General features: G+C 37.1%; 3 protein-coding genes across 3 annotated transcripts; 1 reads left to right on the top strand and 2 right to left on the bottom strand.

Annotated features, from left to right (window-relative positions):
* Positions 1-4,712: 4,712 nt before the first annotated feature.
* LOC121429055 lies at positions 4,713-11,685 on the bottom strand. Its single transcript, XM_041625960.1, has 4 exons — positions 11,578-11,685; positions 10,505-10,663; positions 6,562-6,743; positions 4,713-4,973 (listed from the first exon to the last, which is right to left on the bottom strand). Exons 1-4 carry the CDS (start codon positions 11,666-11,668, stop codon positions 4,713-4,715), a joined length of 693 nt encoding a protein of 230 aa, XP_041481894.1. The 5' UTR covers positions 11,669-11,685.
* Positions 11,686-17,729: 6,044 nt separating this feature from the next.
* LOC121429307 lies at positions 17,730-25,712 on the bottom strand. Its single transcript, XM_041626312.1, has 6 exons — positions 25,569-25,712; positions 24,346-24,452; positions 22,646-22,804; positions 20,683-20,852; positions 18,985-19,150; positions 17,730-18,178 (listed from the first exon to the last, which is right to left on the bottom strand). The coding sequence occupies exons 2-6, from the start codon at positions 24,437-24,439 to the stop codon at positions 17,979-17,981; spliced, it is 789 nt and encodes a 262-aa protein (XP_041482246.1). The 5' UTR covers positions 24,440-24,452; positions 25,569-25,712; the 3' UTR covers positions 17,730-17,978.
* A 5,347-nt stretch (positions 25,713-31,059) lies between these two features.
* On the top strand, positions 31,060-45,432 carry LOC121428654 (leucine-rich repeat and IQ domain-containing protein 3-like). The gene is made up of 8 exons (XM_041625430.1): positions 31,060-31,180; positions 34,376-34,622; positions 35,797-36,000; positions 37,209-37,399; positions 37,975-38,107; positions 39,584-39,741; positions 41,304-41,631; positions 42,661-45,432. Exons 2-8 carry the CDS (start codon positions 34,440-34,442, stop codon positions 43,954-43,956), a joined length of 2,493 nt encoding a protein of 830 aa, XP_041481364.1. The 5' UTR covers positions 31,060-31,180; positions 34,376-34,439; the 3' UTR covers positions 43,957-45,432.
* Positions 45,433-59,884: the final 14,452 nt, after the last annotated feature.

Below are 59,884 nucleotides of genomic sequence, written 5' to 3'. Positions count from 1 at the left end.
TAAATGTAACAACAAAAGATGTTGTAATAACACATATAGGTGTAAAACTGACACCACCATTTCAACACCGGTGTAAAATAACTGGTGTGGTCCTCTATGTACACCGGTTAACACCACAGTTTTTGCTGTGTATGAAATCGGCTAAAACACGATGAATTATGTTCAGAATGCCCCTGGATGAAAAATTGATAAAAATTTGAATTCAAAGTTTTAAAATACAAAATGTAGAACACTTGAGATTTGAAAAAATATCGAATCCCTATAGTTTTAAATCCCAAATTATACTTGTCATTACCATGGAAGTATGGTCATTAATTATCTGGATCTGTTTTAAATCAATGTAGATTCGATTATCCAGATCTTTCTCTTCCCACTATATTGCCCCGCTCTCTACCATGTCTAAACCTATTTCTTGGTGGGTAAGTTTTCTCTCATTTCGTTATTAATTTATTACCCTCTCACAGCTAAGGACGTATACCCCTACCGGAGTCGGCCTTTGTCTCGGGCCAGTCTATAATTTTCTACGCTAAAATAACGAGAATATTTACGAATGAAAACAAACATACATTATTATGACAATTTCAAAGAGTTTATTTTCGTTCTAAAGGCAATGCTAAATGAACATAAAAAACAAACAAACAGGGCATAACATGCATAGTAACCTTGAAAAGTTATGAAGCGTCCGGCAAGTCCTTGCATGGAAAACAGTATATACTAAAATTGGTGTATGATATAATGGAATAAGACTATACAAGTATTTATTTTGAACCCCCCCCTACACATCGAACCTTTGTACAGGGGTATTAAACGCATAAACATCCATGGATATACAAACGAAATAAACGGGTTATTTATGTGTAGAGCAATTTAATGTTATCTAAGACTGTGGGGTATTATTTCCACTATTCGTGGTTTTAGGTTTCCTTATCAAATCTTAATTCTTATAAAGATGCTGTTGATGACGATGATAATAATTATAATAATGATAACAATAATAATACTAATAATGCAATACTACTACTACTACTACTACTACTACTACTACTACTACTACTACTACTACTACTACTACTACTACTACTACTACTACTACTACTACTACTACTACTACTACTACTACCACTCCTACTACTCCTACTACTACTACTACTACTACTACTACTACTACTACTACTACTACTACTACTACTACTACTACTACTACTACTAAAGATGTCAGAATTTTCGCTGACCTCGAGGGAGTTAACATAAACGGCGGAACAATCCCCCCAGAAGTCATGCCCACCCAACAAAAACCCGACATTTGCTTTTTGGATTATAAACAGAAAAGGGTCGTTATAATTGAACTGACGGTCCCATTTGAAAGGAACATCAACGAAGCCCGTCAAAGGAAATGTGACCACTATGCAGGTCTTATGTCCGATATCGAGATAGCTGGGTGGAACCCCCTAATCATCTGTCTCGAAATCGGATCTAGGGGCCTCATAACCCCGGAAAACAAAAAACGTCTTCTTACAGTTATGAAGGAATGTAAGTTGGGGAAGAAATATGCAAACCTCAGAGATGAAGTCCTGAAATCAATTCTCCTGGGTTCCTATGTTGTTTTCAACAGCAGATCGGAACCTTTATGGCAATCATACCAATATTTTGAGATGTAAATGATAGCAACCACGAGTAAATAATTATCTATCTGTAAATTTCCAAAGTGAATCAGGTTATTCGACGCCACTTACACGTAAAAATCAATAATTTCCTCAACGCGACCATACGTTTTCTCATGTTGTTAGTGTTATATTTATTGCTAGATTAGAAATATCTTACTATATAATTACCATACTATTACCGCACTATATACTACAATGTATTTTGAGCGACGGGAATAATTAAGCCTTATCTTGCCTTATGTTAAACTGAATAATCACATCCCTTATTAAATATTGAAATGTTATTCTACGAAAGATATTTCAAGAGTGGACTCTGATTATTCATTCCACTCCTTTATTAAATGTTTTCAAGCGACGTGTTATTCCACTTAAGATATATCTAAGCTAACTTATATGTATGACCATCTAAGGCTGTGTCCTATTTTCCCTCCTTTCCAGTATCTACCGGTACCATATGTATAATTCACCTTTATTCTGTAGTCATTATGTATTTTCATAATTTCAAATAATTGCAAGTAAGTCAATACTTTTTTTTTCTTTCTTTCAATGGTATAGAACTCTGGGTCATTTGAAATGTTCGAATTGTACTGAACGTATACCATATCCACTCATGTATTTGTTACTGTTCTGTTACTTTGTACCCTATAGCTTGTGTCACCCTGCCTGAGGAACTTATACTTTTATTTGTAAACCTCGGTCCTGGGTTATATATGTTCTTCTTTATCTATCGATGTTGAATGGTTTTACAATAAAGATGAATTAATAAAACTACTACTACTACTACTATTACTACTACTACTATACTACTACTACAATTACAATAATAAAAATCATCATCATCAAAATATTAATAATGATCATAATAAAAATGACTTTCATTTCATTGAAAATAAAATCGCTTTACACCACTGTCATTGAACACTATTATGGACACAAACATTTTACTGAGAGTATAAACCTTATATTGATTCCATTATCTGCCTGTATATGGAATCGGGTAAGGCAGGAATGAATTCTTTCTTTTTTAAAGGTCAAGTCCACCCCATGCATAGTAAAGTTGATTTGGACAAATAGAGAAAAATCGAACCAGCATAATGCTGAAAATTTCATCAAAATCGGATGCAAAATAAGAAAGTTATGACATTTTAAAATTTCGCCTATTTTTGAAGAAATAGTGCTATGTACAACTCAGTGACATGCAAATGAGACATACAATGATGTCCATCATTCACTTCATCTATTTTCTTTTGATTTTGATTGTTTGAATTATACAATATTTCACAATTACAGATTTGACAAGAAGGATCAATTGACTAAAGCATACAGTATTACACATTGCTAATTCCACATGTTCAGGTATAGGAATTAAAGGACAAGTTCATCCCAACAAAAAGTTGATTTGAACAAATCGAGAAAAATCCAAGAAGCATACACTGAAAATTTCATCAAAATCAACTTTTTGTTAGGGGTGTACTTGTCCCTTAATATCATTTCATGTCAGGCCTAACATAGCCATGATGACGAACAATTCATACCACATCGAGAATAAATTTCATTGAATAAATTGATCAAAGATATACTTTAATTAACTATTTATTGCAGGGAACCTATACTAACAAGCTTTGCTTCCAGTGGGTTCCCTTTTTCATTTCTGTATATTATATTATTGTGTTTTGCTTTACATTGTAACTATTGTTAAATTTTGGAATGAAAAAGAATAAATGCAATCAATCAATCAATCAATAAGATCTTGCAATCATTTGCAGAGAACCAAAACTTGACGAGGCCGATGTTGAGACGGTCGTCGACATGTGTAGCGCCAATAATCTCGCCCGCAAATCTGGACCTCCGTGGTTTATGAATTCGCCTTCGCTGTTAGTAATAATCGCTCTCATAATTTCCAGTTGAGCTTGCAATCAGAATTTCATTCTGATAAGGGGCTGATCCATATGGATAGTCAGCTGCATATAAATAAGTAAATAATGCATATTCATAATAAAATGAACAAACTACACAAACGGCTAAAATGCTTATATTATGAATAAACAAAAAATCATATCGAAAAAATCAAAACTTGATGAAAAATAATGGAAAATTAAAAAAAAAAAAGGATGAAAAAAAATGAGTAAAAGGAAAAAAAAAGAATAGACAAGCCAATTTGAAAATGAATAAATGGATGAGTGAATGAATGGATAAATAAATAGATAGGCCAACAAACAAATTAATGACAGAACAACTTACGAACAAGCATAATGAATAAGTGAATGAATGGATAAATAAATAAATAGACCAACAAACATATTAATGACAGAACAACTTACGAACAAGCATAATGAGTAAGTGAATGAATGGATAAATAAATAAATAGACCAACAAACAAATTAATGACAGAACAACTTACGAACAAGCATAATGAATAAGTGAATGAATATACCAACAAACAAATTAATGACAGAACAACTTACAAAGAAGCATAATGAATAAGTGAATGATTTGTTGAATTGTATCCATTGGTGCCTATGGAGTGGGGGGGGGGCGAGTCTGGGGAGAGTTTCATTTCAGAGGATTATTGTCTCAGAATTTTCTTTAATTGCTTATTTTATAACAGTCTTCCTTATACTCTTTCTGCAAGAGGCACCTGATTTGAGTAGATGACGACTTGAGGTGGTGCTTTATAAGGCCACTCGGGGCGGATCCAGGATTTTCCAAAGGGGGGGGGGGGCAAATTTTCGGAGAAAAAACAAATCAACCACAAATTAGGGATATTTCGTACCCGAAAAAATTTGACAAGCAAAAAAAAAAAGTTTCAACCTCAGATTAAGGATATTTCGTACCCGAAAATATTTGACAAGCAAAAAAAAAACGGGCTTCAATTTAAAAAGAGGGGGCACACCTCTGTTTTAATGACATTTTTACATTACAAATTTTAATTTGGCTTCTCAAAAGGAGGGGGGGGGGGGCATGCACGTGCCCACTGTGCCCCCCTGGATCAGGCCACTGGTTCGCATTTTTTGAGTGAAAAAATTGAGAAAAAGTATGACGTCACATTTAGGTTGCCTTGTTCATTCTGTTCCCGCTATCTAAAAATACCCTGGTGTCGCCCATAACCCTGCCCCACATAGCACCGCCCCAACAATACTCACTGGCAATATAATAATATTCATCTTCGAATGGGATTCTCCGATCTTCGAGGTATTCGGTAATCTCTTGGAACTTCTCTAGCACATTCTGATTGGTCGGGTGCCCGTCAAAAGAGATGACGTAGAATACCAAAGTGTATGGTATGGGGTACAGCCTCATTCCAGATTCCTTTCAAAGTTGACATTCAAAGTTTTCATAATGATGATATAATGATGCGTTATTTGTTCTTATATTAAATCATTTTAGGGGTGGCGTGATAGCTCAGTCTTTTCTCCATATTTTGTCATATCTCTGAGATAAGATAAAATATGGAGAAAAGACAATGTTCAGAATACCGCCCCAGGGGTTTCGGATTCCTGTGACCCTGGTTCGATTCCTAAGTGGTGCGCTAGTGCCCTTTGGTAAGGCATTATCCTCATTACAAGGTCTCGCGGAGAGGACCATAAGCCATCAGTCTTCTGGTTGCTTGCTTACAAGCATTCATGCTTTCTTAGCAGTTAGGTAAAAAAACAACAACCTCGGTATATATTCATAGTGGCGTAATAAGTCAAAATCCTTGAGGAGCCAAACCTGGCATATCGGGCAAAAAAACAATAAAATATAAATGAAATAAAATCATGAGTGAGTGGAATTTTTGAAATAATATTTTTTCTTCTAATTGTGTTAAATTTTGATATCATATTCATAAAATTATCATGTTTTACCCTTTTCCCATTCCTTTTCTTTCCTTCTCCTTGGTTATGGAACTTTTTGAGGTCAAGTTACTTCAAGACTCATCGACACTGTTAAAAAAACATGATTTTTACAGGAAAAAAAGAAGATCGTGCAGAAAGCAATAACAGAATCATTCTGTGAATTCATAAAACAGGAATTTTTCTGCAATTTAACAAAACAGGTCTGTTTAAAAAGGGGAAAATATTGTTTTATTTAAAGAAATTTGTAAGATTTCATACACCAAATACCAATTTCCTATAAGATTACGCAATCTGGTAAGATTACAGGTGTTCTCGAGACTCTGCTGCAGGAACTTCTTTTATTTTAAGGATAAGTTTTCTAACAGTGTACAGTATATATCAGTGCTATTACCATGCACAATTTGTGTCCATTATATATACCTATATAACAAGAATCCCTCCTTTTAAAACACTGTTACTTTTTAGTGACATGTTCTAACAAAAGAATGTCTGTACATTTGATTGCCACAGGGAAAAAAATAATAATTTATTTTCCGGGGCTATTTTTGAGCTCACTAGCCCAAATATCCTAATTTGTGTTAAAGTTTACATTGGACATGAATTTCAGGGGCTCCATTTTAGTTTTCCAGGGCTCTTTAGGGCATTTCGGGGGCAAAATCGCCCCGAGCCCCCGTGTATTTTTTCCCCTGGATTGCCATGATTGTAACTTAAGTCATTACTTTCAAAAGCAGGCAATGTTCCCGTTTAGGGAAAGGTTCATCAATCACGCCCCCCCTTTCCCCGAAAGGAAGGCAATACTATAAACTCTTTCGACTTGTTTAGTTCGAAGTTTCACTTTTCCTAGAGTATCTCAGCATCATTTTACGCAATACCTACAACGTTATCACGACACTCTATTTTCTCTAGATTAATTCTACGAAACAGTACCCCAAACACATTATGCTAATCAAATAGAGTAAACATCGATCTCTAGCTCTTTTTTAAATCAAATATATTGAATGGTTGAATCCCATGTCAAACTAAATTTGAATAAATACTGAATCGGAAAAAAGACTGTATACCTCTGATGGATATGGAGCACTCTCTTGGGAAGCTCTTGGGATATAGAATAGTAGATTGTAGAATTCTTCACAGCAAGGATAGGATTCTTCCATTTGGCGGGAACAAGAGGAACGGCTGTCCCATCTTTGTTTGTTCTTGATTACCTCCAGCACGATAGGGAGTGTCCGTTCCATCCCATTGTCTAGAATACAAAATGTTTCGACGGTAATGAAATAAATGATCATCGACAAGCAAGTAGGGTGAAGAACCTTCCATCCATCTATCTATCTATCTATCTATCTACAGCGCGTCCCAAAAAAAACTATACACTTTTGAAATGGCCGCCAAATAAAAAATCTAGCACTTTGGGGAAAAAGACTCTCATATATGGAAAGCCAATGAAGTCAACTTTCAAGTGACACCAAAAAGTTGGAAAAATATTAATGCTTGAGCGAGCACTGCCCACTGAAACAAAGGGTATGAAAATTAGGGTGGGCTGGAATTAGCCTTCCAATTTATTTCAGATGTTGAGAGGCAAATCATTTCGAACTTGCAAAGTTAAGGGCGTTGTGATAAATTGATGATCAGCCTTGATCAGTTTTGATAGCTTAAGCAAATTTTTTAAGTTATTAAATTGAACTTTTATGCATGAGTGAACACAAATTACACTTTTGGAGCAGCACTTCAGCTTTATCATTTGGATCTCTTTTGGGGCAGCATTTCAACTTTATCATGGCGATCTCAGCAATGTGTTCATGGGAGTCGGCCAGTCGGGAGAATAGGGGGTGAGATAGGGCTTAAGTGGGAGAAGTAGGTTGATGGAATAAGGGTCAACAGAACATTCAGCCCCGCCCCCTCCCTCTTTCCCACCCTCTCCTCCTGTTGAGAGACTGATGGCTATTATGTACGCGTGAATTAAGTCCAGAGCAGAATGTTGGTTTAATGATTAATTCTGAATTAGGGCATCAACTTTTTCCTATCAATCATTCAATCAACAATTTATCAGTACATTAACTCATTCAATGTGCAATGTGATCAATAAAACATTCATTTTTTTTCCAATAAATTATTTCATTAATCATCATAATCATTAAATTTTTTTGGTAATCATTCAAACTGACCATCAGCCACTGGTCACTTGGCAGTTAAGTTTTGAAAAGGCTACAATCCAGGAGATGAGACAGAGAGAGAGAGAGGGGGGCTGGAAAATGGAGGTGAAGAGGGGAGGGTACCTATGACTTTTAATTTGTAAAAGGACAAAATGAAGAGGAATGCCCTTTTAACCAAGTCTTAGCATACCTCGCCCTCTTGCTTGTAACAGGTACATGTACCATCACATTACTCTGACTCTCATGAACACACTTCTGATGTCCACAAGATGAATATGCTACACTAAAATTGCAATTCCTGTTCACTCATGCAGTACATTTCAATTGAGAAATTCATGAAATTTGCCTATTAAAACCAAAACTTATCTCACTCATGAATAGCAGAACACCCTTAGCTTTGTAAGTTCCAAAGGACTAACCTCTCAAAAAACTGTATGGCTAATTCCTGCCCAGCCTAGCCAAGCTTAGTCTCCCAGGAGGAGAGAAGTGGGGGGAGGGGGTAGAGATGGAGGGAGGGGTTGCTAAATGTTCTGTTGACCTTAAGCCCATCAACTTACTTCACCTACCTAAGTCATATTACCCCCTCTTCTCCTGACTGTCATGAACACATTGTTAAGATCCACATGATAAAGCTGCACTAAAAATTGCAATTCATGATCACTCATGCATTAAATTTCAATTTAATAACGTATGAAATTTTCACAAACAACAAACTGATAACATCTGATCTTTAACTCACCAAATAACCTTCAACTTTGCAAGTACCAAACAAAAAATCTGAAAGAAATTGGAAGGCTAATTCCAGCCCACCCTTATTTGCATACCCTCTGTTTCAGTGGGCAGTGCTCGCTCAAGCATGAATAATTTTCCAACTTTTTGGTGTCATTTGAAAGTTGACTTTATTGGCTTTCCATATCTATAAGTCTTTTCCCCCAAAGTGCTACATTTCTTATTTGGCAGCCATTTCAAAAGTGTATAGTTTTTTTTGGGACGCACTGTATATATCTATCTGTCTTTCCATCCATCCACCTATCTATCTATCTATCCATCCATCCATCCATCCATCAATCTATCTATCCATCCATCTACCTATCTATCTATTTCTTGTTGTTGCTCTTTTTGACAAAATCCATGAATAGTATACAACAATGCCATCGGATCAGTTCGATCACTTTGCTCCCTAGCACACATGTTTATAAACGAGTAGTCCAAGGTTGGGGGGGGGGGGGATAAGCACGCACAGCCGTGGACTGCTTTGTTCTATTTTTAAAGAATCGTTCCTTTGATATGGACTTTTGGTTGGTTATAAAAATACTGGAAGAATCACTACTTAAAATTTGAAATTAGAAACGTCAATTTAAAAAAACATCCAAGAAGTAAACTATATTGAGACGATGCTTTGTAACAATCCATCTTAAACTGGTATCCTCATCAGGGGCGGATCTGCGGGGGGGGGGGGGGGGTTAACGAGTGGAGCCATATCCTTTCTATTTTTTTTGCTCGTCATTTCTAAGATTTGGATCTGGTCCTATCCTCCATCATAATTTTGGTCCATTATTTTGATATTCATCATCACATTGGAGGTTAATAGGGTTTAAAAGTGAAGAACCCTTTTTTTGGAAGGTTTCGTCAACCTTTACCCCAATCATGATTCGAAATTCTATTCTTGTTTTTTCAAGGAAGGGTATTGGTCTCAATATTTTTATATCAACTATGAAAACGCTTAAATCCGGCCATGAATACTGCGAATTGTAGGCGACTTTTGTGCTTTTCACACTGCGCTTTTTTTCCCTTAACCCACTTCGTTTTCACACTAGGTTTTAGCATAGTGGGCTAGCACGCTAAATAGTACGGTACTATCTGGCCCTGCAAAAAACGGGGTTGGTTGACTGGGCTATTTCGACGCCTAAGAAGACTGGGGGGGGGGCTGATTCAGCCCCCCCTTATGATCTCGGCTGTCGATTGCGCGATCGCGACGAAAATTGGCACACACATTACCCATGGCATAATCTACAAAATTATCAGATCAAATTCTGCAAAAAATCTCATGTCTCATGAATTATGCTAATTTTTGCGTAAAATCATTAGTTTGCTCTAATTAATAAAATAATGCCCCTGAAATGCTAATTTTTGTTTCACATACTCTAGATAGGCATCTGATCAAATTTATTTAAAAAAAATTTCAACATCACATTTATTTTCTTATGTATTCTATTTTTTTCTAAATTTCTTATGTATTTCATTGTTTTTCGACTTTGTTTTTCATTGTATTTTTCAATGGAAATCGTCAGGGACTTTATTTTGACCGTGAAAAAGATAAAATAAATTGATTTTAAGCAGTAAAAGGAAAAATAATAATACATTTATGAATTTTGGCTAAAAACACTCTTTGTATTGGATTTGTACACAAATTCACGTTTTTGAGTAATTTGGGGTCTGCATGCACTAACGAAATGTTGCGTAATTTCGGAACTGTGTACTCGGGGGTCACAATTTTGGTCTCAAAAGTTGCGCGAGACTTGAAAGTAAAAAGTCAGCGAGCAACGCGGTCAAAAAGATTTGCGCGGCGGATTTATCGCGAAAAATGTCGAGGGGGGGGGGCTGAATCAGCCCCCAGTCTTTTTAGGGTTAAGGGGAAAAAGCGCAGTGTGAAAAGCACAAAAGTCGCCTACAATTCGCAGTATTCATGGCCGGATTTAAGCGTTTTCACAGTTGATATAAAAATATTGAGACCAATACCCTTCCTTGAAAAAAACAAGGATGGATGGAGCCCTTTTCAAGCTCTTTCAAGCTTTTGAGGCTCCAAGACCAGCTCCTTCCCCCTTCTAATATTCTAACTTATCTATATTCTTACCTATAAAGTAGTCGTCAAGGTATTTGAAGACTGAAAGAAACGCATCAGTTCTGTTGCAGGTTTCAGCCATTTTTCCCACCCATCGTCCTGGCTCCACGCTCATTTTCCACATATCGGGACGAAGTACCTGCAATTGAGTATAGTCGGGACACTCAATGTCTTGAGGGGGGAGGGGCGATAGAGAGAGGGAGAATATGAAGGGGAAGGGAGGGAGGCAAGGAGGGAGGGGGAGGGAAGAAGGGAAGGGGAGGGGAGGAGAGGACGGGAAGGGGGCCAGAAGGAGACAATGAGAGCAAGAACGGGGGGAGTGGTAAACGAAAAAAAAAAATCTTTAAAAAGTCAATTGCGTAGATGATTAGAAGAATTGCTATATACACATATCCAGTTTGATTATGTAATTATTACAGATTAAAAATTGTCGTCGTGTTCTTTTCTGACAATTATTGTATGTTCAAATATATTAAATCGTCCAAAATAAATCATTTTGTGTTCACATTTTTATAAGCTATAGAGTAAACCAACAAAGCTCACAGAACGAGGTTGATATAACAGAAATTTGGAATACACGAATCATGGACCTATAGAAACAGACAAAAAATGAATTATTTCAGATTCGAATTTTGACAGTTTTATCTCTCAGACCTTACCAAAGATAAGAAAATCAACGAGGGGCGCATGAGCATATTGCTTTGCGTCTCAACATCCAAGTAAATCCAAGTGAGTAATTATTTACGAAAAATATACAAGTACAAGAATATATCTTCATCAAAATAATGATATAATCATAAAGAGTTGTGTATTTATAATGTGTAAACAAACATAAAAAATAATGAATAAACAGATAGGGTTTCGCTATACGCACAATCAATGGAATAAACATCATGGCATCTCTCATAGAAAGAACAAGTTGCCATATGCATGCAGAGTTTTCATATAGTATATTCATATAATACTCTGTGAACATGCGATTCACAATGTCAATGTACTGAAATATAATACAATCTGCAAGACACACCGTGCGAGTGTGTAATTTCCAGTTTAGATATTTTCTAATACTATTGTTTTAAACTCACTTTCGCATTGACGAACAAGCGATGGCTTGGGGTTGGGGGCTCCCGCTGCTAGCCCAGCAATAGCCACTAGAAGAACGACTGACAACATCATCTCTGACTCTGAAAACACAAAAACTAAAAAAAACAACCAAACTAACAACCAAAATTTAAAAGGAAAGAAAGGAGATATAGAAGAAAATTGAACCAACAATTATTGAACATAACTGATAATGCTTGCAAGCTCGTTAAAAAGTTAAAGAAACCAGTACTGAACAAAAAATGATATTTATTTACGATGAAATGAATTTCTTCCGACTCGGAAACGTGACTATTTAGTGAATTATTCATTAATCTATACATTTCTAGGTTTAAAAAATAAGAACAATACCAGAATACAGTGCGTATAAAAAACAGGACAGTTTTGAAAAGTCTCTAAAAAAATTGTTTCAAATTATTTATATTTTGATGTTAATAGATGCTCTGAAGTCTTATCTTTAAATGCAATTAAAATAATACATTTTGTTCATGCTTGAGCGATCACGGGACGGTTTTGTCGGGGGTTCAAAAAGAAGCTTGCGCTAGAATGGCAGAATATGAGTAATATGACTTCTTGCTAATCAGCAGACCTTATATCAAACTTTTGATTATATGTGCCATGATTATCAAATTATGCTGTCAAATTTTATTTACAACTCTATTCATGTACTTGAATTATTTTGTTTTTTTCATTTAAACCTTTTTTATCTTTGAATTTTCCTTCATAAGTAAGAAGAGAAGACTTTTTTCAACCCAAGCAAGGAGATTTGCATTATTAATTGGGAAAACTTGTAGTATTGAAATCCTTTTATTATGTGAAACAAATAATGTTATTGTCCCTTGAAAAAACATGAATCCATTTTCAAGAGATTGATTCCTTGACCAAGTTTAATTATATGCTTGACAGGACAAACGGGAAGGGATTCATGTCTTTCAATGACAGTGGTGTATTGAGTCAATTTTGAAGGAGCTAGATGTGGCAGATCGGGTAAATGTATTAAACAGTTGTGAGCGAGCGAAGCGAGCACACAAATATTTCCACTTTTTATTTAAAATATCAAATTTTGTGATAGACTTTGACATAATATTCATAAAATAATATCATATTTTACTTTCTATCTTTCCTTTTATTTCCTTTCCACTTTTTTCTTGGTCATGGTTTTTTAAATTAAGTCGAAAGGGAGCATCCCCGAGCCCCCACCTATCTGTATGGCACTGTTCAAAAGGCACCATAACCTTTGTAGCACGCAATGAAAGGATTTGAAAAAAAAATACACGCTCTCCCATACTTGAAAAAATTGTTTTTTGCTTGAAGAAGGAATATTCAAAGCTAAAAGAGAACATATTAAAAAGAAACAACAGAACAATTCAAGCAAATAAATAGATTTGAAAATGAATTTTGACCTCATAAATTTTAAAAATATTGGCAAAGATAATGAGAAGGTAAAGAGGAAGTCTGATGATTAGCAAGAAGAAGTCCGATCATCATATTTATCATTTTATGCCAATCTTGGCGCAAGCCTCCTTTTTAACCCCAGACTAAAACACTCCGTGTTCGCTCAAGCATGAACAAAACTATTTTTTTAATAGCATTTGAAAAATAAGACTACTGAGCACCTATTAAAACCAAAATATTGACATCATAATTTGAAACAAAAATTTTATAGACTTTTCAAATCTGTCCCCGTTATTTTTGATACGCACTGTACAGTTTTGACACATTTTAATCGGCTAATTTTGTCTATGATTTTTTTCTTATCAATGAATTAGCAAGCGAAAAATAAATCTTTGAAACTTATGATAACTAGTAGGCCTATTCGGTAGATTTCATAACTTTGATTATTTCTATTTGCGACAGTTTAGAGAAAATTTTAATTCACATTATTTCACATTTTTGAAGGGGGTGGGTGCAGGTGGGACGGGGTGAGGTGTTAAAGTCAAAGCCCCTGCAGGAACTGTGGAACCGCCATGAATATGCAAAAGAAATACAAAGAAATATATCCATACCAAGGCCCTTCACAGCAAAAACTCTGGTACCGGTGTACATAGAGGAACACACCAGTTGTTTTACTCACCGATGTTAAATTGGTGGTGTTAGTTTTACACCCATAGATGTTATTACAACAGCTTTGGTTGTTATATTTACACTCTTCGGTGTTATGTTCAATCTATAGGGTGTAGTTTTAACACCTCAGGGTGTGGACCTCTATTAACACCAACTAATGTCAGTTTTAACACCACAGTTTTTACAGTGTTGGAACGTTTTTTTAGATAGGGGGTGTTGATTCTAAGCAAGAAAAGGAAAAGAAAAAAAAATTACTACAGAATGAAGACCGTTTAGGTCCTGAGTAATTTCACAAGCACAAAAGGGCTTCAGGCTACAAAATGAAGGTCATTTTCGTCCAACGAAATTCGACAAGCAAAAAAAAGAAAGAAAGAAAAAGAAAGAAAACCAATCAGCACCCCCGTTTCCCAGGGCCGTGATGTATACCCTGGGATACTTGTAACAGATGTCGTAAAAAGTTTTGTTACTTGAGATGTTGGAAGAATATGATTATTCTGAACATAATGTGATGTTTTTATATGTGGCTCCGTAAGATTTTAACTATGAATAATATTAGGCCTAGACCAGATTCCAGTACCATTATTGGTAAAATAATAAATAAATACTTACGAATTGCTCAGTAAAATGTCTTAGAGTCCCTTTCTGCCAGTCTTGGTACCTTTCAGGCAATGGCAGCTATATGCTAACTGTCTCAACGGCTAATGGACTCCAACAGGGGATCACATGATTTTTATATAGCGCATCAAAATCTCTCCTCAAAACAATGTCACATAACTTTCTTAAATGTTTCGTGACGTCGTCATGACTTATGACCTCGATCATTACGTCTACTAGCTAGCAGGTCTACACCTACTTACCAAGAAATATCATCAGTGATGGTACTTACGTGTAGGTCAGTCTAGGTTACAAGCAGGGGTGGATCCAGGTTTTTCCAAGGGGGGGGGGGTGTCGTGGATAGGAACATTTTGACAAAAAAATTTTCTTCACTTCCAAACTGAGGTTATTTTTTGCAGGAATAATTCGACAAGCAAAAAACCCCACAGATTCCTTACGACTATACAAGACATTCCAGTGATAAATATTTGTTGTGCCTCTCAAAAGGGGGGCACGGGCAGAAGCGTGCCCCCACTCGACCCGCCACTTACAAGTAATGTTTATTCCGAGTTCAGTATCCGTAAACATTTATTCAGAGATCGAGTAGCTGGGATCGGTAGCCTATAATTAGACAATTTCTGGGCTAGACATGGCGTATATGGGACAAGATTCTAAAAAGCTCGTCGCTCGCTATAGGCTCACTCGTACGGCTATTATGAAGCAGGGCATTTGAAAAGAAAACGTATTCAGGAAACGAATTGGCTAGTATTTATGTGTAGACGTATTTTGTAAATATTTACCGTAAGGTAAAAATCCACGGAAGCCCCCCCCCCTCCATTTAAAAAATGTATTTATTTACTTACTTGCTTATTTATGTTATATTTATTTTTTTGATCGTCTATTTATTTATTCATTTATTGATTTAATAATTCATTTTTTACCAAATGGGGTCATTCCTTGGGGTATATGATAGACATCTAAATGCTATTTGGCGATGGTTTGGCGCGTAAGGACTTGGTTCACCCACCAGTCGTTGTTAACTTACGAACAGCTTTAATGAAACGGCCCCCATGCATGCAGGACTAACTTCTATACGCACGACTCAGAGGTTCATAAAGCCGTTTTACTTTTACGCACAACTTACGATGCTCTTGAACACTAACTTTTAAAGAATAAAAATGCTGGGTTTGCTATCTACTTTTCTTCAAACATTTTGTAATATGCAGGGGGATCAATCAGACCATCGATGAGGCTTCCGTTGATCATTGGAAGTGATACTGGACCCTGTCTTACACTGTAAAAACTGTGGTGTTAAAACTGACACCAATTGGTGTTAATAGAGGACCACACCCTGAGGTGTTAAAATAACACCCTAGAGATTGAACATAACACCAAAGAGTGTAAATGTAACAACCATAGGTGTTGTAATAGCACCTATAGGTGTAAAACTAACACCACCACTTTAACACCGGTGTAAAATAATTGGTGTGGTCCTCTATGTACACCGGTTAACACCACAGTTTTTGCTGTGTACAAAGAGTTGCGATTGATCCAATCAACCTCACCTATGGAAATCCATCAATGTCATTTTTTTTTTCATACGGGAAATTGGCACAGTGTACATTGGTATCAATGAGGGGCACACTGATATATTCATGCATGCAGGAATATACTTGGAAAATGTCTTATAGCAGACAATGCATTTTAAGGCCAACGCACACTTGACGATCGGTCTGCGACCTGACTTGGAATGACACGTTGTAGGATTTGATGCTAATATTCAAACATGAAATATTTTACGATGTAATGTTCTAAATCATCGTTAAACTACCTATGTTCAAATATTTGACTATGCAATCATCCTTATTAAAATGATAGCGAATTTGATATAGTCGTAATGACGTCATAGCAATCGTACGATTTGAAACTGATTTATCCTTTACTCCACAACAAAGATTTGCAATCATCCAAAAATATTGTTATATAAGTATTATTTCACTTAATTTGAACCTATTATAAAAAGATACTTTTCATTCACATTTTTAGAAAAAGAGCAAAACGCGATTTGTTCCGAAATCGGATCGTGGAATATTCGTAATGTGTGCGGCCTGGCCTTTAGACGTTGAGGTTGCTGGCTTTCCATATTTGTGATTGATTGGATCAGCCCTAGCTCTGACCATGGTGAAGGGGCGCACACTCTGTGCACTCCCCCCTTTCTCTTTAACTCTCATGTACTGTCACATTTTAGGCCCTCGATACCACATATTACATTTTTTTAACGAGAACATGAAAAAACAAACTGAAATGAAATCATTGAATGAAGGTAATCGTGATTTATGATGAGCTTAGCAAATCTCCAAGAAAAAAATGATATTTCAGAAATAAATCGGAAAATCGGCTCACACGTTACGCACAAAACTTGTTCTATAAAGTCAGAATTCCACGAAAGAAGCCAAAGCTACAAAATAGTTTCAGACAGCTGATTTTTTAAAAAGACGATTAAGACTAATCGATAACAATTACAACAGTAATGCCCAGAAAAGGTGTTAACAACCTATCGGCTATTCAAGAATGTGATATTTTAATATACTAGTATAAGATATGATTTAACCACCAAATCGAAAAGCATATGATCAAGTCCTGAATTACTCGAATTAGTCATTTGTTCAATTACCCACAATGCAACAGTCCGTATTCTTGTAGTATATCCATAATATTATCAGTATCTTAATACAATCACATGAATGTTTAGAAGAACATTCATTGCAGTATTTACTGAACCCACTAGCACGATAAAAACTACAATATTAACAAAAAAAATACACGATCAATATAAACAATCATGTTATTCTATTAAGATAAAAACATTTATTGCAGAATTGGTTAATAAAAAGGTTTACGTATCAAGACTATCACCAGAGCGCATGGGTCTATGTAAGAAAATTGGCCCACGTACAACACAATAAAACGCCTTATATAAATATATAAATATAAGAATTCAAAATTGAAGCTCATACCTCCCCCCACACACATACGAATCCCCTCGGTTTCACATTTTTTTTTAATCAATTGAGTTGTAGGTTATGGCCAAAGGTTATTACAATCATACGGTCGAATCACAAATGTATGCAGTTGTCATAAATTATATTTCTAATATTTATACCAAGTTTTTGCAAAATCAGGATCAAGCTTCCTTAGTCTGCCCAAAGTAATTAACATGGCAGATTAATACCAGGAGAATGTCTGTTGCACAACCACATCTGATACCTCAAAACAGTTTTAGATACCTGAAAACGGATTGATTGTTAGTTTACCCCAGACGTCTTAAGTCCTCTACACAGTAAAAACGCTGTTTAAGATTTTATACAACGCTGTTTAGTTGTTTAACAGTTTAAACAATCATGTTTAATTCATTGAAGATTAGGTATTGAAAATCAAACTTTGTTGTTTAAGATTTTAAACACTTGTTTAAACTGTTTAAACAATTACTGTAAGGTTCATATAGTAAACAGCGTTGTATATAAAAATTTTAAACAGCGTTTTTACTGTGTAGTAGTATGATAATACAACCATTTATCAACACACAGACAAACAATCCAAATCTACCGAGTTAAAAACAAAGAAACAAACTAAATATCCTCATCAAACAGTATCAGCCGTCATCACGTGATTATCAAAGCTATACTTTGCCCAGAATTCATGACGTCGGTTGGCTACATCCTCATGCTCAAAACGGAATAAGATCGATGTTGGCGAATGCACCCACGTCACGTCTCCGACGACGACCCCGTCCTTGACCTTGACCTTGGTTGTTTTGGTCATCATTCCCAGTGTTGACGCCGTCGTTGTTGCCTCTCTTCCTGTGTTTCTTGATGGGAAGCAGGATTTCATTGCGATGAGGCGGTGGTCGGAACGGTGCATCGTAAGCTGAAACGAAATAAGCATAATTATGAACTGAATATTCACGAACAAAAGGAAACATGAATAAGTCAACGTAGTCATTATCAAATAACGTATTCGATAAGCAAATAAATTATGTGATTAAGATTGACTATTTCATTAACGGAAAACCCATACATATCAGATGAAGAGGACAGTTCTTAATTGGTAAATACTGGTGAAGAATATCATTCCTCGTTTTTAGAGCTAAAACCAAATCAAACTATAAGAAAAACTGCATCAAGTGTGTTTAAAGGTCAAAAGGGCCACTTATTAGAAGGTGCAAATGAGCGGCTGAATACAAAAGGTAACCAAAAAGAAATAAGAAAAAAATATCAGCTATAAAAGGTGGCAGTTAAATAGATTAAGAAATTGCATTTTTCATGTACTGTAGAGTAACAAAATGGCAAGGGGTAATGTGCCCCTGCTGCCAGGTTGAAAGATACACACTAAGAAATGTTTGAACCCTAATGAAGCACTTGTACCAGCTTTTAGGGGTGTAATCTTGCACCCAAAGTGGCAAAAGGTGAAAAAATGCACCTCTGTATATCATTAAATACACCAAGAAATGCTCGCTCGCACCCTAATAGGTGCAAATATGAACCTGTTAAGGTGCATAGTACTTGACATTAAAAAGGGTTCAAATTTGAAAGTTAATTACATTGTTCAATTTCGCCCCCTATAGGGTACTTTACATAGCTAAATGCACCCTCAAATGAGCATAATTTGGGTGCAGCTATTGTACCAACCCGGAGGGTTCAAATTTGATCCCCTATCTCTTAGTGCGTACTCACTTGCAACTATGTAATCGTCATCTTCGAAACGAAGTTCCTGCTCTTCGAGGTAATCCGCAAGCTGGTTGTATTTCTCAGTTACATTCTCGTTGATTGGTCTGCCGTCAAAGGTGATGCCATAGAACTCCTGAGGAGCTGTCGCATTTAGAAGTGACACACCGGATTCCTTTCAAATTAGGGAATCAAGAGAAATATTTTGGGGTTAAAATTCAACTCATCTTGAAATAACTTGCTGACCTACTATAGAAGAGAATGCCACGGGGGCCCCTCCAAAGGGCGGAAATCTCTGTCCAAAGATAGGGGGACCAGGGGCTGGAAAAAAGGGTTATCATCCCAAATGTAAGGTCTTTTCGATCAAAATAAATTTGACAAGCAAAAAAAAAATGTTATCACCCAATAAGAGAGGTTCATCTCGTCCAAAATACATTTTAATTTCTTTCTTTCTATCATAAAAGACCGAAAATAGTAGGGGGTGGGGGCATTTGATATTGTGCCCCCCTAGTATTCAGGTAGGGGAGATACGAAAATCTGTAATCTTTCAATCCATTCTTAAAATATTTTGCCCCCAGAATCTTTATTACAGCATGTTTTGAGCGACACCCTTTTTTCGCCTTTGAGAAAATTATGTTTCGCCGAATATGACGTGATTTCTTGCCATACATACACTTTTTGTTTCTGTACGTTACCTGCCGTTTTATGCAGAAAAAACGCCATTTCGTGCTAATATAAACACATTTTCCCTATGAGACGCCGTTTGTACCAATATTATAAAGAACAATTATTTGTTATATAATCATTATTCATTAAACAATAATTATTTATAAATAATGTATTTTTGTTTTTCATTATTTACAAACGACAAATATAATATTGCGCACATATCCACCTTGTTAGGTGCTCAAGGCGCTCCTATATTACCCGGCTAAGCTAGGCGTTCATAGCGCACACAGCTTTTTAAGGAATTACTTCCTACCGGTACCCATTTACCTCACCTGGGTTGAGTGCAGCACACTGTGGATTAGTTTCTTGCTGAAGGAAATTACGCCATGGCTGGGATTCGAACCCACGACCCTCTGTTTCAAAGTCCGAAGACTAATCCACTGGGCCACAACGCTCCAAAGTATGACTTGGAATTATATACAAATGATTAAAAATGTTATTTTACATAATAGAAATTATTTACATATAAAATGTAAATTATATAAAAAAATTATTGCTATTATTTAATAAATAATGATTATATAACAAATAATTGTTCTATAAAATATCGGTACAAACGGCGCTCATATTTCCCAAAATATTTTTCTCTAAACGATATGGAACAGTCTTCTGAGTTCACATGAAAAAAAGATTCCCATCTGTGATCGGATATCCAGGAGAGCATTTCAGGAAACATAATGGTCACCGATTATTTTGTTATAAGCTACTGAAATCCTTGCATCTGACTGGCTCAGTGAAGAGTTGCCAGTGAAATATCATTGGCTGTCTGTTTCATGAAACGCTCCCCTGTATCACCGCACCTGGGGCCCGTTTCATAAAGGATTTGCAACTGTTGTAACTTTGCCATAATGGCAACTACCATGGTAACAGGGCTCAGCAGCCAATCAGAATCAAGTTTACCGTGGAAGTTGCCATAATGGCAAAGTTGCAACAGTTGCAAGTCCGTTGTGAAACGGGTCCCTGAAGAGGCTACCATACCTTTGATGGAACAGGGGCAGTCGCTTGTGAAGCTGCAGGAATGTAGAAGAGGAGTGTGTAGATTTCGGAACAGCAAGGGAATCGTTCTGATTGGTCGGGACAGAAAGCGGATCTAGCCTTGTTTTCAGAGACTTCCATCATGATTGGTGTGGTCCTGGAGATTCCATTGTCTGTTAATGTGACGATAGCAAGGCAAGGGAAAGTACAAATGAAATTCGAAATTTCGAACGTATGGCAAGCCCTTTTAACATTTATTCACATTTTCTGATAGCAAGAATTAGATTTCTTGATATCAATAATTTCCATTTACTAACAGTGGCGTAGCTAAGGGGGGGGGGGGGCAAGTGCCCCCCTGAGATTTGGTGTGAGGGGAAGACTTGCAAAAAAAAATCTTTCATATTACTATATAAAATTTTTGCTTGCGCTTCGCGCCAGAATTGCATGTTCGATGATATTCATATCTTGCTCAATAGGCTGATATGGAGCAAGTTTTGAAGTCAATATACAAAACATATTTTAGCTCGGATATTGAGGTTTCATTATTTTTTTCATTTACAAATTTAAGTGCTCTGTAAAAATAATGTCCGTTTGTGATTTTGTGATATCAAGAACGTTTCTTGATATCACAAAATGTGAATAAATGTTAAAAGGGCTTGCCATACGAACGCAGATAAATTCAACAATATGATAATAATCATGCGCGAATCCGAGGGGGGGGGGCCTCAAAAAGATTGCACACACAAAAGGAATGAACCAAATATGCATTCATTTAGGACTGGCGAACATTTTCTATTTTGGGGAACAAAATGCACCCCCTTGGTAAATAAAAAGATCCGGGCCCGCGCCTGAAAATGAACAGAAATTGATATATAAAAGCATGTACCTTTTGTGCTATAGATTTAAATAATTGCTACAACAATACAAAAAATAACAGAAAACATTTAAAATTGGATATTAAAGACCTCTTGCACGTACGTCACCCCTTTGCTCAAGTTGGGGACATCAAGCATAATAATTCTTGTCAAGTTTTGTACTTCTATAGAAAGGAATCACTACTTGGTACCATTCGCATAGCTTAGGACGTCTCGGCCGGATGTCGTAATGTTATAGGCTTATACAGTATAGTTACTATGTTTTTTATTATTTTCATTAAAATTTTATTAAAAGTATACAGGCTCGGTTGTAGACTATTGTGTTTCATTTCATTTTATAATTTTTGTTAGGGATCTAGTCAGGGGGCTATTACACACGGGAGACATGGTAGAGAGAGAGAGGGAGAGGGGGGGGGGTTGCGATTAAGGAGAGGGTTATCAGTCTATAGGGTAAACACTATACAAACATTGAGTTAGTAAACGTGACCCTTTTTTCTTTTGCATTTCAAAACATCCTGTGGTTCTATCATACCAGCAAGCATAGTGAAATTCTGTTGTATATTATGTGGCTTTTGTTGGGAGGGGGGGGGGGGTCAAAGCGTCTTTCACAAAATGTGTTTTCCCGGGGGCTAGTCAAATAAATTGCTGTACACACGCGTGACCCCGTCACCCCCAAAATACGCGTTTAAATGTTTTTTTTTTCTTCAGTTTTAGACGCGGTCCATGCGTGGTCTCGTTAAGGGTATCAAAAACACCGATTTTCAAGAAAAATGGTGGTTTTGAAAAAGTGGTCAATGGTCAATCGCGGGGTCAAACGTTTTTTTTCCCCAAAGCTTTTTTTAAAGACTAGCCAAGGTGTTTAGGGTACGTATTTTCCCCCAAGCCTTTTCCCCGAGGTCATATTTTGGCGACAACTTGTTTGGGGGCCTAAATGTGCAAAGCCCGCGAAAAACTTGTATAAGGAGTTATTTTGCACACGGCGAAAAACTCGTTTAGGGGTTGTTTGGAAATTACTCGGTAACGCGTGTGTAAAGCAATATATTTGACTGCCCCCCGGAAGTTTTAAACTCTGAACCAAGTGATCTTCTTACCCATAAAGTAGTTATGAAGATCAAGGTAGACTAATCCCACTGCAGCAGTCTTGTTGCAGGTTGGAGCGATACGTCGTGCCCATATACCAGGTTCAATTCTCCTCTTGAAAATATCAGAGCTAAAGGTTTCTAGTTCCGTGTAGACAGGACATTCAGAGCCTAAATGGTGAAATTAGTTTAGGAAGGTGTACAGTAAATGTATGATTTATTGATTTAAAATGCACACGCACTTCCTCTCTCTCTCGCCCCCACACAACAACCCCCAATTCACTCATACGTACATCTTACATGTCTTACACAAAGTGATAATGATGATGTTGATGATGGTGATGATGATGGTGATGATGATGATGATGATTAATGATGGTGTGATGATGGTGATGATGATAATGATGTTGATGACAGAATGTCGTCAGAATTTCTCAGTCCGAGTTAAAAATAATAATCAAATAAATATCAGCTCGCGCTTCGAGCTGATCATCTATTAAGTGCGATCCACGTCCACTTTACAATTTTCCCACACAATGCAACTATTTGCATTTTTGTTTAGCTCTTAAGCAGTTTAGCTCGCAAGCATAACACTGAAATTTTCACCAAATCGGATGTAAAATATGAAAGTTATGACGTTTAAATTTTGCTTGATTTCACAAAACAGCTCCCTGGTCGGTATGCAAATGATGAAACTGATTACGTCATCCCTCACTATTTTATTATTTTGAAAAAATTCTAATTTGTTCCTCATTGTCAAGTAAAACAACGATTAATTACTCCGTCAACATATAGAATTACAGCATTCTTTAATTATGGTTCAGTCAAGTAGGTCCTTATTGTCAAATCTATAAAAAATGAAATATTTTATAATTCAAACAATAAAAACAAAAGAAATAGTGAGTGAGGGACACCATCGACTGTCTCAATTGCGTTGTGCATATAACTGTTTTATGAAAATAAGCAAAGCTTTAAAATGTCATAACTTTCTTATTTTACATCCAATTTTACTGACATTTTCAGCGTTTTGCTAGTTTGATTTTCTCTATTTATTCAAATCAACAATTTTCTGGGGGTGGACTTGACCTTTAAATAAGCGAAATTTTAAAATGTCATAACTTTCTTATTTTACATCCGAATTTGATGAAATTTTCAGCGTTTAAATATGCTCATTTGATTTGTCTCTATCTATTCAAATCAGCATTTTTTTATGGAGTGGACTTGACCTTCAAAGATCGGACGAAACTGCTGTTCCGAATCGCCGACCCTCGACAAAAACATTGTGATTGATTCATTTTTCGCCGCTGAGCAAAATCTCCCTGCTCAGTTAAAACAACCTATTTCGTAAACATGTCTAAACATAAATAAATAATTCATTGTAGTCTTCTGTTTTTTGGATTCCCAATCTACTGCTGTTCATTCGCCTTGGCCATGTAAAAAAATGATACCTTCACACTTTGAACGACAAATCCCACGGTACATTAATCTTCCAGACGAATGTTGCGTGGGAGGGGGGGGGGGTGACATTTTACTTTTATTTGTTATCATAACTTCTATGTCAAAGAAAACAACAAATAAATACCACAAAATTTATTGTTTATCGTAGAGTAGGCCTAGTAGAAAAAAAGGTAATATTTTGCTGACATTCTTGGCCAATTAATAAATCATCAAAGACATTTATGATGTTATCACAATATTAATGGTCAACTCACGTGCACACTGGCGGATCCCATTAGGAGGTTCAGGTGTCGGAATCCCCGCAGCTAACCCTGCGATCGTGAGAGCAAGAACACATACTACCAGCATGATGCTAACGATTCTGCATTCAAAATAGATATTTGAACATAAATGTTAGAAACATGACGGGGAAAAAACAATCAAGTTATAGACATATTACATTTCAAATAACAAAAAGATAATTTTTATTTCCGAAAATCTAAAATCCATTATGGAGGTGGGGAAGTTAGTCACCACTCAAGGCTGCATGAGATTATTTGAAATCAATTTTGTAATACAAATGTTGCTATCTCCCTCTCTGATGAGTATTCTTTTCTCCTTTTTTGTAAAAGTTTTATAGGCCTATTAGAAAGGGGGGGGGGGGGGGAGCCCTGTGTCAGGCTATACCTTTATGGTCGGTATACCCGGCGGATCCAGGATTCCTTTGAAGCGGCGTCTTGACCCCAAAATAAATAAAAAAATAATAATGATAATAAAAAAAAACAAATAAAAGAAAGAGAAACGTTTTCAATCCCGAATGTTTTTTTTATTTTTTATTTCAATGTAATATATGTGTGTGTGTGTGTGTGGGGGGGGGTGCCTCCCCCAACATCCTTGCTTCCCAGTCCCATGTTTAAAATCACCACTAAAAGCCCGAAAATAATAATACCAATAATAACATAAACTGGTGCTTTTATTGTGTACAATCAGTTAAAAACCGCTTTATGATTTATTACACATAGCTCTCAAAATCTAATCGTGTGTTCATTGATACACATATATAATTAGCTAAAGGTATAACTGAATTTTGGCTAAATAACAATACAAAAATAACCCCTCTTTCTAATTTGTCAAGATAATGAAAATAATAGGTATCTATTCGGAGGCGCATTGTTATTATATTACCCCGGCTTTATAGCTCGATCGAGCTGCCTAATTTCAGCGCTGGCGCATTTAAGGAATTAGTCCTGCCGGGTATACCCATTCACTTCACCTGTGTCGAGTGCAGCACAGGAAGGAAAACACGCCATGTCTAGGATTCGAACCAACGACCCTCTGTTTGAAAGGCGACAGTCAGAACCACTAGACCACGATGCGCCCACAAAGATCAAGGATTCTTTCGCCACTGCCCCATGCAGTATCCAGTAGTTCCGAACATTACTTTGTATCAATCTGGCCGGCAGCGGCATCGCAACCACTAAAATTATATCAAACTTACCAATTGCCTTATGTCGTGGAGTATATGAGATTGAGATGAGATCAACCCGGTGCAGTAGTGATTCAGTTTACAATATTCTTTTCAATCCACTTCGACGACCATGCATCCTACATGTCCTATGAGCTCTGAGCAAAGGACATCGGTGACTTTATATCATCTCAGGCTTAAAAAAAAACAATCCTTCAAAAACAACGTCACATGACAACCTTCATGATTTGTGATAAACACGGATGTTTTCAGTTTTTGAGACAAGGGTTCCGTGATACCAGGCCAAGCGAGGTTTCCGAGGGATGCTAGGTCAAGAGGTCTTGGTTTTGACTGGTACCAAGTTGCTCTCCTTGCCCGATGTGGAAATGTCGTAATGATAAGGGATTTTCTTTCTCATTTTTGAAAGCTCCTTAGGCCCGGTATTTCTTCTTTACGGTTTTAGCTATTTTTCTTTCTTGAAGTTTTATATTTTGATCAAAATCAACATCCCTGGATTTCTTCATGGGTCCGGCTCTCGATACATCGATCTCTTTCGGTCCGTGGACGTGGCTCTCTGTCATGTCTGTCTTCCTCCCCCCCCTCTCCCCGTCTCCTCTCCCTCTCTCCCCTCTCTTCTCATTAGTTTTTGTTTCTCTCTTTGTCCCATCTCGACCCCCTTCCTCATGTCCAGACTACAACAATGGGGGGGGGGCACTCGGATTCGGAAGTGGTAGGGGTATGTGGCCTCAAAATAATAATAATAATAATAATGATGATGATGATGATGATGGTGATGATGATGATGATAATAATAATAACAATAATGATGATGATGATGATGATGATGATGATGATAATAATAATATAGAGTATTTCCAGGCACCAAATCCACATTGATTATGTGCTCAAGGCGCTGAGAAAGGGAAATAAGAACAAACATGGAGCAGGAAAAGACAAAGATTAAAAGAAACACATTGACAATAATTATGAGAGAAAAAAAAACCAAAATGGATTTTAGAGCAGTTTTGAAACAATCTAAATTGAACCCATATACCCTTAATTGCATATGCACAAAATGAAGGGCTAACTAGGTGGCCCTCTGCAAATTAAAGGGTTTGCTTCTGAACTGACATTCAAAATGAAATGACCGGGGTCTTGACCCCGCAGTGTCCTCTCCACTCGGGGCGAGTTCCCCTTGACCTTTCTGCGAAAACAATTGGAAAGTAAGAAAAAAGCAGAGCATACGAAAAACTGATGGTGTTGTATTTTTAATACTTTTTTTTGGGGGGTATGGTCTTTCAGTTGAATCATGGCCCCTTGGAAGAACGGGCATATTAAACCAGAGGAGGGATAATTTAATATCCTCTTGATATTCAAAGATCCGGGAACATAACCCCATTTCTGAGTCATTGTTGATATTAGTTTACCACATGAGAGGACAAGGCCTATATAGAATTACTCGGAAAAGTCCGGTAAAGGTCTATTATGTTTTCCGAGAATACGTAATACAGGAACAAGTCACGTACGTTTCTCGATTCGAGCCAAGCTACGAGATCATTTTATAAAGTTAAACAAAAATGTTAATAGACTACATGTATTTCTTTATAAACTTTAACGAAAAGGGGATTTTAAGGAGCTTGATATATATATAATTAATATAGAGACATAACTCACCAACCGAAATGCGACCTCGCGGCGTGAACTGAAAATGTTGATATTTAGACCATAAAACGGACATTTTACAGAGCACTTAAAAATCAATAAAAAAAATGATGAAAGTTCGATGTCCGAGCTGAAATATGTTTTGTATGTTGACTTCAAAACTTGATATTTTAAGCTCCATAACAGCCTAGTGAGCAAGATAATAATATGCAATGCGATCGAGCTCAAAGCGCGAGCGAAATCTTTACAATTAAAGTGACATGAAAGGTTTTTTTGTAAGTCTTCCCCTCTACTTGTAATATTCACTCGTCTTCCTCCTCTTTTCCTTTACTTTTTTCCTTCCATCTTTACTCTTCTTTTTTGTCATTCTTTCTCCCCCATTTTAATTGCTCCGCCAGTTTTTTTTTCAGGGGCCGGGGGGGGGGGCTACCAAATCTCAGGGGGCACATGCCCCGTGGACTACGCCAGTGTTTCAAGGGGGGGGGGGGCATTGAGTCCCTGTAATATACATGTAGTTGTAAGTTGCGTATAAATCGAAGGCCTTTGCTTAATATGCTTAATGTGTGAGCAACACATATGGAAAACTAGCGGACAGAAGGTCCTCGCTGCACGCGCGCACCCTTATAACACGCAGAATTCCCTGGCATCATACCCCTTTTTCACAAACTAATGTGTATCAAGGACAAGCGTTGATTCAGATAAAATTTCCGCCTCCCTGAAATGAATGTTAACAACTTCTTCTATCAGATGACCATAATTTTTTTTACATTCAATTGGTAGGAAATATGGCACTTTATTACATTAAAATCACTCAAAACCATCCATAGTCAGGAATATGTATTGGGATAATGGGTTTGGGGGACATTTTTATAGTACCCGGGTGGATTATATCCGTCGTCACATCGCTGGGTGATGATATCAAGAATTTCCGCCCAGTTTATAATAAAGGGCACATTGTAAGGCAAATACTCATGAAAGAATCATGGAGATTGGTTAATAAGGAAATAGTGCACTTTTATCATCAAATCAGAGGAGATTTTCTTTGTGATACTGATGTCCGAAGAGCAAACCTACACTCGGCGTGCATTCAACACATGGGGCTGGACAGAGCTTTTGTGTACGTCGGTGTGTTGTTCGAGTCACAGCGGTTTTCTAGCTCTTTCCATTGCAGTGCTGAATATTTTATTAGGAATATATAAATATATATACCTTGTCAGTCCGAACTATGGATATAAATATATTAGATACCATTATTTTTGCCAACAAAAATCAATTTTATTCTCTGAAAGTTGGATATGTCTCTGAATAATATTGTGACGGGTCCATTATGTATATGAGGGGTGCATCCTAGCTTATCACTGCATTGGTAAGTCTGAAATTTAAGTTTTGCTTATTCATTTAACTTTAAATGATGTTTTATATGTTCAAACAAGGATTATTTATGAAATTGACACAAGATATTGCGAATCAACGCTGAAACATTATTTGTGAAGACATTTTATCCCTCTGTAATGCTATTTCCCCCATAAAGCCGCAATGGAACATTCTGCACCACTAGTCGCGATGATCGCGAGGTCTGCAAACGTCGTCTGCTATGTTTTTTAAATGTCCGGTACACTGTATGCAAGTTTTCGATATGTACCGTACCTACGGGGGGGGGAGGGGCAGAGGGGACAAACTGCCCCCCTGATGAGTCACAAACCATGCAAGGGATGAATCCCTGCCCCCCTGACGAGTCACAACTGATCCATGGCGAGCCACAAGTGGCCTGCCCTTTTGAAGTCGAAGACTTTTTTTTGGGGCTTGTCATCTTTTTTTCTAGTACGAAATCCTTTATTTGTCATGTTTGTGGTTGAAGACCTTCTTTTAGGGCTTGTCAAATTTTTTTCTGGTACGAAACCCTTTATTTTTGAGCGGACGAATTTGCCTCCCCTTGGAAAATCCTAGGTACGCCGCACTGGTGGAACAACCTCTTAAAAACACTGTTTGTTATCCGTGCTATTGAGAGTCAGGTAACCCATTGTATGCAAATTCATGTTATCATCTTTATTCAAGGATACGGAATAAGAATTGGTTATCTCTTAATATTCGATGGTACGAATAAAAAAAAAAGTATTTTTTTAAATTACCGTGAAGATGCAAGGTATAGAAAGATAATTAAGAGAGAGAGAGAGAGGGAGAGAGAGAGAGAGAGAGATCATTTTACTTTATTACATACACACACACACACACTCTCTCTCTCTCTCTCATGTACATACACTGTAAAAATTGTGGTGTTAAAAGTGACACCAATTGGTGTTAATAGAGGACCACACCCTGAGGTGTTAAAATAACACCCTAGAGATTGAACATAACACCAAAGAGTGTAAATGTATAGGTGTTGTAATAACACCTTTAGGTGTAAAACTAACACCACCAATTTAACACTGGTGTGGTCCTCTATGTACACCACTTAACACCACAGTTTTTGCTGTGTACATATGAGTCACACATGATATAACAATATTTTGACAATAGGCGTGTAGTCGGCGTGATGTGCGTGATGATAATAAGTTAAGGGGGAACACTATAGCAGTCAGTGCCCCCCCCCAAAGGCGACTGTTTTCTTTAAAGACTCAACGGGCGATTCAAAATCCCGGTTCAATATATGCTACATGTCTCATATCAGTTGAAGTGATATGCATTAAAGGTCAAGTCCGCCCCAGCAAAATGTTGATTTGAATAAATAGAAAAAAAATCAAACTAGCATAACACTGAAAATTATATTTCATCAAAATCGGATGTAAAATAAGAAAGTCATGGCATTTTAAAGTTTCGCTTATTTTTCACAAACAGTGATGTGCACAACGTAGTGACATGCAAAAATGAGTCAGTCGATGATGCCCATCACTCACTATTTCTTTTGTTTTTTATTGTTTGAATTATAAATATTTCATTTTTTTTTGTTTTACAGATTTGACCGTAGGGACCGACTTGAATGAACCATATAGTATTAATGCTAATTACACATGTATAGGGAGGAATTAAGCACTGTTTCACTTGACAATTTGATTTTGATTTGATTTTATTTATTTCTGCATTCACATCAATATCAGAATTACAAAATACATATATACAATATTTACAAAGGTACATGATTATAACAAAATAATAGTCGCATAGTATAAATATTGTAAATTTAGAATATTTCATATTTCATAATAAAATACAAAAGAAATAGTGAGTGGATGACGTAATAGTCTCCTAATTTGCATACCAGTCAGGATGTACATATTACTGTTTTGTGAAATGAAGCGAAACTTTGAAATGTCATAACTTTCTTATTTTACATCCGATTTTGATGTAATTGTCAATGTTATGCTTGTTGCCTTTTTCTCATTTTATTCAAATCATTATTTTTTGTTGGAGTGGACTTGTCATTTAAAGTAAATACAACCGGTACCCCGTTCGCCCAGGACCCCTCGCAGAAGTCCTTCTATCCAGATTCCATCAGGTTATGGAATTCCCAATGTCACCTCTGTTAACCTCTTCAAACAAGAGGTAAAGAGCAAGATCCTGCTTCGCTAAGAGAGAAGCATTTTTTTTTTTTTTAGCTGCACTTAGTAACTTTTTAGAATATTTAAAAATGGCACTGTACATACTCCACACCAGAACTGCCAAAGATAGTACGACAATTCGATGGACTGTACTTTTATCCCTTTATCAGAAAAAGAAGAAGAAATACGACCGGGAGATCTACAGGACTACCTACACTCCCGTACAGAATAATGATGAGAAATGAAATAAAAATTTATTTTCCCGCTCTGTTTTACTCTGCGCACTTCGACGGCACCATAGTCTATATTTGTTTATGGATGGTGAAGGCATGGAAACGAAATGTATGTGAACGTTGATGGCTCGCAAGTTTCAAAAGATCGATCTAATGTACGGGAAAGTAGTTCTAGGGCCTACAAAACAGAATTAAAAATAACTTTTTGAGAAAGGTATGTATAGAATAATTTTATTCCGAATGTGTGATCTAACTGTAATGAAATTAATCAGCTGGGACCCTTGAAAATTAATAGCGAAAATCAAGCCAAGCAAAAGAAGCCACACCTCCGAGCAAGCGACACTTGCTGCGCCGGGGGACGCGGCCATGCAGTAGCGGGCAGATGGGTCGCTGGAGGCTTGGAGCTGAGCCGTCACAATTCTTTGACCAACCACGGAAGGCCTAACTATTATACCTCATACCTGGGGTTGCAAAATTCCCGGGGAATTTTCGCGGTGGAAACTTTCCATGGGAATAAACGGGAATTCATTGGGAATTTTGGCAATTTTCAGGAATTTTCAAGAAATGTTGGGATTGTTGGGAATTTTCAAAAAGTATCAATTTTCTAAAATAAGTGTAGGCCTAGGCCTACACTGCAGGAATTGAAAGGACTATCTTGGCAGATGATGCTTGTCAGCGAGTTTCAAGCCAAATGTTATGCCAACTTGCTAAGACAGTCAGACAAGGCACAATTTCAATGAATTTCATGTAAAAGTTGATTTACTGTATTAGTGGTTGAATGGTACGTGCGATGGCAATACATGTACTGCAAATTGTTTATGGAATGATGCCTATTGGCACTCATGGTTTCAAATCGTCTCGTGTGTGAAGGATTCATATGCACCTGGTGCACGCGAATCTTTCACACCCTTTTTACTAAAATAACTATGACTTTACATCGTAGCTAAGCATTATATTTATTCTATGACACTTACCGAACCATATGGATCGTTTGTTGAATTCTGTTTGGTGTTGTTTTTAATAAAATAAGAGCATTTTTCGTGATCTTCACGTAGATGCCTCTTGATCAGCGTTGATATCAACTTTTGCCTAAAGAGGGCGCGCGATATTATTTCAAAGTCGGTAGGCACTTAAGAACCAAGTTTGAAAGGATACTCGTAAAATTATGTCACTCTCGCCGATGAATATTCATTAGATCGTGGTCGTGCGTGTTCAATACACACTGAGTGCATGCATGCAGAGAGTTTTTATTGAACACGCACGACCACGATCTAATGATTATTCATCGCGAGAGTGACGTAATTTTACGAGTGTCCTTTCAAACTTGGTTCTTAAGTGCCTACCGTACCTCTGTTTACGGTGTTGCAAGCTAGCTGCATTCTAGGCGATCAGCATTATTTTCTTGCTCGTTCAATCCACTTTCATCATCATCTTGTCAAAAGATGGCGTACTTTACCAATAAGTATATACATGAGATGCAACCTGTTGATTTTTGGTACAATTTCCTATTATGCGCTGACGACTTGAATTGAGAATGTTCGATACGAAAAATTGCTTTTCGATTGTTGTTTGCGTACTTTCCACCACAGTATTAAGGACGGATCGAACGGAGTATCCTGGTTGAGACTTGGAGGTAAGCGATAAAAACACTTTTATAAATAATTTCCAATTCATTAAAAAAAAAAGTTAAATCATAAAAACAAATTTCCATTAGTGGAGAAATACTCAAATGTTTGGCGTTTTTCATTCCCTCACATTCGTGTGATGAATGAAAACGTCAAAGTCCACTATGAAACCACATGCGTTGTGCGAGGTTAGTATTACTAACCTCGCATGTTGTGTGAGTGGCCTATTGGATATTCTGACCTATTTGCAGATAATGAGAATACCGCATAGCGCATTTGAAATTACTCTTTCTATCTCAAAATTATGATGTTTGAGCTTCTGGATTACTACTTTTCATTAAGCAGGCCCTAGACCCCGGCCGCAAGGGACTTTGCGCTTCGCGCTCGTGATGTGCGATTCATGCACCAAGTTGGAGTCTCCAGTTTGCTAGGGGATCCAGGGGGGAGAGTCGCCAGATCAGAATTTGCTTGGGGTTGGGGTCTCTCCATTTTTTAGAAAAATTTGGCGATGTTTACATTGCCATCCTGGCTTTTTGTCATGGAAAGCAGATGCGCAATATCCATGAACTGATTCTCAGTCGGACAATTGAAATGCCTTGCATGGTTTCAATTGTCTGGCTGTTGACTAGACAGGAATAACCGTCGTTTCTGGGGATTTATTCAACAATTTCTGACATTTTATACAATCCCCATTTACCGACGGCAATGTGTCAGTACGAGCCTTCATGTGTAATCTGGTCCGACAATTCGGCGGACGGGTTTTGTCCAAATTTGTTACTTCTTTTAGATTCTAAATGACATTATATTATCTTGGACGAAGGTCCAATATTTTCGTTAGGCTCTAATCTTTCTATTGATATCATATACATTTTATAATATTTTGAAAATATACGTTACCGATGAGTTATTCCCCGGGTTATTCCTTATTTTTTTACTTTCTGCCGGAGAGGAAAATATGGCAGCCGTCAACTAATTGTGCTTTTATCAAGGCTTTCCGATTAAATTTTCGATATCTTGGCCAATCAATGCGAGCGACAAGTTCCGAACGCACGCACATCAATATGTCCAAGCGCAGCGCAAAGCAGCGGCACAAATCGCGATAGGTAGCGACTGGTAAATACGTCTGTAATGATGATGACGTCATCCAAGATGGCAACTTACCTTGACCAACGAAAGGATCGAAGATGACGATGTTTCGATCATCATTTCAAAAGAATTAGCGGTAACTGAGGTCTAAGGTACGATATTTCTGAATTTTAAACATTTTTTCGTAAATATGGATGTGATTTCTTTTTCATAATATGACATTTTATGTACAAAAAAACGATCGGAAAATCGGGTTCCCGCTGTTCGATCTAACGTTACTGCTAAAATACGTTGTCTGTACGTACGGGCCTCCAAGCTTTTCAGTCTATGTATTGGTGAGTGAGCCAACGCAGTTCAGCGGAACAACCAAAATACAGAGACTGAAGCTTTTGGTCTAGCTGTTGACCAGCCAAGTAACTGCAGAAAGAGCAGTGAATGAACCCAGATTTATTTCAGAAACTTGCCAGCCTCCAAAACAATGTTGCAACAATAATATGGTGGCTAATTCAGATATTGGAAAAAGAAACTCCAAGTTTTGGGCCAAGATCTGTAGGCCAGATGGTTTGTTTTAAGACCTGAACCTACATGTAGTCTCCCCATCCCTTCATCTCTCTTCACAGTCAAGAAAAATAGCAGGTCTCCCATGATCAATACCCAGAAAATCTTTATTCTTGTGAAACATTCTTTTGTTAATTCAGGATCGGTTATGGAACAACAATGAGCACATTAATTCCATGGTGTGAATAAGAGAAGAACTCAACCATGCTACCTGCTAATCAGATACCCAACCAGCAACGCCAACCCCAGCTCCTCTCATGGCTTCATGAACAACAGCGCCCTCGACGGTTGCGAAATATCATGGAGAAGGAACGCAACATGCAGTTTCTCCGTCAGGCCCAGGAAAGGGGTTACTTACAGTCACCCTCGGAGGCTTCAATTATCAAGGTATGAAACCAAGTTTTGTTTATTCACTTGAAAAAAGTGAAAATTAGCAAAATAATCAATGGAAATAAAGGTTGTTTTAAAATTAAACTGCATTACACACATTCTTGATACAATAGCTAAAGTTGAAGTATGATGTTTGAAGATTTGTTAAAATTCAATGCAAAGTTTGTTGTTTTTTGTTTTGCTAAGTATAGGAAATTTAGAAAGTAGGGATATCTAATAAAGGATATCAGTTTCTAAATTCATGCATAACATCAAAACTAGCTCTATAAAGCACTATCAAGGATTATTTGAACAAACATTCAAAACAATTAAAAAAATGGTTTGATAGGAGGGTTTGAAGAGTTTAAGAATGACTTTGAGAGTTTTTGATTGGTTATGTATTATCTGTTTCTTTGAATGATTTGATAACAATCATGACACCATAAACTGCTTTTAGCTTGAAATCAAACTTTATGATCCATATCAGTGTTAAAATGGAAAATCTTTCCAAACAAAAATTTGATTTGGATAAAAAGAGAAAAATAGAATGGGTAATAGTACAAAAAAAACTATTTTTCATATTGAAAATTTTGAATTGACTTGATTTGAGCTAGACCCTTCTTTTTTTAAATTTAAATGACACACCCACACACCTACCGTATCTTTAATAGTGGTTAATTTGGTTACTGTGATCCTTTGCTACATGTATGTGTAATTTAGAACATCTTGTGCTTTGCCCCCACTCCTCGAGACAAAAATATTAAAATGAGTATATATGGTTTCATTTCATCATATGCCTTTCTACAGATGAGATTCATGATAGGGTATACATGTAGATGTAGAGGTATTGTGGATGAGTAGATAAGTCTCTGGACTTTGAACAGCGAGGTTCAAGTTCCACTGCAGCACTCGCGTCCTTTGACAAGGCATTTATCTACATTTGCATCTCCATCCAGGTGTAGTACATGGGTACCAAGTACGAAGGAATTCCTTGAAAGCTCGATGCGTCCGATCAGTGTACATGTACATGTTGCTGTGCTAAAGCCGGGGTAATAGTATATGTATACACTGCTTAGAAAAATTTGTATTAATCTCTATTGTATATAGTTATTATTATTATTACAGATTTGTGTTTGTTTATTCACATTGACGTCACATATTTTAATGGCTCTTAATCCTTTTGGCCAAACAGGTATGCCAAGAACAACATCAAGATGTGAGAAAGCTTGAGGATGTTTTGTTGATCCGTCTATGTGGTGTCCACCTTCGGGATGTTGGTGCTGTGGGCGCCTGCATGAATCTCAGGGTCTGCAACCTCGCTGGGAATTACATCCGGAGCTTTGAGGCTCTCTCCGCTTGTAGACGATTAGTCAAGCTGGATCTCCATAGCAACCAGGTTAGTTATCAAGATCAAGGTATATTTCATAACACCTGTTAAACCAAAGTTACCTTGTTTGTGCACATGATTCCTACAGACCCACTCTAACCAATGCATCATTTGTTTTATATCTCACAAAATGCAATACAGTTTTAACATTTGATGAGAAATAATAAATCATGAATGATCATTCAATAATAATAAGACTATGTTAGTATTAAACATTTGAATTGGATTGGAGACACAGAAGATATGAAGGGATAAAACTATATGTAGTTAAAGGCAAAGCTTGTACTTTATGCTTTCCCTATACATGAGTAAGTATTGTCAATTTGTTATAAATTATTATTGAAAGAAGAAGAAATGAATAAGACACGAAGATTGGCTGGAGATGCTTAATAGAAACATTAGGGAACCCAGGGATCTGCATTCTGGTATGTGTTCAAGATATCATTTTTAAATTTGCATTTAACTTTGTACATGGAAAACAACTTTTACATCAGTTGACAATTGTTCACAGTTACATTCATTGATCCTGCTTGATGATACAGACTGCATCGCTCCCTGAATTGTGATATTTTATGGCAAAGTGATAACAGCAATAATGGGACAAAAAAGAGAAAAGGGTTCAACAAATTTCAATTGCCAATGCAAGGGGCATCAAGGCCATCAACTAGTCTGTAGACACAGACCCATTGGTTTTTACAATTTGCTTAGTGCATAATGCAGAGTCTGAAGTAGTAAGACTAGATTCACTATGTACTGTGGCATGAGAAATTTGTCTTACAAATCTGTACGTACCCTTTGACACAGACAGAGAGTGTAGAGTCTAGTCTTCACTCTAATAATAATAATGATGATAATAATAATAATACTCAGTTCTTGTATAGCGCATAACACATAATGAATAACGTCTCTATTCGCTTCCAAAGGACTTATATTATTACCCCGGTTGTAGCTCAAGCAGCTTTTAGGTGCTTGGCAATGTGGATTTATTTCTTGCTGAAGGAAACTGTGCCATGGCTGGGATTTGAACCCACGACCCTCTGTTTCAAAGTCCGAAGACTAATTCACTGGGCCACAACGCTCCACATGGTTTTGGTTAAAATGTCAAAGTGTAGTCTGTGCTTGCAGACTAGCTATCGACAGGGCATACGCACTCATGACCTCCAAATGGCCTTGGACCGATTCAAGCCCTAACAAAGCATGATTTTGTTTTGTCACAGATCAACCAGTTACCTGATGAGAGGTTTTGGGCGGAAATGAATGAGCTGAGAGCAGTTTATCTCCATGACAACAGCATCAGTCGTTTGGACTACTTGCAAGCAGTGGGAGCAGCACCTAACCTCCAGGTCATGACCTTATATGATACACCAATCAGCCTGAAGATGACGTACAGGCATCACGTCGTTAACAGGTTAGTATTTCTCCTTGGCCCTTATAGAATTATATTATTTGAATTTAGGAATCAGCCAAAATGAATTTTCTTTATCTTCATGTAAAACAGCGAACAAGAAAAACATACTTGGTATTTTTGGGGTGTGAAAAACTTGAAGTAGGCTTTAACCATTATTAGGTTAGGGAGGCGGCGCCCCCTCAACGTTTTATGCAATATTTTCGCAACATGAAAAGCTTATTATTTAGGGAGTTAGAGCAAACATTATAATTTCACATATTGTTTACGTATAATTTAAAAAAAAAACCCTATTATTTGCAGATATGCTTGCGTGCCAATTTTCAGTGCGATTGTGTGATCGGCGGCCGAGATCCCCCCCTCTTCCAAATAATATAGCCCGGCCTCATAAGGGTTAAGCTTAAATGCAGTGAAGTAGTAGCATGCACTTTAATGTTTGTGTTGATGGATAATTCAGGAAATTTAGATGTGAGTATGGTTTGAAAACTGTTCTTTAATTTTGATTAAGATGTCTCTATATAGATAGATATGTGTGTGTGACGTGAAGTCTTGACTTTTTTTCTTTCTTTTTTAAACAGTGTTTGGTCTTTGAAGGCTCTAGATAACCATGTAATATCAGATGAAGAGATCATAGAAGATGCATTCTTTGGAGATCATTTCAGCATGCTAAACTCATCATTTTACATCAATATGATCCTGCCTGAAAAACAAGTAAGTTGTTAATTTCTAGGCATCACTTGCTGGCTTGAAACCTTGTGATCGAATTGGAATTAGAGTAAGAGGGACTGGCATTGTAGGATGAACTAAATGCAGAGTTATTATTGCAAACTCCTACTGAACGTTTAGAGACAAAGCTTAATACAGTCTAGTAACTGGGCACCTTGGATAGGTATTCATTCCTTGTAATGCTTGTTTGCTGGGATGATGGCAATCACCGCCTTAAGCACTACACTATTTGGAGTGCCTTCTAAGATGCAGTTTTTTTTTCCCAATTCATTATTTATAGAAATCATGTATGAACATTTAGGGAGAATTACCCCCCCCCCACAAAGTAAATTGCTTTTTATTTTAAGAAAGAATCAAAGGTAAAAAATTTGACCTTTTTGAAAATGAACTTGGTGTAACAAAAAGCTGTTTAAAATGATACAGATAGGAATTGTTGATTTGTCGATTGTCGATCATAGAAATTGTCAATTTTCTAGATCCTTGGTTTTTTTCTCATGTATTTCATTCCAATGTTGTGTGCATGGTTTTGATATTCCTTTATTCCAGGAAAAACAATCACATGGGGGCTTGGGACGATTTTGCCCCTCAAATGCTGAAAAGATCCCTGGAGAATCCTTATAAGAAGTTTAATTTTATGACATATATTCATACTAAATCAATTCATCATAAAAGAAAAGAAATGCACAGGGATTGTTTACAAAAGAAAAAGAAGAAGAATAATTGTTATAGCACGTAATATTTCTAATGTTTATATTTAAGTCACTTCATATTGTAATATTTATTACCCCTGTGTAAGTCCCTTAGAGCAAGCACTTGTGGTGGGATACACCAACTGTATAAAATACAATATATGCAACAGAAAGTAAGGAAGAAGTGCTAGTAAAGTAGGGGTGTCGTGGTCTTGTGGTTAAGACTCTTGTCTGTCAATCTGAAGGACGTGGGTTCGATTCCAAGCCATGGCGCGTTTTCCTTCAGCAAGAAATTTACCCACATTGTGCTGCACCAAACCCAGTTGAGGTAAATGGGAACTGGCAGGAAGTAATTCCTCAAATAGCTGTACGCACTGGAATCGGTAGACTAGCTTAGCCAGGATAATATAGGAGTGCCTTGACAGGGCCCTTGAGCACCTAGCAAGGTGGATACGTGCACTATACAATTCCTATATTATTATTATTATGAAAGGGGTTGACAGAAAAAAGAGAAAATAGAAGGGATCAAGTGAGGGAGAAGTGAGCATGATCGCGGGCATCAGTTACTGCAACAAATAAGAGAGTACATGTACATGCAGAATTGATGAGTATTATTTCAAGAAAGGGCATAAAAAACCCTGCGGATGACAATGAATAGAAGAAAAGGGATTCTGGGATACTGTAGCAATTCTGGGATACTGTCGCAAGCTTCTAAAAAAAAAATATTTGCCCTGGGTTTGGTTTATTTTGATTTGATCTCATTCCTTCACAGGCTACAAGCTTGGCTGTTGAGCTGGCCCACGTCAGAGCCGTGCTACGTATGGTGTCTCACATCCAGGCTAAACATTCGCCAGTCCTTATCATCCAGCGGTACATTCGAGGCTGGCTAACACGCAAGGCATTTAACATCATGGCAAGAACCAAAGTATGGTAAGTTAACATGGTTTTCTTATTGGATGGCAAGCAATGGCACGTACAGTGGTTTCTAAAGATTTTGTGTGTCAGCCAGTGGAACTAGAGGACCATCACCCATACATGTAGGGTGCTGCACAATATTTCAAGAGGGTAGGGGGCACTTGATTAGCCCCCTTTCCCTCCCCCGGGAGCACTGCCCATGTATAATGGGTAAAATCTACTTGTTGCATTTTACTTGGAGTCAAATATTTATGTATGGGTGTATGGTACTATTTCTAGTAGCAATGTTGTAGACCGAGCATGCCCATGCTGGACTAACTCTGCCTGCCATATATCACCTGTTTATGACATGCATTCAGTTCAGTGTTGACCTTTTGGTGTTGGGGGGGTTAGGTCACTTTTTACACCAAACATAAAATAAAGATGGTCCTGAGAAGTCACTCGCTTGCTGTTGAGATGTCAATAATGTGATCTGGATCAGTTTTACATACTCTGAATAAGTTTTGGAGCTAGCGGAAGCAATCCAAATTTCACCACCGACACTAACACCAAGGCCAACACCGGACTTGAAATCACCCAATGTCTATCGCCAGGATAGTGGGCATGAAGTGCACGCTTGTATAATTATGCTGTGTGTATACCATGATCACAATGCAAAGTTTCATGATATATTTACGTAACATATGTACATGAAGCCCTGGGTTCACCAGTAAACAACCAAATTAAAAAGTCCCTGATTTTGTTTGATGGGTGTGTGTCTTATCCAACTGACCATCCTTTTGCGTTTCTCTTTTGTAAGCATAAACAAATGTCATTGTTTATTGAGGTATGATGTAATCCTATTCAGGCTCATTTCTAACCAAATGCCCATTTCCTGACATTGTTACTCATGTATTTGTACAGATCTCCAAACACAGCAAAGGAGTACATTTATTACCTAAAAAAAACACTGTCGATAGTAGACTTAATTAAAAGTTCATTGCAGTTTCTGTTATGCCAGATGCTGATGTATTTTGTTGAGATTGAGGTAGACCAGAAAATCTACAAACTGATATCTCAAATGAAATTGCTGTAAAAAATATTTTAAAAAAAAACTTAGGTCATTCTTATGCAGATTCACATTATGTATATAAAACAAACACCAAAATCAAATTCTTTAAAATCTTAGGATTGAGTGACATTGTCAAAATGATATGGTCCATTAATATAGCGCAGCTACTATAATTGCATACATGTATACACTCTACTGCACTTGATACTTGGTATCATACTATATGTATTACCCAGGCTGTAGTTGAGCCGCCATATCAGCGCTTAAGTGTCAAGGAATAAGTCCTACCGGGTACCCATTCACCTCCCCTGGGTTGAGTGCAACATAATGATGGAAAATTTCTTGCTGCAGGAAAACACGCCATGGCTGGGGATTCGAGACCACGTCCCTCTGATTGACAGAAGAGTGTCGTAACAACTAGACTACGGCCCCCCCCACAAAAATGATGTGCATATATTAACCTGTCGAAATGATGTACGTTTAATATAATTGCTGTTTTAATTATTCTGACTTTTTGCATGATCAGGGCTATTGTAACCATCCAACGCTACTGGAGGGCATACAAAGGACTGGTATGGAAGCCGTCGACCACTGAGAAGAAAGGACGGGCTGCCCCGCCCTCTACTGCAGCACTTGCCGTCGTTCCCACCAAGGTATCTTCCGCTGTCCCCAAGGCCATCTCCCCTGGCCCGGCCATGAGCAGTACAGCCACTGAGACGTCCATCTCGAGGATGGATTACGATACATACCTTAAGAACAGGAGACCGGGATCAAAGTCACCCGTCAGCCATTCCGTGGCAGAGAGGAGGCAGAGACTTGCAGAACTGCAGCATGGGAAGCTTGTTGAGGAAAAGGTGGGTAATAAACCACGGGACATGAAATTCCAGTAAAAAAAGGGGGATAGCTTTTTTATTTTTCATTGTAATACTGTGATATTTTGCATATTGTACCCTTTGTAGGATTAGTTGTGTTTTGTCGAGTTCACTGTAATGAAAAGAGCAAAAAAAAGAGTCAAGCAACTGTAAAATTTCATCTAGATTGGATATAGAAATAAGAAAGTTGTGTCATTTCAAAGATTTGTTTATTTTCACAAAATATATATATTCACATAATTTCAGTATACTTGATGTCCTACACTTAATGTTTTTGTCCTATGTTGCTGTGTGAAGTATTGAACTTTTTTTTAAAGATTTGAGGATATGGCAGATCTCCACCACAACACAGAAGATTCTACTTAAGATGTTTTTCCTACTTTTTTTAGGAATCAAACCCAATCAATTCTACATTATTGGAGAATAAATTGTCATATCTGTCATGTTATACATCCTACTGTAATTATGTTTTATCAGTCTTTCACTTGTTGGCTCTCTCGTGCCGTAATTTTCTTTTGTAGATGGGGTGGGCGTAGACTTGGTATTTGAAAAAAAAATGGCAAAGCATCAGAGCTCAGCAGGCAATGTTGTTAAGTCAAAGTTGGTTGTCGCATGTCACAAGTCTAATTTTGTTGAATTTGTGTCATAGATAATCACTGAAGGTCATATCTAAGGCTAATATCCCATTGACAGGCCTCAAAGAACCATGGTCCATTCAGCTCTTACATATAGCTCATCAACCAAGGGTGTGTTTCATGGAATGTCCTGTCAGTGATTTTCATTGATACATTGATCTGAGCCAGTCAGTTGAACAGATTTCCGTAGCTTATACCAAATACAAATAGTCATTTCTTTCATGAAACGCTCCTGTGATTCCTCCTTGCAGTGTTCCGTAAGAATTTTTCCATGAGATAATGGAGAACAACTCATACTGAAGCAAAGCAGTTTGTGTACACCATACTTCAAAATTCATTAAACGATTGATTTTTTATCTGTTTTATTTCCGTATAGGATTCCATCACAACCCCCACAACTGCAGATGGGTTTGTGAAACGAAGAGCAAACGTTGTAGCGAAAATGAGGCAACTTCATGGTGACCTCCATCTTGTTTCTGATGAAGATCCTTTCTTGGAAGGGTTTGGACCAGGTGATCCAAGGCCAGGTCTGAGTCGTAGCATGGGTCAGGATTACAAGAAACCAAGGAAACCTAAAGAGAAGAAGACCAAGAGGAAGAAGTCTAGGACCGTTCCGGAGATGCTAGGTGCATTGTCAGATAGCGAACTGTTGAGGGACCGCTCTTCGGACGAATATTCAGATGAGGAAGACACAGTGGTGATTAAATTCAGACTGTCTGGGTTGAGACCAGCGGTCAATAGACTAGACCCGGTGCAGGACATTCTCATATCAAAGCGAGAGGCTGGTCAAGATGTGAGGATGGGACTAGCTGCGGCCTTCACCCATAAGATGAGGACTACGGAACCGCCTCAGAAGCCTGTCCACAAGAAACCGATGAACGCTGATCAGAAGTTATTTGCTCGAGCTCAGGGAACGATGGGAATGTCGTGTTTGAAAGCGGTGATGCAGGCGTACCGGGACAGAGAGACGTCCGATAAGCTCTCCGCCAAGGTGGACAAGGTGGCCATGATTAGAGAGCAGAAGGCTGAAGGCAAACTCAGGGCAAAGAACTTCCTGGAAGAGAAACGCCTCAAAGCCATGCAGAAACGTGACAAGGAGATCACCAGGATCTCACATGCATATGAAAAGCAGGCTAATAGAGAGATCGACGAGCTGGAGAAGAGGCGTGAGCTTCGAGGCAAAGATTCAGAGATCACCGCCAGGGTGCGCAAAGAGAACACATTCAGTCATGAATTTGGTAGTCAGCACACATCAATATCCAATGCATTGCTTCGCCATGATCGACAAGCAAGAGGTGAGAAGCTGTTACAAGAGAAAGAGGACTTTGTCCAAGCTGAGCACAAGCATGAAATGAGCCAGCGAGAACTGGTCCGTAGGTACCTAGAGCATCGGCAATTGATGCGACAAGCGCAGGTTGCCGTTGAGAAGGCAGCTCATGATACAAGAGTAGCGGAGGAACACAACGACCGCCTGATGGATGCCAGGATGAACGTCTCAAGGCAGAAAGAGAAATCGAGACGGTTCCAGGCATTCTACCCCCTTCCTAAATGCCCCACCCATCCTGTTCTACCCCCGGTGAGAAGAGAAGGCAAACCCGGTCAGTGGGATACCCTGATCTCCATGTATGAAGGAAGAGTGGGAAACCACCCAGCAATCATGGGTACTCTCTGATTCTCACAAGAATTCCATCTTACCATTATCAAACCTATGAAGAGTGTACATGTTTCTTCTTGCTTTGGATAAGATCAAACATTTTGGTGTAGTTATTTCCTCTAGGTCATTCTTGTTCTTACATAACTAAGGCCATAAGCAGAAAAATGCTCCATATTGTGGAGAAAATATTGAAACCTCTCAAGGACTTTGCTAGAAGGTGAAAAGCCCAATTATGAACTCGCTTTGAAGTTTGCCATGTCAAAGGCCATGTCAACTTTGCCAATATTCTCTTTGGCTATACTTTTCCTTCCAAAGGGAACTGGAATGTTTTTATTTTGTGGATAAGAGAGGCTTTATCATCGTATGAGTTTATTACAATCAGTTCATCATTCTGATTTCAAGAGGCTACGTTTCATCATACCATCATCATGTCTTCCTTCTTAATCAGCTGAATATAAAATGAAGCCAAAATCTTGGAATTATTAAGACTTTCTGAAAAAACCCCACAAAATAAATGATCATGGTGACAAGTTTTTGTATCAAATTAGTGAATGTTGGTATCTTCTATTTCAAGAACAAATTACAGTTTCCTCAATGAAATGAGGTCAATTATTCAGGGTTTCAAATAAAAAAACATTTTAGATTCATAACGTTATTTGATGATGTAAGGATATCAAATTCTATACGAATGCAGATTGTATTTTTTTATTTGTCTACCCTTTTTATGATGGAACATGAAATGCACATGAGCACATAACATTTCTTTGTCTTCCAATAATGTTACAGTCAAATTTGTATTGGCGCACTCCTGCGCCCCAGGGCCTCACCTCAGGGGCATACCCTACTGGATTATTTGAAATTGTGAATATTCAACCAAATTACATCATTGTGTAGGCCAACATTTTGGAATTATTCTCTGACATCAATAATGAATGATCATAATAAGTTTTTATTTCAAATTAGTGAATGTTGGGATCTTCTATTTCAAAAATAAATTACACTTTCCTCAGTGCAATGAGGTCAATTATTCAGGGTTTCAACAAAATAAAAGAAAGAAAATTCAATATGTTTGATTCAAAGCATTTTTTTATGATTTAAGCCTTTTTAAGGATGTAAAATTCTATACAAATGCATATTGTATTTTCTTATTTGTTTACCTACCTATGTTTTTTCATGTTGAAATGAGAGAAGCACACAATTTTTCTATGTCTTCCAATAATGTTTACACTCAATTTTTTATTGCTGCCCCCCCCCCCCCGGCCGTACCCCACCTGATCATTTTGAATTGTAAATAACATCATTGTATAGCAGTTAAGAAAAAGCATTTATATAGATATGAAAATTAACATGAAAAGTTTGTGACAGTCATATTTGTACAGCTGTACATGTATTTCAAGTGCAATATTTTGTTCTTATTTTGTTTTTTGTTTGATGCCTTTTTTGTGAGATGACTAATTTGCAATAAAGCTTTTTTTTCACCTTCTGGTAGTAACTAATTCATTTTTTTTGTAATCATGGTTATTCATATGTGTATACAATAAGCCAGTGCGGAGTTCCTTTCTGCGCATGATCAAAAGATTCTACGCATGATCAGAAGAAGGTCAATTGTACCAAAGTGACATGGTGGTTTAAAATCTAATAAGATAAGCACCAACTTTGATGTCTTGATTATTCATATATTCTTTTGAATAGTGGTTTTCATTTACATCCACAATAAACAACAATGCGTCCACGAGCGACTGGTAATTCACAGTTTGCCAAGTACATTGTGCAACATGCTATGATATGCATTCAAAGTAGGAATGCAACAAATACCTTCATAAAGTGTTCATTGGTGTGCTATTCTAGTCACCTGGTCTATTCAATTTCTTCATCCTGCTATGTAAGGCAAGCTTATATATGTAATTTCTTGCTTTGAATTCTGCCTATCATAATGAAAGAAATGAATGATCATTTGACCAAAATTACGAACTGGTCTATTTAAAAGTAACATGTTATGACCTTTGTATTTTACAATTCTGAAGGAGCGGGGGGGGGGGGGGGGGGGGGGACTGAGAACAAAATCCAAGCAAGTGGGATGGATACTGAGTGGTGGAATATTGGGTAAGATATGATAAGATCAGATAGGGAATTTCAAGAAGAAAGACGTAAAGTACAGAGGAAAGTGCAGAGAGAAGTAGGGATTTACAGAATGTATGAGAAAAAATACAAGAGGGGGAGGAGAAATTAGAAACAAAGAGCAAAGGGTAGGAGAGAGAGAAAGGAGATAGAAAGAGAAATGAGGCGAATAGAAAGAGATGGTTATACAAGAGTGAGATTGAGAGAGGGAGAAAAAGAATAGAGCAGGGAAAAGTGAGACAGAGGAAGGTAAGAAAGAGAGAATGATTTTAAATCTCTGTAATTTTTACAAGTTTGCATTTTATTAACTAAAATTAGAAGCTGTGGAGATACATAGGAAATCTCCCGCGCCTCTCCCAAGGAAATATGTAGTTATGGTAATACTAATTTTGTTGAAGATGATTTATTACTTTCGCGTACATAACCTGCTCAAGAATGAAAAGGTCGTATATTTGCTTCCAAAGAAAACAAATTAATGCTTTTTCAAATTTTACGGGGTGCACCCACACACTCCGCCCCCTGGATCCGCGCCTGATTATAGGACAAAAGAATGTTACAGAGAAATAGCCCCATCTACGACCATGAGGAAATTATCTTAAGACGGGGGGATGCAATTGATGCAGGGTTCTTAGCCCCGGTCATGTCTATCGGATGGTGTCTTTATAATCATATCTCTTTGATACACGTCTGTAAAAAGTCAATTACACAGTCTCTCACCCCCACCCCCACACACATACGCATTGATCTATGATTGGAATAAATTTCCTTCATCTTTTCTACAGAAGGAACAATATCAGGTCTACAATTACACACACTGGCCCATAACCCTCCCCCCCCCAAGATTCGTACATAAAAAAACACGTGTTGATTAATTATTAACAATGATTTCATTACAAATATCATTATCGCCTTAATTAAATTACGATTAGCGGGGGGGGGGGATGATACCACCCATTAAAGCCAGAGGTTGATGTGTTGAGGGGGGGGGGGGGGTCGCATACATAGACGTACTGGGGAAGGGGTCAAAAAGGAGGAAAGGAGTCTACCTTTCGTTTATTGGAAAGGTCTTGCTCATTTAAAAATGTTACGATGCATATAGGTGATCTGACAAGAATTCGTTGTAAGGGTACGGCCGGTTTTTTCTCTTTATGATATCTCAATCGACATGGGACTCTTTTTAGGCGCCGCCCGGCCCCACTCCCACGTAGATACATGCCTGGCCCTTTTTTGCTTCTCCACAGAACTTGTTACAAAATAAATTTACGAATAAAAAGAATGAAAACACTGTCAGGACAATGACGATACAAGCCAATCTTCCGAGAGTTATTGGGAATGTTCGCGACAACCGTGACATTTTATTACGAAGAAAACTGTCAAGCCCGGTAAAAGACAGTTACGGTCGCAATTTGTGCAATTTCAGCTGCGCTCGCAATGGTGTTTAACGTAAATCAAATCATTTATTTAGAGGAGGTTGTTTGAATATGCTATAGCCATGATGATTTGCGGGGGGGGGGGCAATAGAGCCATGCACGTTAGCAGATTTTGAAAGTCTTGCGAAACCTGTTTAAGTTTATGAAGTTAGTGAAAGTATTGTTTTTTCTATTCTTAAACAAGAAATGTTGTAAATTGTATGGACTGTATATATAGGCCTAAGATAAAGAGCCACTTTCCAAAGTTATGTGATGTGACATTTGTATGATGTAGTTGGTTATTGATAATTCATGAAGCATATTGCGATGATTAATACAATATGAAAATCCACTCATATTGGATTATTAATTGATGGGATTTATTTACAATGATATAATTGTTAGCTTATTCCTTTGTAATCTATAATACTGCCATTGTAATGTAAAAAAATAAACTATGGGCTCAACAATAGTGGATAGGGGAATGATCATTATTATTCTGCTGTGATTCGACAATTTCGTTATAAGATGCGTTTTCTTAGCGAACATTTATCAAAGTGAATAATAATTAAAAAAAAATCGAATTCCGAGATAACAATAAAAAAATCAGCTCCAATAATTTTCTTTCCATTACTATATATAGTTAGAAGTCCTCGTAGATATGTAATATCAAAAAAATAATTTGTACGTTAATGAATATAAATTAGCAAATTATGGATCACTGGTAAGTATTGCAGTTGTTTTGAGATTGAATTTATTCAACTCTAAAAACATAAATATAATTAAAATATTATTCTTTTATCTAAAAAATGGTATTGGAAATGAAAGGTAGCAAAACAAAAATGTTTTTTTATTATTTTACAGTGGCGTCATAAATCAACCTTTTTTCTTTTTATAATTCTATAGATAAATTCGTAAACAAGTAACATTAAGAGAAAGGTTGTTTTCGATTCGTTTAACCAAAGTCACTCGTTTCAACCATAAGTCCTTGGAAAAGAACATCTTAACTTAAAATGTCATACCAAAATAAATGGGTGCACTACACATTTAATCCGATTCTATCACAACCTGGACTGTTGTGCCGTCTCACTCTATAGGTCTGTAGATCGAGAGATAATAAATTAATATTATTTTGAAAATGTCAACGAACTCACACTCGCTTTCTCTCACTCTGCCTCTATTATTGTCGAATGTGTTTTATGTTTTCAATCGTGGATGATAACAGTGGCAGGTTAAAACAACAATGTATAATTTATGATTCGCCATGATTTTTTTTATCAAAGAAATTACAGAGAGTTCGAGACCGTCTAAAGCTCCCCATGCTAAAATTACAGTAAACATTGATTGTTTTGAGATTGATTTATTTACCCCCCCCTAAGAAATGAAATTCGGAATGAAATGTAGGAAGATAAAAATGCCTTTTGTTAGTTTACGATGGCGTCATAAATGGTAAACTTATATTTTTGTCTCGCCTGCATAGCAGGGTGAGACTATAGGTGCCGCTTTTCAGACGGCGGCGGCGTCAACATCAGATCTTAACCAAAGGTTATGTTTTTTAAATGTCATCCTAACTTAGAAAGTACCTAATTCATGAAACTTTAATACACATAAGGGTAATGAAATATTACTGAATGTCCTGCCCGAGTTTCAGGTAATATGACCAAGGTCAAAGGTCATTTAGGGTCAATGAAGTTTGGGCATATCAGGGGCATTTGTTGAATTTCCATCGTAACTTTGAAAGTTTATGGAGCTAGTTCATAAAACTTGGACAATATAAGAGTAATCAAGTATCACTAAACATTCTGTGCGAGTTTCAGGTAACAAAACCAAGGTCAAAGGTCATTTAGGGTCAATGAACGTTGGCCATATTGGGGGTATTTGTTGCATTACCATCATAACTTTGAAAGTTTACGGATCTAGTTCATAAAACCTACATGTAAGAGTAATCAAATACACTCTGAAAACAAATCTGTCAAATTGAGTAGACAAGTAGTCAGCTGGTTGCAATTGATATGATTACATGATCATATTCTAGTTAGAAATAAACTCTGTTCTATTAGAATACGACTAGAAAATAATCAAATATGACTAGAATAACAGTTGCACCCAGCTGACTCTATTAAATAGTCACCTTTGACTGATTTGTTTTTAGAGTGTATCACGGAACATCCTATGAGAGTTTCAGGTCACATGAAAAAGGTCAAAGGTCATTTAGGGCCAATAATTTTTGGTCATGTTTTGGGGTATTGTTGATTTGGCATCACATTCATAACTTAGAAATTTCATGGATCTAGTTCATGAAACATAGACATAAGGGTAATCAAGTAAAAATGATTGTTTTGCACACATCTCAGATCACATTATCATGGTCATAGGTCATTTTGGGTCAATGGACATAGTATTTTATTATCATATGAATGTTTTCTTTTGTTAGTAATTATTCAATAACTGTTTTCAAAGTCAGCAATGCTGCTATATCGAATCGCGTAATGCAGGTGAGACTGCCAGAGCGTTCCACTTATTCTTTATATATTTCTATAGACACATATTTCCTAAATAAGTAACATCATCTTTAAAACTATGTGTAGATGCCATTCTTTTACGCTTGAATTTTTAAAATACTTTCACTGTGAAATTTGGCTTGAAAGAGTTCAGATCTTTTTCTTAAAAATACGGTATTTTGTTTTTATTTTTTAACAGTGTAGAAACTATTTCACTCACGAGTATACGGCTTGCGAACATTTTACATGGAAGGGGGGGGGGCTTTGACCACCCCCGCGAAGACTGAGGTTTGGATAAGAGTTTAAAAATTTGTTTCATGACGTCTTGTTATTTTCTTTAAAGGATTTTTTTAATCGTCTATTGGGTGATTTTCAGAATGATAATGGAAACGTAACGATAATATTTAGGGTTACTGTATTTTGTTGACGTTAGATATGTTGCGTTCGGCTCCACTGCATTAAGACATTCTCGCTATCACTACGCAGTCGTTTTCTATAACGCAGCAAATCTATTGTCAAAAACCATTCAACGACAAAATAGCCTTTGTCGAAAATCTGTGAATCAAAACAGCAGTGTCGTCATGGACTCTGGACGAACGATTTGCAATATTTTCTTCGGACGATCTGCCGTCTCGATCGATTCACCAACTTCCGACCAATATCTCTCAGCTGTTCAATGTGATTTGACTAGCATTTTCAAATGAATTGGTGAGTTGTAGAAAGTATCTTCGTAGTGATTGCGAAAATACGCTATTGCTTCCGGTGCAAATTTCATGAAATAAAAAAATACCCCTTTAGGAGAGAAGTCGAATGTATACTTTCTACAAATATCATCGAGTCATTCTCTTATGATGATACTCTTTGGTGCCATGGAGGTCGTATAAGTTCAGTAATGTACGGGTGATACTAAAAAGGTCGCAGCACTAATCCAAAGTGAGTGAATGAGCGCACGGATAGCATTGATTTTGGCGCCGTTACAATGACCCGGGGTGTATTCGCACATTTACAAATCGTGTGCACTAACATAGCTCATAATTTTTTTTGGTCCATGGAGTAGAGTGAGGGGAAGGTGTGTGTGTGTGTGTGGGGGGGGGGGTATACGAACAGTACCAGTCAAAAGTTTGAGTTCACCTCTTATAAATAACTAATATGGCGTATACTTTCAGCTTGGAGGCTATCTACTAGTCAGTTTAGTAAACGTTAGCAGGGGCCGCAGAAGCGGGGGCTTCAGCCCCCACTTTTTTCCAAAACGGTGTACAAAAATGTAAAAATGACCATATGATTGTGATTTTTTGCATGGTCAGCCCCCCACTTTTGGCTCAGCCCCACCCCCAATTTAAAAACCGTTCCGCGGCCCCTAGTTAGAGTATACAATCTACAATAGGAAGTTTTCGTAATACTACGTAGACGCTTTTTAGAACGTAGAGAATCTATTATAACAATTCCTTTATAACAAATAAGTCTTTGTGGAAATTGATGAATAAAAAAAAAGCAGTTTCTACCATGACTCTGGACAAACGACATATTCGCAATTTTTTTGTCAGCTTCGAATCTTAGGACGGTCTGCTGTCTCTGTTTACCATCTTTCGACAAAGTCCTCTCTGCTGCTCGTTGTGATTTGACGGGCATTTTCATTGCATTTGCCACGTTGCTGTGACAGGTAGGGTAATGCTTGATGCTGGAGATGATTATAGGCGAGGGAGTTAAGGGACCGAGCTGATTTCGATGGTGGTTTTTGTATTTTTTTTCATTGCACACTGTCGGAGAAGACTTCAATTTCTAAACAAACAAGGGCAGTTGCCTATTGCCCCTCCACCTGCTAAAAAAAAAACACAAAAAAAAAACAAAACACGTGTTTCGTGAGGGTGAGTTTGACTTAATATGGTGCTCTTTTATAACACTGTAATATTTCAAAGAGGTTAGATATGAAAAGAAGCTTAGAACAATAATTTAATAATAATAATATACAGTTCTTGTATAGCGCATATTACATTATAAATAATGTCTCTATGCACTTCCAAAGGACCCCAGCTGTAGCTTGGCAGCCGTAATTACTAAGATTACAGCGCACACGCATTTCAAGGAATAAATTCCTGCCAGGTACCCATTTACCTCACCTGGGTTGAGTGCAGCACAATGGGGATGAATTTCTTGCTGAAGGAAATTACGCCATGGCTGGGATTCGAACGCACGCCCGTCTGTTTCAAAGTCAGAAGACTAATCCACTGGGCCACAACGCTCCACATGAATCACTGAATAAAATTTTAGAAAAAATAAATTATAAGAAAAAGGGGGTAATATTGATAAAGGCATTCGTATTCCTCATCGTGTATAGGTACGTGAACAACTAAACAAGAAACCACTGTCTTCCATGATTTGGAAGAGTCAGGCTTGATAATAATTAGCGAATGGTTCTGCCGTGTGTTTTTACATCGATCAGCCGCACACGGGATACTTGAAATAACAGCTAATAGAGCAGTATTGTCCCGGTGATGAGTTCCTCTGGTATAACGATCACCGGCTAGCCATCGAATGGAGTTGGATGACACCGTCATCTACCCACCAAATTAACTTCCGAGGGTATTCTCGATTCTTTCTTTTCTTTTCTCCATTCGTCTCCCTAGGGGCGGCAACGGGTTGTATTATGGAGGAGGGATGAGGAGGGGTGGGGGCAGAGGCGTCGATCCTGGGAGGCAGGGGGCGATCACCCCACCAATGAAAATATGGGGGGGGGCAAACATATCGTTTTGCCCCCCAATAATTCCGCATGTGCAAAAAATAAAATAAGATTATACGCTCTAAAAAAACGAAGTGCTAATTTAGTTCTTAAAGAGCGTGTATAGTGACTGTACTTCGGAGTGCTGATTTGTCTAGTTCAAATTTGAACTAGACAAATCAGCACTCCGAAGTGCAGTCACTATACACGCTCCTTAAGAGTTAAATTAGCACTTCATTTTTAGAGTGTAGTGTTATACAGAAATGAGCAAGCGAGACTGAGATACACAACTCATTCTTTATTTAAAATCGTGCTAAATATGTCCGCTTTTCAGATTGGGATATAAAAATTTTCAGCTCGCGCTTCGCGCTCGCATCATTTCTGTAGCAAAGACCCTTTCTTGTCATGATTAAATAGGTGAACAGAATGACCCGTTTTCAGTTTTAAAGTCCTTTGGAAGCGCATAGAGACCTTATTTATAATGTGTTATGCGCTATACAAGAACTGTCTATTATTATTATTATTATTATTAAACCCCAAAAGAACTCCCGCCTCGATTTGCAATAATCTTTTGTTGGATCTTATTTTATTTATCGTGTTCCTTATTAAAAACTCAATATTTTTCAGATCGAAATATCAAAATTTTCAGCTCACGCTTTGCATCTATTGTTTGGTTTTTAAGATATCAACAGACAAATTATTTCACACCTGCCCCTGAAAGAAAAATAGTAGTCATCATGAGCCATTGAAAACAAATGAAATTTTATGCTTTTTATATCACATGGCATACATTTTATGGGGCAGCTGCTCGTATATGACATCATAGATAAGAAGATGAAAAAAATTGAAGCCCTTAAACCGACGTACGACTCTTAAAAATGGTATCGCTTCGTATGCAATGCACGTATATTAAAGCAAACGAAGATATCGGGATTTCAATATGAAGAACCTTTGATCTTTTGCAAAGAAAATTTTTCATTTGAAATGATATAAACCAAACTTGAAACTTGAAACTAATCCATTTAGTATAATAACAACACTATTAACAAAATAATTCAACACAACAAAAAAATGACAGAACTGGATCATCTTTAATTCGGGTTAAGGGATATTTCTATACAGACCAGCTAGTTGAATTTTAATAGCACTGGATACAACTTAACTTTTAGTTGAGATGATTCTGAAAAGATATTTGTTCCTGATCTTGTAAACCAAAACAGTCTTATGATGCACAGGGTCAAAGGTCATACGAACGATATTTAGTCTGGTCACATGGAAAGTTATGAGGTGCTAAATTACATGAATATTTAAGCGCAATTTCTAAAATTGAATGAAATTTCCATCTGGAAAACTGTCAAATTATATTATAATGACTATAGGAAATGGGTGTTTAATAGGCATTTATGAAACTTTGATGGATGTAGACGGGGCGGAAATTATCAAGGGGATTCTCCATTCATAATTTCTTTTTTCTTTGCTTATTTACTCTCATAAAAAAGGGAACAAAGCTGTCTTTATTATCTTCATGACCAGTGTCCAGTGCTTCTATTAGTATAATCGCTATTGTCATAATCAAAGTGATTTTTTTTAATCAAGTGCACACCAAGTTACCAATTATGCCTAAAGCATTTTTATTTATTTTGAAAACAGGATAAAAGAGCATTGCATATTATATGCCTTGCTCACAGGAATAGGTGCCGCGGGGATTGAACCCCGGACTTTTTATATATAGCCAGGCGCCTTAGACCACTCGGCCACCACACCTCCCACAGAAATCAAAGTGATTATCATCTTTGTTGTCTTCACCATTGTTATCATTAATTTATTTGTCTTTTTTCTTACTTTTTCTTCTGAATTTTCTTATCAATCACTGCCATACTATGGGAGCGGGGGGGGGGGGGGGGGGTGGTTGTTGGGCTCGGATGCAGTTGAACCCTCCAACATGTTCCATAACAGAGAAATAAAGAAGAAGAAATGAACTCAGTGGGAAATGGGTGAAATATGAAATTGTATCTGTTATTGCCACCTTAAATGGTAAATGATAACTGAGTATATTATACACACATTGATTTTTATATTGATACAAAACAATTGCATTTATTAGAAAATTCGTTCGAATTGATTAATAAGAATAATTATGATAACATTACCGAGAAAGGGGAGTTTTAAGGCTTGTTTGTAGGAACTTATTAAGACCATATTTATGTCACTAACCAAATGATGCGACCGCAAAAAAGCGCGAGCTGATTTTTTTTTTTGGAAAGGACATTTATCAATGAAGAGCAGACATATCCCATCAATCTACTAATGCGAGCATAAGTACAGACTGGAAATGTTTTATATTCAGACCTTTAAAAAGGCAATCACTTTAAGTAGCGTTGAAAAAGAAGCATTTTTGTACTACAAAAAATGATAAAAGATCGAAGTGCGAGAGAACATATTTGGTGTATATTGACTTGAAACGTCATGTTTAGTATCGTTTTAATATCCTTAAAAAGGATTATCATTATATTAAAGAGACAATTCGAGCACCAGGAGTAATGAATATATAGGCCTTAAGCAAATTTTATTTCATAAAGTTATAAAAAGTATTTCTCATGTAATATATAACATAACATAACACAATATTATATAATATACAATAATATTAGATAGCCAAGGCAGATAGACAAGCACGATTGGTCAATTGCGCGTCACGTGATCGAAATCAGTGTATTTTCCCAGCCAGTCCACCTTCGATGAATATATTGACTAGTTGGTCCATGAATATATTTTCTAAGTGTCTGGCGCCATCTCTTGGATTAAATGTTACCAATTACACGAAAATAATATAGGAGGGACTAAAGTAGCTATCGTTTGCAAGCGATCAAAACTCGATATCAATATTGCAATAAATTTTCGGACCGAGTACCGCGTAATTTAAAAGCGATGTAGTACTTCAGTGAGTCCGGTCCATTTCCATTCCCAGTTTAATTCAACAATACTTCAAAATGGAGCCTCGATTTGTGCTAGTGAGCAATGAGGAATTAGACCAGCTTTTGGACAATAAGGACTATAAATCTACTAAGAATGTTGTGAAACAGGCGATAGATATATCCAGTTTCATCTCATCTACCACCAGAATCTGCACCTGATGTTATGGTTCAGCCTCAGGATCTACAAAGATCCACATTGGGTCCTGGACCAAGTCCTGGAACGACAACAGAGAGATCAGCCTCAGGAAAACCTTGTACAATCAGCAGGCCGCCATCTAATGTTAGTCCTGTAATATCTTATCCCCAATTTTGTGCATATAATGTTACGGCTCAGAATAAACATGGATCTCGGTCAGCCCTGTGTCTTGGACCTGGACCGGACTCACAGTCCTCGCCTCAAATGAACTTTGTATCAAACAAATTGGATTCGGACCAGAAAAGGGTTGTACAGTACCACTTCCATCAGTGTACTGTAAACATAATAAACAAGTAGACAATAATGCATCGTACCCTATGTAAATATGTTGCGTTCTTGTTTGTTGTTATACGTTGAACAGTTGGAACAATTGGAATTTCATTGGAATTTAGACTCCTACTAGGACTAGGATTATATTTGCTTTTGGTTTTATCTCTGTTGGAATTGGAATTTTTGCAAGGAATGAATCTACACTCTAAAAAATGAAGTGCTAATTTAGCTCTTAAAGAGCGTGTATAGTGACTGCACTTCGGAGTGCTGATTGTCTAGTTCAAATTTGAACGAGAAAAATCAGCACTCCGAAGTGCAGTCACTATACACGCTATTTAAGAGCTGAATTAGCACTTCATTTTTTTAGAGTGTAGTAAGTAAATTCTATATTTGATGTTAGTTTTATTAAGGCTTATGATGTAGATCTAGATTTTAGATCTAGTTTAATCTAGGCCTAGGTCTAACGTTAGTTTCTTTAGAGTCTAGATAAATAACCTCCATCATTTCAGGCTATCTAATATAACAGATATTGACTGATTGGGTGTGTAAAATAAACATTCTTTGGACCGCCTAAAGGATTTATATTTTCCCTCGTGATTATTTAACCTCTCGGGAAATATAAATTCGGTGGTCCAAAGAATGGTTATATTACACACCCCATCAGTCAATATCTGTATAATGTCTTCTTCTTCCCCCACTACCATGATTACAGAAGTGCTTCATGTGTTTGGGTGTGACTCTAAATATTGAGCACGCACAAGACGCTCGCATAAGACGCCTATGGGGAAGTATGTATGCTCTTTATGAATTCCTAAAAAATAGTTCTTAAAATATAACTGTTAAGGGTCAATATATATACAATTTTCAGCTCACACTTCGCGCTCGCATTGTTTATTTAGTGAGACAGGTACAGTACGTATAATGATTACACTAATGTGCTTATAGTGTTTCCCCTTTTAGGTCTGAATATATGAAAAGATTCAGCTCGCGCTTTGCGCTCGCGTTAATTGATCGGAAAGATACATGTACATATCGTTTAATTGGCACAGTCCTTAAATGTCTCTATTAGGTAAGTATACCTGGCTATGGAGCGCGCTTTGCGCGCCCACTGATTGATTAAAAATATTTGCTGGTGCCCCCCCATGACCAAAGGTAAGCCACCGGGCAGTGAACCAATGCAAAACTGAGATTGAACTGATCATTATATACCAGAGATTGTTAAATTTTACTAGAAATGAATAACTGAAAATCTGAAAGCTATAAGGAGTGCTGTAGATCTTGTAACTGCCTAACCAGGGATCCCGAGGTGCATTGGAGACCCAGGTCCCTTAATATACTGTCGCAACCGATAATGTACTTAACGTAAAGCACTTAGCCTGTCATAATACGTTCTGCAATGACGTCTTAAGGGGATCAGGCAGAAACCATTGAGTGCAATCTGGTGAGAAACTGGAAGTGAGGGTGAGGGTGTGCGTAGGTGTGTTGCGCGCGTGTGATGATGTGAGTATGTGTTCGTGCGTTCGTGTGAGTGCGTAATAGAAAGAAGTGTGGGATGAATAATTGGAAATGAACTCGCAACAGTAGAACTTGCAGGTTAGTGGTTCAAACGTATCTTTAAAACGTTTAAGAATGAGTTCCAATACCAACACCAATACCAATTCCATGTTATCAGTGTCAATAACTATCGATCAAACGTGAAGATTTAATGGTTAAACAAGAGTGGTCATGAAGAAATCATCCCAAACATTTATATATGATATTCAAACTTAATAGATGATTTGTAATTATTAGTTTCCATCGACTCCTTCAGTTTGTAAGTTAAGCAACCCAATATTCACAACAAAAAATCATAGGGTTGACCAGTTGCCATTTATCCACAAAGAGAATGGAAGGAAAAGAATGTAAGTACATCTCGAATCATTTACATGAATCATAAATAGGAATGGCCATAGAAGGCTATCTTTCGGAACTCCCACAGTTGACAAGTTTTAGGAGAATAGTCTGAATCATGTGCATTTATCAAATTGCGATCCAACTGTCAGATAACTTTTATCTCTGCTTTATTAAACGAGTTTATGAAAATCATGCCTTTGACCCCTCCCCCCGTAAAATGTTTTTGGAAAGAATAAGTGGTTGTTTTTTGTGGGGGGTGGAGATGAGATTGAGGCCGACGCTAATGTTCATGCACATACACACACATACCGGTACACCGCCACATCCTTCCATAGAGACCCACTCACACACACACAACACACATCCACTCATGTTTGCGCACCCACATGCACACACTCATGCAAACATTAAAACAGAGGGAAAGAGAGAGAAAGGTTGATATTAAAGAAAAGATTGAGAGTGATAGAGGGAGAGAGAAAAGTTTTTGTAATATATTTTAGTATACCACTCCTAATTATAATCTCCTGATCACGATAAACTTAGATGCATTTGTAAATGCTCACTCCTTCCGTTCAAGATCATCTCGTGCAATGTTCTAATGAACAGCACGACGTATGTGCCTTTTGCTACTTTTTGTCACTTAATTGATGCCACGCAATGCTGCAACGTCAAACTTCATAATAAAAACCATTCATGTTGAGCAGGCTAATAATGAATATGTCCGGGGCTTTCAACATTTCCAATAACTTGCCATAAATCAAAGTCAATCGGAAGAATATCAGTCCATTAGTCAAAATTCTCATTTTTGAGAGAAAGAAAGAAAAAGGGAAGGAATACTAGTATATTGAAGATGCTGAACAAAGAAGAAATGCATATACTATTAAACAAGAGGTTGTGATGGGTTAGTACTCGGATGCGTGAATGAAGATGTTTGAATTTCTTTATTGGTTTTTATTGACACTGGCCTTAAACAGGTAAAAGTGTAATACAGATTACTGCAGACATCATGCTTTTAAAAGATGACAAGTTTTAGCAAGGAAAGTGCTTAGCTTAGACGACTTTTTTAAGTCGTCGACGCCAATGCATTTCCAAAGATTCTTTTTATGGTATAATGAAAAAAAATGTAGTCAAATCTTTATTTGGATTAAAGCAAGAAGAAAAAAAAATGATAGCTTATAAAAGGAAAATATAAAACATTAATTCTTGTCATCAGTATAAACAAATCAAGGCAAGATCAAACAAAGTAATATTTAAAAATGGAGACAAAATAGTTGTTTAATGCCGGGCTTGATTATCATTATACCACTAGTGAAACGTGTACTGAAAAAAAAAGATATTACCATCCATTTTAGCTTTATTAAAGATCAAGTCCACCAAAAATGGGTTGATGGGAACAGAGTTAAATGTGACAAGCAAAGCATAATGATGAATACTGGAGTAAAATATTGAAGGTATTATAATTATGTATTTTAGAAATTCACTTGATTTCACACCACCTATACACCAGTTCATACATGAATGTGCAAATATTTCTTTTGAACATTATCATTTGAATGATCGAAAATTCAATTTTGTGTAAATTTGACTGTTAGAAGCTCGAGATTCATTGAATCATCAGTTGTGAAAATAGCAATTCTTCATTTTCAGGGAAGAATAAAGCAATTTTCTCATTTGTGATAGGGAAAGCATTAATATGATTAACATATTTTACAATTTCATATAACACAATACAAAATTGAATGGTGGATGCATGACTTTTTTTAACACCAGAATGTGCAAGTACCATTTTCTTTTGAAATTATGAGAAACTTAGAAATTTCATAACTTTGTCATGCTCCATCAAATCTTTATGAAAACTTAAGGTAGTT

Source organism: Lytechinus variegatus, chromosome 15 (assembly GCF_018143015.1).
Source record: "Lytechinus variegatus isolate NC3 chromosome 15, Lvar_3.0, whole genome shotgun sequence".
Lineage (NCBI taxonomy): Eukaryota > Metazoa > Echinodermata > Echinoidea > Temnopleuroida > Toxopneustidae > Lytechinus > Lytechinus variegatus.
This window is presented reverse-complemented; position numbering and strand designations above follow the sequence as displayed.

What these genes read in the sequence shown, in the direction of transcription:
- LOC121429055 (XM_041625960.1), bottom strand. Translation starts at nt 11,668, where the DNA reads ATGATGTTGTCAGTCGTTCTTCTAGTGGCTATTGCTGGGCTAGCAGCG. An exon ending in GCTTGTTCGTCAATGCGAAA is followed by an intron (nt 10,664 to 11,577) that starts GTGAGTTTAAAA and finishes TCCCCCCTCAAG; the next exon opens with ACATTGAGTGTCCCGACTAT. An exon ending in CCTTGACGACTACTTTATAG is followed by an intron (nt 6,744 to 10,504) that starts GTAAGAATATAG and finishes TTTGTATTCTAG; the next exon opens with ACAATGGGATGGAACGGACA.
- LOC121429307 (XM_041626312.1), bottom strand. Translation starts at nt 24,439, where the DNA reads ATGCTGGTAGTATGTGTTCTTGCTCTCACGATCGCAGGGTTAGCTGCG. An exon ending in CTGCCCCTGTTCCATCAAAG is followed by an intron (nt 19,151 to 20,682) that starts GTATGGTAGCCT and finishes CTAATTTGAAAG; the next exon opens with GAATCCGGTGTGTCACTTCT. An exon ending in TGACGATTACATAGTTGCAA is followed by an intron (nt 18,179 to 18,984) that starts GTGAGTACGCAC and finishes ATTTCGTTTCAG; the next exon opens with CTTACGATGCACCGTTCCGA.
- LOC121428654 (XM_041625430.1), top strand. Translation starts at nt 34,440, where the DNA reads ATGCTACCTGCTAATCAGATACCCAACCAGCAACGCCAACCCCAGCTC. An exon ending in TGATCCTGCCTGAAAAACAA is followed by an intron (nt 38,108 to 39,583) that starts GTAAGTTGTTAA and finishes ATTCCTTCACAG; the next exon opens with GCTACAAGCTTGGCTGTTGA. An exon ending in GGAAGCTTGTTGAGGAAAAG is followed by an intron (nt 41,632 to 42,660) that starts GTGGGTAATAAA and finishes ATTTCCGTATAG; the next exon opens with GATTCCATCACAACCCCCAC.